The 60,948-nt window shown below is 40.4% G+C and overlaps 2 protein-coding genes across 6 annotated transcripts; one reads left to right on the forward strand and one right to left on the reverse strand.

Moving 5' to 3' along the window:
- The first annotated feature begins 14,145 nt into the window (after positions 1-14,145).
- On the forward strand, positions 14,146-23,745 carry LOC131251701 (12-oxophytodienoate reductase 3). The gene is made up of 5 exons (XM_058252596.1): positions 14,146-14,304; positions 15,639-15,779; positions 20,693-20,823; positions 22,372-22,557; positions 22,985-23,745. Exons 1-5 carry the CDS (start codon positions 14,231-14,233, stop codon positions 23,629-23,631), a joined length of 1,179 nt encoding a protein of 392 aa, XP_058108579.1. The 5' UTR covers positions 14,146-14,230; the 3' UTR covers positions 23,632-23,745.
- Positions 23,746-25,692: 1,947 nt separating this feature from the next.
- On the reverse strand, positions 25,693-56,102 carry LOC131251702 (3beta-hydroxysteroid-dehydrogenase/decarboxylase). Of its 5 annotated transcripts, none has more exons than XM_058252598.1 (14): positions 55,945-56,073; positions 52,914-52,942; positions 52,548-52,790; positions 48,399-48,488; positions 48,169-48,302; positions 47,211-47,381; positions 41,676-41,801; positions 38,987-39,066; positions 37,404-37,602; positions 31,715-31,829; positions 31,104-31,278; positions 30,211-30,367; positions 26,831-26,897; positions 25,693-26,481 (listed from the first exon to the last, which is right to left on the reverse strand). In XM_058252598.1, exons 3-14 carry the CDS (start codon positions 52,780-52,782, stop codon positions 26,327-26,329), a joined length of 1,704 nt encoding a protein of 567 aa, XP_058108581.1. In that variant the 5' UTR covers positions 52,783-52,790; positions 52,914-52,942; positions 55,945-56,073; the 3' UTR covers positions 25,693-26,326. The 5 variants fall into 5 exon arrangements, 4 of the variants coding, with proteins under 4 accessions (XP_058108581.1, XP_058108582.1, XP_058108580.1 ...); XM_058252599.1 differs by having other exon boundaries at positions 52,899-52,942; XM_058252597.1 differs by lacking the exon at positions 52,914-52,942 and having other exon boundaries at positions 55,945-56,101.
- Positions 56,103-60,948: the final 4,846 nt, after the last annotated feature.

Genomic DNA, 60,948 nt, shown 5'->3' on the forward strand with positions numbered 1-60,948 from the left:
GAAGTTTTTAATGGTGAGCAATCAATCACCACTGTTTTCTTTTGGTGTGGTCCACTTGAGATTTGGATCTCCTTCATTTTTTGGATCATGCTCTCTAATTATCTGAAAAAAAATAGATGAAAGGCTTAGATAAAGCACATGTATAGCATGCAGGGCCCACAGAGCACTGTCAGTAGCCACGTTGCTATTGAAGCTGTAAGTACGTGGTGTATCTTAGTTGCATGAGCTTTTCTACGTGCACATGGATGGAATGTCACGTGTATACATGGACCACTTTAAAAAAGTCCTGAGGTACGCCATGGTCCCTTTTTTAGTGGGTCCCCTGATTTTTTGTGTCGTGGCCCACAAAGCAAGGTGGGCCAGCCATTGGGTGGTGTGTAGACTGCACACTCACGAAGTTGGTTGTTTAACCGTTCGAACAAAATGTCATGCCCGATCTATGGGCCACGGCCAGTGAAGTGGGCCCTTAATAAACACCTGGATGGTACGATTCAATACAAACTGTAGATCTTCAAGCACAAGTGCCACGTGTCAAATTGGCATTATTGGGAGGATAGCAGGGAAGGATGCATAGTTGGGCCTGGCCCACCAGGTTGTATCCAGTTGATTCAGGCTGGACGGAGTTGGGCCATTGGCGGTCATGATTTTGTGCCATATATGTTATATGATGCAACTTGTCCGAGTCGACTTGACTCAAACTCAGTCAGGTTAGATCCGATTTTACATTTTAAGCATGGTGTACCATAAAGGCTGTTAAATAAAGATAACAGTGACAACCGTTATACATTATAGGGTCGTAATGGCTGTAACAACTGTTATCTAAAAAAATATATCAGGAATTGTCATTAAGGGCATGTTATATCTCCTATAAAGGTTATTATAGTCCCATAATGGTCTATTAAAGGACAGACACAGGTTTTTCATACTTTTTAATCGACGTTACAAAACAGATGCAGATTTTTGGAAAGCTTTTTAATAAATAAAAATATAAAAAAGAAAGATCATAATGGCCATTACAGTGTCATAACAGCCGTTATGCCTCATATCGTAATGATAACTGCGGCAGTCATTACGGCCATTGTTACCGTTACAGAACACCTTGATCCCGAATCATCTCTATAAATACTTCCAATTGGGTAGAGTCCTACTCGACTCAGTGACACCACCCAACTTTAACTGGGCTCCAAGAAAGTGGACCGATCAGGACTGATATGTACGTGAACCCAACTCGTCCTGAACCAATCAGGACGAGTCACTGAGTCAAAAAAAAATAAACCCACGGTCCATTAGGCGCAGCCAACCGGTGAGCCTTTTGTCTGGGATTTTGTAATGATAGGGAGTGACAGGGGCGAGCCTTCCCAGATGGGGCTGTGATGGAGTGGACGGTTGCAGAGATGACTGAGGAGACTTAACATGGTCCCAACTTTTCCATGGTCCTAGGAGCCCTCACCTTTTCAGAAAATGCTGGTCCAGTCCTGTCCTTTTCTTTCTGTCTTCACTCCGTTATGCTGAGCTAACGTCATCCTCAGGTGGAGGACTTGCATGGTGTCCTGCGGGTCTCTACCTTATGTGCTGGTGGGTCCTTTGTTTGGATGAAATTATGGACAATGTAACTTTGATTGGAATAACCTGATAGATTTCTGGGTTAAAATTGGGTGAAAGAGAGGAAATAGAGAAGGATCAAGCAAAGTAATTACAATCGTATAGGTGAATTCAATAAAAAATACTTCAAATTTATGTGGGAAAATTACACGAACAAATTACAGCACGAAGTAATAATATATTATGAAAAATAAAATTACAAGATAAGAAATCTTACCGATCAAAACCCTAAAGGAAATAGCTTTTTCTCCATGTAAAATCCTATCAAACTCTTGACCATGTCTAACCCACACCCTAATTTCAATTATACTTATAAATATAAGAAAAATAGTAAATAGAAACAAATCATGCAAAACTGCACAAACTGTACAATTTGTCGATCGATGGAGACGTGTTGATCGGTCAAGTTGACCAGTGTTATCGACATTGCCCTTTAAAAAAAATAAAATGGAAGGTTGAACTGCATATGTATATGGGTGACTAGCACTAGTTGTGAAACCTAGTTTATTGATTACAATTCCATGGTCCATGAAGGTAGATTCCACATGGTGGGAAGAATTTAATCCCTAATGTGGAATTAAACGGTCAAAATACCATAGTTGACATATGATCGTTGTGCACTAATGGTGTTAATTGCACTTAATACAATTCCATACCATTTAATACTATGTACTGTTTGGTACACGAGATTAAATGGTATGTAATTGCATTAGATGGAATTATTACCATTATTGCACAACAAATGCATGTCTGGATATACCATCGTATTTTTATCATCCAATCCAACATTTGAGATTAAATTCTTCCTTTCGGAAAAACATGATATTAAGTGAAACGTGTGTTCGGTAGACCATAAATTGCAATCAAAGAACCAAATTTTACACGAGTATGGTAATCTTATATTTCTTAATAATCCTGTTTGTTTTCCCACTTTCTTAATCGTTATTATTATTTTACTACTTCCAAACCAATTATAAAAATGAGCAGTTAAATATAAATATATTTAGCATGCAATTTATAATCAATGCACTTTTTCACATAATTATTGTAAAGAATTTCATCCAAAAAACAATATCAATTTATTTTTACGATGATTTGATATTGAAATAATGTAAAATTATCATAATTACAAGTTTACTATTGATAAATTAAATAATATAAAATTTTCATCATGATAATCAAATATAGCTGCCGTCAAGAAACATATACGGTAATTTATAATTATTACTTATTTCCTTTATATTACTATGGTATTTGTCAAAACAAACAGGCTCTAAAAATTGTGGATATTAATTTCTTCAAAAAGATAAGAAAAAAATATTAAATGTTAATTGCCAAGGTTATAAGGAATATTCCCAACTTTTGTTCATTAACCTTTTAATATTTTGACATATGACTACACTGAAAACTGAATAATTTAAGGGCCCGTTTGGCCAGTCGGATTGGAAGGGATTGGATGGTATTGGAAGGGATTGGAAGTTAAATCCCGAGATTGGCTGGGCGTGCCAAACAGAGTCGGTGATCTTATCCCAATCCCATGGGTCTCAAGACAATCCACTACAACACCATCATTACCTTTAAATTCCATCCAATCCACCTTGATCCAGTCAAATTTGCCTGAGACGTGTTTGGCTCGAGGGATTGAAAGAGATGGGAAGGTTTAATCCCGGGATTGGCTGAGCGTGCCAAATAGACTGTATATAGCAATCCCATGGATCTCAAGACAAGCCACTGACAACACCATCATTACCTAGAAATCCATGCCATCCACTCTAATACCATACAATCCATTTCAAACCACCCGGCCAAACGGGCCCTAAATTCTACAAATTTTCATAGATGGAGGATTTCACATCTTAGATTTACCCATTTAAACCATTGTTCAAAAACCCTAAAAACTCGACCCGGCTCAATTGTTGAGTTGGCACGATTTGATTCGGTGACTCGTTCCTGCTTAACCCAATATTTAATAATTATAAATAAAAAATCATGATTAATAATAAACACTTAAAATATTTATGATTAGTATAAAAAATAAAGTACAGATTTTAACATTGAGCCACAGGACGGTGCATTGGTTTGGTTCATCCAAACAGATAGAATAAATGGTGAGAGAGAGAGAGAGAGAGAGTCCTGGGTTTTTAGAGAGAGAGAGAGAGTCCTGGGTTTTTCTATTTTGATTTTGTTGGGGTTTTTCAACTTTCTCTGGTGTGGCCCAAGTAGCCTCAGCCCAGGCCCGTTTTTCTTCTGTAGACTCAATTAAAAATGGGCTGGGCTTAGTTGTTATTTTTGGCATGATTAGTAAACATTCAGGCCCCCACGGCTATGATCTCATACCACCAACCTGGAAACTGGTCTAGGATGGCTTGGCGTGGCCTAAGCCTGACCCACTTTTGGCTAGGTAGGCCTAAGATATGAGGCCTGTGGGCTTGACTAGGACTGGCAATGAGCTGAACCTGAGCTAGGCAAAATCAATATTTTAAATAGGCCCAACCCAACCAGTTCAAAATCTGGTCTGAGGTACATCCATTTTCAAGCCAGGTTCGACAAATGCCCAGGGCTGTCTTGAGAACTAATTGGGCTGGTTATATACTCAGATTTTCTTAACCACCTGATAGGTGGGCCCACATAGAACGTAACAAGCTGGTATCTCTACAAAAAAATGTTATATGGGTAGATAATTTCTCTAACTAATTTATGCACAGATATCAAACTTCAACATTCTGCCAGGTCCATCTACAGGCCACCATGGTGCCCTGGATGAAAATTAAGGCCCGCCTACTTCTCAAGTAGTCCACAGATAAAGATAAAATTGGACGGTTATAACAAAATTATCTTAGCTTTCTAACCGTACACCTGTTTTTAATGTCATGGATCACCCTGATGTCTGGATCAGATCATCTACTGTTAAATCCACCTAATGGATGGCTTGGATCTTGTGGCCATTTGCAATGATGACGGAAGTTGTGTGTAAATGTGCTGCCTTTTACAAGCGTGCGGGCATAATAAGCCTCTGCGTGATTATTATGAAACCTAGGTGACTGCGGATGATCCTGACCGTCCATCCAGTGGCCCCTACAGTTGATAAGCATTGGTCAAAAAGATTCATTGGTGGGACAGCCAAAACGCCTGATTTTCTTCATGACATGAACCGTTGGCTCGGTTTTGTTTCGAACCATCCACTTCTAGGGTGTTTAATGGACGGATAGGATCGTCCAATCGCTGGAAAACCGGAAGAACTGGAAGATGGTGGAGCCATCTCTCCACAGTACACGTGGCAGGATGATGTGTAAATCGGGTCTGCCCATATGCCGGTGCCTAGCATGGATTGGTTTAGGTCCCAAAAATCACACCTATTAGACAATCCTGTCCATCTGATACGTGGCCTAATCTATAGAAAAATTAATGGATAGGATTATCTCATGGGTTTAACTTTTGAAATGTAACCCATCCTTCCTATTCCCAGTATATTGGTGGACCCGATTGATAGATCATCCCACCACGTGTCCTGTGGAGAGAAGGCTTTACCATATTATAGTTCTTCCAGTTCTACCGTATCATTTCCCTCATGTAACATTGATATAATTACACACCCACATGAAGGGTACATCCGATGGACGGTCCAGATCATTGCCGACACGTGGGTGCCATCATGGATTTGCCAGGCAATGGGCCACTGAGTGCAGCGTATCAGAGCAGTCTCTTATGGATCCGGATTCGGTAGTGACCCCTCCAATACCGAGATCTCGGTACTGGTCAGTGCTGTAAATGCTCAGTGGGCCCATAAGCATATATATGTTCTATCCACGCTGTTCATCAATTTTTCTAGATCATTTTCAGGGCATGACCCCAAAAATGACGCAGACCCAAATCTCGAGTGTATCACACCACCGGAATGATGATTGATTGGCAAACATTAGGAACTTTCCAGGACCAATGTAATGTTTATTTTCCATCCAACCAGTTGGTTAGGTCACACGGACCTGGACGAAGGGAGAGCACGAATATCAGTTCAATCCAAAACTTTTGTGGCCCAGGAAGTTTTTAATGGTAGGTGTTCAATCCCTACTATTTCCTGTGGCATGGTCCACCTAAAATTTGGATCTACCTCAGTTTTTGGATAATGCCCTAAAATAAGTTGGAAAAATGGATGGATGGCATGGATAAAACACATATGTCATTGTGGGGCCCACGGCACTGACCAGTATTGTTGCCAGTATTGGAGGGGTCACTACCGAATCTGATTCCATCTCTCATTTAGTTTTATCAATTGATTATAGGGTTGTACATCGAGTCGAGTCGAGTCAAGGTGGGCTAAGATTGGCTTGACTCGTTCGTATTCTACTCGAGTTCAAGCTTGAGCTTACCATTAGAGTTTGACTTGTTTGTTGAACATTTCGAGTCGAGTAGGCGAGCTAATGGATCGAGCCTACTCCCAACCTGACCTAAGCTGAACGCGACTCAACCCAGCAACCCGACCCAACTCACACCCAATTCAACCTAACCACCTGACCCAATTGATCCAACACACACCCAACCCAACTCCTAAATCACATATATATATATATATATATAAAAGATAAATCTATAGAGGTATCTTGTTGTTGGTGCTAAGAGAGATAAGGAGAGAGTATAGAACTCGAGTACAGCGAGTTGGATAGGGACAAAAATGGTAAGAAATGGATGGATGGGTAAAATAAGATTTAAGTTTTAACCTTTTTTATAAAAAAAATTATAAATTATATTTGAGTCAAGCCGAGCAGAGTTTGAGTAGAGTCAAGATTTAATAAGGTCGCATTCGGCTCGTTTTGAAATCAAGTTTTATAAAAAACCTAACTCACATCGAGTCGTCATTCAAGCTAAGTTAAGCTGGACTAGATTAAGCTGAGCCAAGCTGAAGGAGTATATCGAGCTAGCTTGGCTCGTGTACAGCTCTAGTTGAATATGGACAGCCCGTCCTTTTTGTCTAACCGTCGAATGTATTGCCAGCCTATCAGTCTGATCTATGGCTATGTGCTCAATCCAAACAGTGCACGATTTGGATTTATTGCATTAGAAGACGTTCGCCAGTGTGACATACATACACGTGGCAAAACGTGGACCATCCAAACCGTGAACCACATTGTGGATGGAACATATGCTGAAAATAGCACCAACTGACAATCTTAACCATCTGATAGCAACCAATTGGATGGTCCAGATCTTTGATGCTGATGATATTCCGGATATTTTCTATCCACGGTGCCTCACCACTTGGACGGACTGGATTGCTGTACATGTAATCCACGTGAGATGGATAGTTACCACAATTTAAAAGTGGGAATGAGCTCTCACACGTGTCTTTTCTCGTATATTAAATTTCGGAGAGATTTGTAAATTTGATCCAATGAGAAACTGGGAAATGATATGATAGAATCGTGTCTATCATAATAATATGACATGGCCACATGCTCACCGTCCATATTGAAGGATATATGGTGAATCAGAACCGTACATTTAGGGGACACTACCTTAGATAGCCCTTGTATCAAAAAACTGTGCTAAAAGGATATTCTTATCTGTGTATTCCTCTCAATAGGATCCATAATCTGGACGGTTTAGATTGAGAAAAATGATTGGGGAGAGGATTAGGTACCTCACACGAGTCGGTGCGGCTCTGACTGTCAGGCCAACCTTAATGTATGTATTCTATATCCACACCGTCCATACGTTTTAAAATATTAGTTTAGGGAATGACCCCAAAAACGAAGCAGATCCAAATCTTAGGTGGACCGTACAATGGGAAATAGTGGTGATTGACCATTAAAAATTCATTGTGGGCCACAAAGTTCTGGATCAAGTTGGTATTTATTTTTTCTCGTATATCTAGATATTTTTAACCTTATCAACAGGTTGGATGGAAAATATATGTTACGGTGGGTCCTATCATGTTTTTACTAGTGGAGAATTCGATCACCACTGTTTCCTATAGTATGGTCCACCTGAGATTTCGATCTGATTCATTTTTTGGATAGAAACCTAAAATAACCTATAAAAACGGATGGACGGAGTGGATATAGAATTCATACATCAGGTTAAGCCCCACAGTAAGGGCCGTACCTAATCTGCTCCCCTCCAAGTGTGCAGAAATCGCTCACGTGTACACTGCCAGTGTATCAAATGACAAAACACGGAACGCAACTTGACAAATATATCGCGAGATGGGTTGTGAAAACGAGAAAAGATTACAAAAACAATTTCTCGCGGAATAGATTTGTCGCTTGTGGTTGTGGGCAATAAAACCCGTGTTTTTGTGAAAACACGTTTTTGGGAGACCCCAACCGTCACGACTACACTGCACAAAGTGGACACTCATCTCCCACCGTCCACATGGACGGTAGGCAAGGATTCCACGAGGTATTGCAAAAGCCTGTTTACGTGTTGGGATTCCCGTCCACTCTCTTGGACGGTGGTGAAGTAGGCGTATACAATCGCCTACAATCGCACCGTTTATTTTGAATAGACCCGACGACAGGTCTGGCCCACCGAAACAATATCCGGGTCCAAACTACCTCCGGGCAAGGTGCATTTGCAAAGACCCGAGGAGATACGGTGGTTAGAATCAATCTCTACTCGACACGTGGCAGCATGGACGTGGATTTAGGAAACCACCGAGAGGGAACGGATTAGGTGTTATCCTTACCGTTTGGGGCCCACGTTGATGATTTTTTTTAATATCCACGCTGTCCATCCGTTTTCCCATATTATTTTAGGACGTGATTAGGTGTTATCCTTCCCATGAAGATTAGGCCCATCAAAATCATAGAAGATCAGGCCCATTAAAACCATGAAGATCAGGCCCATCAATATCACAGAAGATCAAGCCCATCAAAACCATGAAGATCAGGCCCATCAATGTTTTAGTAGACCAAGATCATTAAAATCACAGAAGAACAGGCCCATCAAAACATGAAGATCAGGCCCATCAAGATCACAGAAAATCAAGCCCATCAAAATCATAGAAGATCAGGCCCATCAAAACCATGAAGACGGGCCCATCAATGGAAGTTGACTCGCATAGCATCAGGTGAGGGTGCGAAACCCCTTTATTGTATTTCTATTTTCTTTGGATTTGGGTATCCAAAAAATACTGACTTTTGGGATGGAAATCCCTAATTTTTACTGATTTGGGGATAGAAATTCCTAATTGCTGATTTGGAAATCGAAATCCGAAATCCCTAATTGTTGAATTAGGGATTGAAGATTTTAATTGCTAGATTTAGGAATTGAAATTTCAAAATGAGATTTGGGAATCAAATTCCTGATTTATGATTTTGGAATTGAATCTCTAACGGCTGGATTTGATCCACCATACCATATGCATAGTGACTCTGATACCAACAACCATAAGGCTTTATGGGGAATTGAAAAGGGCGGGAATTGAAAAGGGCCTTGTTGTGCATTGAGCATCAAGATCAGATGAGTGGAATAATGTATATTATTGGAACACCTTGCTGTAGGCATGTTGCCATAATCTTTTTCTCCTAACACTATTATAGAAGTTCTAATGGAATTCTTGCTTCTATCAATTGTGTTGGAATAGAAACCCAACCTAGTTTACATAGTTATTGAGGGTAGAAGAGTTTGAAACCCATCAAAACTCCTCTCTCTTAAGTTTTCATACGAATTTGATAATCGTAGTCTTATGTATTATAGTTTTAGCATTACATCCCTTAAACAATTTTTTTTTTTTATGCATTACAACCTAGTGGGGTCCACTGGTGCACCCCGATCACTTTATCCAACCCTTACGATAATCCATACCGTTGATTAATAAGACTCACTTTATAGAATTCTTACCAAATGTCCATTGTACGGCTCACAAGTTTATTTCAAATACACCACATTGGTCATAGTTTATTTTTATCATCCATTACGGGATGTGAAGCTCCCTTGCAACTATCATAATTTTCGAGAACTTTATTTTGAATTGAACGGTTTAGATCATCACAATGACATGCTAGATGTACTATGCGGGTTGGTGTAGTCATAAGGACCTTTTGGGTGAAGGCAAAGTAGTGTTTTCAACATGTCGTTTATGTTACCTATTTGAGATAGGCTTATAGGGTCAAGTTATGTGTACTCAAGTAAGTTATGAGAGAGAGTGGGAATTAGACACCTACCATTTAAACATTCATAAGCCCACATAAATTTTAAATCAGAATTTTTGTTTTAGTTCATCCCAGTTTGGACGGCATATAAATATCATGGTGGACCACATAAAGATTTCAACGGTAGGCATTTACATCTCCACTATTCTATATAGTGTGGCCCACTTGACTTTATCTTGGATGATATTTTAACACGAGTTGTGGAAATGGATGGACGAAATTAATTTCTCATAAACATCAATGTCGACCACACATAACTTTTGCCTGTAGGAATTTTATGATGGCGGGGCACAGACATTCTGATTCACCGTACTGCATTTTTTCCTCAGAGAACACCGCTATTTTTTTCAGTTCTTAGTTTGTGTGCATGGACAGTTAAACAATCATATATAGCTTGTCTTTTTAGACAAACTATAACAATCACTACTTTTCATGACTTAAATAAATAAAAAAATTAAAGTAAAAATTTTTTTAAAAAAATAATAATAATATTGCTTTTAAAATGGCCTCATGGTTATGGACCATGGGAACCGTTGGATAAGCAGGTCCCACGTGCAATGTATAGGTTTCCACGGTGATCTTAACCATTCAATCCATAGATTATTCGAAAACTATAAAATGGTCAACAATTACATTCAAGTTCAAAATTTGAATGATTGAGATTATCTTAATCTATGGGCCATCCGTAGCAAGATCTACCTTTGCATGGCCTATCTGGCGGACTAAGATTTCACTCAACGGTCCCGATGACTGCCCTCCTTTTGCGCAGTTACACGCCGGCGAGCACACAATGTACTTTGTAATTTATCGCGATAACGAGAAGTTCAACTTCGCGAGAAATCGTAGAGATAAATTGTCGCGTTGAAAAGTCTTGAACCTTTGGAACGCGGCCGGTAGTTCTGGAGAAACTCGCTTGACTGCACCTCTAAAGTCCCTTGCGTCACAAGTGGATCGGAGAAATATATATCAAAGATCGATTCCGTTCCTCATAATATAAACATTGTTTTTATCATATTCATAAAAATTAAAATATATAAAATCATCATCTGGGCCACAAGTAACAATAACTTGTATCTTTGGTCAAAATTTTGTGTTTGTATCCTAGATACTTGATCATTTAAGCCTTGTTCTTTCTAAGGGTAACAAGATTTTTAGGATTTCCTGAGGAGAGGATCTGATGTATCACAAGTGTGGATATCCTCCACGGGCTCGAGAGCAGTTTAACAGTGCACTCGTGCGAATTCAATCTCCAGGACTCTGGCAGCCGCCTGACAAGGACAATGAGTTCGTTTTGTCTTCGTCGCGACTTAGCAACCAGTGTTTGCTGCGGTCCACTGGGGCCTACATGATGAGTATTTCAAGGATCATAACCGTACATATTGTTGAATTTATAATATTTTGGACACTGTACGAACTTTAGGGTGAAAATATTATTTTTACCATTGGTATATAGATAATTTGAAACGAACTCGAACAATTATTCCAGTTACGGGGGAAAGTAGGTAGTCCTCCTGACGACTCTAAATCGTAGTGCTTCCTATCTCGACCATACAGCTGTCCCGACTAACGTGATTAGAACGTCTAGGAGGGGGACCCACAGACCAATGAGCCTTTAGTTCACTGACCATCTATTGTGGGCCCCACCTTGTTTTACTGTGGAACAACAAATCCCGTTCTTCGTAAAACGTTCAGATCCATCTCGATTGATTATGAGGTCACCGTCCATTGAGTCCATGCAGCCTAATGCGCCACGTGTATATGATGCCAGCGGTCAAAACTAATCCACTAATTCTGTAAACGCACGTGTACGGTGGAGATACTGACGATTGCTACTTCGGTAAATTTCAGGTGATGCTGAGGAGCACCAAACCGCTCTGTAATTCTCCATTAAGCCATGTGAATAGCATGGCGCTTGTTCTTGCGTGAAGTATATTGCAATCCACGAGCGAGTATGATTGTAAAACTACTCGCAGGCAGATTCGGGAGCGGATTAGGTGAGACCCCGGCCTCACCCACGACGGTGCGGCCCTTACTGTGGGGCCCACCTTAATGTATTTATTTTGTATCCACACCGTTCATCCGTTTTTCAGATCATTTTGATCATGATTCAAAAAATTACGAAGATCCAAATGTCAGATGGACCATAATCTAGGAAACAGCGGTGATTGAACCCCTACCATTAAAAGAATTTTAGGGCGTACCTCAATGTTTCCGTAGTGTTTATTTTCCGACCAATCTGTTGATAAGGTCAGAAGCCTAGATGAAGGGAAAAAACAATCACCAGCTTGATCCAGAAATTTTGAGGCCAATTAATAGTTAATCACTACTTTTTTCTACGGTATTGTCCACCTGATAATTGGATCTGCTTCGTTTTTGAGTTAACAGCTCAGAAAGGACATGGAAAAATAGACGGACAGTCGGATAGAGAATAAATCCATCAAGGTGGGCCCACGGTAAGGGGCCGCACCATCTTCAGTAAGGCCTGCGGTCACCTAATCCACTCGGCAAACTGACGGGGCAACCAATAAGCACGTTATATTAGGGCTAAAAGTCGGGCAGCTTAGGCCGGGTTGTGCTCAACTCTATCTCAACCTAAGGTTTTTATACCTCAACCCTGACCTAATCCAAAGGTTTCTATACTTCAACCCTAACCCAATCCAATCCAACCTAACCTAGGGTTGGGAATTCTCAACCCAAGCCCAACCCAAGTGGGTTCGATCCGGTTGATTGGGTGAATAGATGCTAATATTTTTATAATTGTATTAGTTTATTATATTTTGATATACGTCTTACTTTTTATATCAATGATTTTATTAATTATATATGTAGTTATTTATTGTAAAGAATTTTATTTTTTCTAAATAAACAAGCTAAAATATAGAACAACTACTCATTTAAAATTCATATTGTGTAGCACCTAATCTATTTGGGAAAGAAAAATCTAACTTATCTTGTTAGCTTGAGTCATCGAAAATGATGTGGACTAATGAGACTCAGCTGCACCAGAATTTCCTATGTCTTTAACATAGACGATCCACAATTATAGTTTATAAGTAACTTGTATATTGATCGGGTTCGAGTTTGGTCAAGCATACCGAGACCCTAATTCGAGCCGGACCCAAGTTTTATCCAATTGGTGTCTGTATAGCCTAAGCCTGAGACTGAATTGGATACATTTTGCCCAAGCTCAACCTAATGTTGGGTCAGTCATGGGTCAATCAGGTTGAACCCACTCAACTTTTAGCCCTACGTCAAATGAACTAATTTTCGGGCACGGCTTCGGTTGATCTCCGAATTCACCGAGATTGGTGGATCCCTGACTATGGGGCCTACATTGATGTATGTAACTTAAATCCATTCTGTCCATCCGTTTTTAAATCTCGTTTCAGGCTATAATCTGAAAAAAATGAAGAGATCCAAATCTTAGGTGGACTACACCATGGGAAAAAATGGTGATTGAATACTCGCCACTGAAAATTTTGAAGGCTGCCGGAATGTTTATTTGCATACAACCTGTTGATAAGGTTAAAAAAACATGGGTGAATGGAACGCACAAATGTCAGCTTGATCTAAAACTTTTGTGGCCTATATGAAGTTTTTAATGGTCAATCACCACTTTTTCGTGTTGTATGGCCCCCATGAGATTTGGATCTGCTTCATTTTCTGTATCATACTCTAACATGAACTTTCAGAACGGATGGACGGCATGGATTTAAAGCATCACAGTGGGCCTCACAGTAAGGGATATCTACGGAAGCCGCGCGCCTAATTTTCTACCGCGAACGTGTACCCTGCAGTAAATGTTTGCATTTTGCCTCCGTCGCGACTGAGGATCCAGCATGTGTGGCCACTACTAGGGCCCAGTTTCAGAAACGGTCTGATGATTTGAAATGTCCACTTTCTTGGTACTACATCAATAAGCTATTGTATCATGATCAGGGTTCAGAGATGATTCTAACCTTTGATTTTTGCAGGCCGTTGAAAATTTTCTTTCCATAGATTCTAAGCTCATCTACTGCTAACGATAGTGACAGTCATCCATTCAGCTTAAGTTTCTCATGGTTTCCTGTATAGTGAAGATTCCACAATATGGACGGTTCCGATCAACAGAAGACTTAGCATGTGGACCCCAGTTGGCACACGCTTAATCATGTGTTGGGACAGTGGCAAAACGAACTCGCAGTAAATCAGCGTCACCGTCCATGACTTCTTATACACGCCGGCCATCTGGTAGCCAAAACGAGACTGGCTTTCAGGTCGGGGCAAATGACCAATGGGGCCCACCTAATCAAGCTCCCCGACCTCTCACACGTGTGCAACTCTGGCACGTGACGAAGGTGCAGGTTTGAAGTCCTACCCGCGAGTAATCTTGTACTTCCGTCCCCTTTCCATCAGTCTTTATATAAAGTACCACCACTCACGAGCGTTCCAACTCCCAAAACGCCTCTCTCTCTCTCTCTCTCTCTCTCTCTCCTCCGATGGCAGAATCGTCATTACAGCAGCCCAGCCTCTTCTCCCCTTACAAGATGGGGCGATTCAACCTCTCTCACAGGTCTGTTCGCGCCTCCTTTTTTTCCTTTTTACCCTCGCGAGATTGTGTTTTTCACGACCAAGGACTTCGACCGGTGCTGTTTCGGACGATCGCAGAAATTCCACTGAAACTGCCCTTCTTTGCCTACTAGACATAGAGGAAGAAGGGTATTTTTGTCATTTAGAGGGCATTTTTGCAATTCCGTATTCTTCTTTTGCCCTCTTAGGTCTGAAGGCTGTCCTTGACCACAAGGACTTGGATTCCAGTCTTTCCAGACACAAAAGCCAAAATCGGCTATACCGAAACTGCCCCTCTGTTTTCCATTCAGAGTCCTCAAACGAAGGTTACTATTTGTCTTTTGGAATTTTTGCTCGGGAAGTGATCACGTACAGTAGCCATTTCTCTCCTGTCAACGTGTCTCGTGTTTAGAATAACCGATCCGTACAAAAGGTGGGCCACATCATGATGATTACCAGTTGCTTGGTGGGCCACAACAGCACATCAAATCACACAACGGCCAACCGTTGATTTTGACTTGGGGTTCTTCTCAGTGAGTGTGGATCGGCCAGAATTTCATATCAGATGATCATCATGTTGTGGGCCACCATTTTCACGGATCAGATATTTTATACACGTGACACGTTAGCCGCAGAGAAATCACGGTACGTGAAAGTTCACATACAGTCGCTGTACGCGAGCGATCTGGGAACTTGCCGCTCTCGGGAAGCCCTCAGTTAAAGCGCTTTTTGGTCATTTCACATGGTTGCCATGACAAGCCAATCGCCACCGTAATTGACGTTCTAGACTGGAAAGGCTTCCGTACATCGCGTGGGAACGACCGGGGTCACATTCTTCCACGTGGAAGAAATTACTTGTACGTGAAATCTAATCCGTCCATCGGTTGGATCACCCCTTCCTCACGCTTGATCCCTAAAATCAGGCTGATTCAACGCTCAGGTGGGCCACTCCGTAAAACTATAACTACTAAGTTCACGTGGTATGGCCCACGTGAGTTTTGGAATGCTACTATCGTTTGGAAATTCCTTCATCCTGATGAGGCACATCAGATGAATGGATTGGATGGCATAAAACACCACAGTGGACCAGATCCAAAACTACTGGTGGCGTCCCATCCAAGCGAGTTATGGACGGTCATGATGTTCGGATTTCATAGTGAAAATGAGCCCGCGTACCTGATGGACGGGTTGGATCTCATGAAAGTTCCACCCACGTGACTCTCGGTGCACGAGGTACGCTTGCGCGGCTCTTTGATTGGAAGAGGAATGTTGAAATGTCGGGGTGTGGGACTTTTACTGATTTACCCCTCCTTTTCTCTATTTTTACCATGTGAGCAGGATAGTACTGGCACCCATGACCAGATGCAGAGCTTTGAACGGAATTCCTCAGCCGGCCAACATTGAATACTACGTTCAGAGAGCTACTGAAGGCGGATTCCTAATCACCGAAGGAACCATAATTTCCCCAACCGGTGCAGGGTAATTTAGTAATTCAACTCTTAATTCCACTGCTTCGTTTATAACAACCCCGCATTTTGATAGATACACCCTTTCTTTCTATCTTTTACAATAAAACCGCACAAAATGTAAAGGTCAATTCCCTCCAGCTTTTGTTTTCCGTTTATATCTCTTCAGCGGAAAATCCCAGCCGTGAAAACGGTGGACCAAACCAAGAAGATCAGATGGAGCGGAAAATGGAAAAATTCACTCATCATGTGGGTCACACAAGTACTTTCAGTCAGACCATCGGGTGTACATTGATTTCGATGGTGTGGCCCACCTGATGAATGGACCATCCTGATGTTCGTCCCATGTGATATCTACGATGCGAGTGCACCTTTTGTACGGGTTAGATCTTTTACACAAGTCACATGTGCGCCGGAAAATAAAAACGTTGCATATGATCAGAGCCGCTCATCAGGCAATTCCAACATTGTAAATGCCGAATATAAAAAGACCACGCCTATATTGTCATCATGTGGTCATGTAATGATGAAATAAACAAAATGCTTAGGAGAAGTTGACCAATGGCTCACATTTGTTGCACGTGTGTGTCCCACCTGATGTTCGTATTGGCGTGTTTAGATTGCCTGTCGACTTGGACTGATCTTATACACGTGTCACTCGTATCCATGTCTAAGCGCAATTAGAAAATCTGTGAAAAGTTGAAAGAATCTGTGACCGAAGTGACGATCAGGGCCCACCACGTTAGTGGCGTCCGTGCTGACAATGTCGGTGGTGGTTTGCTAATTACACGCGCGTGTGGAGCCGTGTACATCCACACGCGGGCGCGGTACACGTTGCAATGGGACACGTGTGGATACCTGAGACTCACTGTAGCATAAAATTCAGGCCATTTCGTACCTCAGGTGGGCCAGAGCATATCAAAACAAATGAATGTGGAGAGAAAAAATGTTAACCGTCAATTTTCTTTTGTATGTTGTGGTTCACCCGAATTGTGAAATTACCTGAGTTTCTTTAGGCACGAGATCTGAGAATTATTCCCAAACTCATGAAAAGCTCAGATCTCGTACACGTGTTTCATATTTGCATGTGTGCCCACGTGTCCATTTTGCTACTCCACTCGCGTGTGGAAGTCGCAGGCCTCATCACCAAGCACGTCCGCATGGGGTACGGAAACGGATTGGCTACTCCCCCTGACACTAGCCCCGGGGCTGGTGATCGGTGCTCTGTGGGCCCCACCATAATGTATATGTTTCATCCATTCTGCTCATCCATTTTTAAAGATCAATTTAGAGCTTGATCCCAAAAATGAGAGGTATATAAATCTTAGGTGGACCACACCACATGAAAACAATAGTGATTGGATATCCAACATTAAAATTCTCTTAAGGCCCACTGTACTGTTTATTTGACATCCAATCTGTTGATTAGTTCATACAGGCCCAGATGAAGGGAAAAAAACAAAAATGAGCTTGATCCAAAACTTTTATGGCCTCCAAAATGTTTTTCATGGTCGACACTTATTCAACACTGTTTCCTGTAATGTGGTCCAAATGAGATTGAGATATATCTCGTTTTTGGTCTCGTACCGTAAAATGATCTCTAAGAATAGATGGACGGCATGGATGAAACACGTACATCATGTTGGGCCCCACAGAGAACCGACCACCAGCCATTGGCTGGTGTCAGGGGGAGTAGCCAATCCGTCTCCATGGGGTACTACCCCACCCGTCCCAGTCCCACGTCCCACCCTTCCCTAGCTGGGAACGGACAGTCTCTGAGGACCACCGTGGTGTACGGGTTTTATCCACACCGTCCATCCATTTTTCCGTATCATTTTGGGGTTGTACTGAGAAAATTAGGGGTTCCAAGGCTCAAGTGGACAACATTGGAGATTTAACACCTACCGTTGAAGGTTTTTTTTAAGGCTCCACGGAAGTTTTGCATCAAACTGATATTGTGAACAGGTTGGATGGCAATTAACCATCAAGGTGGGCCCAGGAAGGTTTCAACGAGGTGTCGTTATCACCACTGCTTCCTGTGGTGTGGTCCACTGGAGCCGGATCTGCCTGATTTTTTCAATTGTATCCTAAAATGATATGGAAAAAATGGATGGACGGTGTGGATAAAAACCATACATCAGGGTGGCCCCTCAGAGCCGCTGTCCGTCCGTACCCTACCTTTGGGACGAACGGAAGCGGATTCATTGGCTGGTGTACACCAGCTATATAGCTGCTGTAGGTACGTGTCGTGCGAAGACGAGCAAAGGACGCTCCTCGAGCTCCGTGTCGTACGAACGGTTCAAAGGAGATCAAAGTTACATGGCCCCACAGCGATGTATTTATTATATCTATACCGTTCATCTATTTTTAGAGATCATTTTAGAGCATTATTCAACAAATGATTCATATCCAAATATCATCTGAGATAATGATTTTCACCGTTAAAAAATTCGTAGGGCCCGCTATAACGTTTAGTTTCCATCCTTCCTAAGGTCACAAAGACCTGAATTAAGCGGAAAAGGAAATTTCATATTGATCCAAAACTTCTGTGACCCTTTGCAGTGTGGTCCACTTGATAGTTAGATCTGTTTTATTTTTCGTCTTAACCCTTAAGACGAGCTCGCCAATTAGATGGACGGTTTAGATATAACAAATACCTTATGATGAGACCCACAGAACTTGCTGACGTCAATACAGGAGCTATATATCTGGTGCCAGAGGTACACTAGCCACTCCGCCCAATCCGCTTCCGGGACGAACGGGGTAGTACCCAATCCGCGTCGGGTCTATGCCTCGTGAAGGGAAGCAGATTGCCTACTCACTCAGTAGGCTAGTAAACTCTGTGGGCCCACCGTGATTTAGGTTTCTTATCCATACCGTCTATCTGTTTTATCAGCCTCTTTTAAGGGCATGAGATCAAAATTGAAGCATATACAAATTTCAAGCGGACCACACCATAGGAAAAAAGTGTGAATTAAACTGAGCTGTTGAATAATTCTTGGGAGCCAAAGAAGTTCTTTATCAAGCTCATATTTGCGTTTACCCTTCATCCATGTCTATGCCACCTTATGAACAGGCTGGATCACAGAAAATAAAAAAATAAAAATCACTGTGGGTCCTGGGGAAGTTTCAACCGTGGACGTCATTATACCCACTGTTTCCTGTGGTGTGGTCAATCTGAGCTTTGGATATGTTTCTGTTTTGGGCTGATACATTAAAATGGGCTAGAAAAACGGATGGACGGCGTGGATAAGACATACGTCCAAGTTGGGCCCACAGAGTTTAACTCAGTAGGCAATCCGCCTCCAGACTTCGTGGCTCCTCGTTTCAGCAACCTGTACGCGTGAGAGGAATAATACGTAACTGCGCAGCGCACCACGAGTACGGTGTAGGGCCCTTCCCTACGTACACGTGGCAAGAAAAAATCAGATCCCGTCCAAATAGTGGGATCCACCATAGATTGGTCATATATACGTAATCAAATTGATTAGACGATCTTGATCGCCGATTGCTTGCAACCTTTTACTCTTTGATTTTACCATCACCGCCGGTTTAATTTCGCGTTATGATACGCAGACTGTGGGTCCTACTATTTTGACTGTTCCTAATTTTAGGTAAATGCCATGTACATCCGCTTTGTACTATCTATGGGAATGATCACATGCTTCGGAATTGCCATACATTCTAGCTGTGTGGGTCCCACCCGTGATTTGTATGCCGAATCCAAGGATGCATCCGGCATGGCCCCTCATGCTCACCGTACATCCCAATCCAAAACTCAGGTGGGACAGATCCGAAACGTATATATGCACTCGTGGCCCACGTGAGGTTTTCACTGTGCCCCTTCGTCCCGGTGGGGCTCACCTGGATGACGTGTATATAACAGGTGGACCCCACATCCCATTTGGAAATTTCTGTGGTGGCCCTACCCTCACCACTGTCCGAAATCGGACTGCGTACTGAGTAAACTCAGTTGGGCCCACTGTGAATGTACGTGGCTTATACACGCCGTCCATCCGTTTTTTCAGCTCATTTAAGGGTTGAGCCCGAAATTTAATCATATCCAAAGTTCAAGTGGATCATACCACAGGAAACAGTGGGAATAATGATTTCCACCGTTGAAACCTTTCTGGGCCCCACAGTGATGTTTACTTGTCGTCCAACATCTTAATAAGATCATACAGATAAGGACGAAGGTAAAACACAAATATATCTTAAGTCAAAACTTATGTGGCCCCCATGAATTTTTCAACGATGGACGTTCAACTCGCACTGTTTCCTGTGGCGTGGCACATTTAAGCTTTGGATATGCTTCATTTTTTGGGCTCGAGCGCTAAAATTATCGGTAAAATGGATGGACGGAGGAGGTAAAATACTTAAAATCGTGGTGAATCTCACAGAGTTAGTCAGTGCGCAATCCGCTTCCGCGATGAGCTGGAGCCTGGATGGCATTCACTAACCAGTGGCCCCAACACTGCTCGAATGAATGGATAGAACGCAATCATTGGAGGAATGCTCACCTGCGCACCTTCTTACGTGAGCATTCCTCTATTATATGCACTGTTACATCCATCAATAACATGTGGGACCCACCTCTCTGTTTCTTAGCCATTCATTTGGTTGTCTTCATCATGGGATGGACCATCGTGCCCCAATTTCTCCCCTGACAAATAACCGTAATTATTCTATCTGCGGCTTGCAAATGGGCGTTTATAGCTAACGCTCCAAATTCCATGTGAAAAGTATGGGCCCAATCAGACAGTTCGGATCATCGAAAGGATGTATATTTTTGGGGCATCTGCCATCCACATATAACCCCCACCATACGAACGGCTTGGATTACCAAAAGGTGGGTAGCCACCCACGCAAATTGCTGATCAAAAACCGTCAGTCAGGTCTTAACGGTGTTATTATCGTATTTTGAAGGTTCCCACACGTCCCAGGGATTTACACGCAAGAACAGATCGATGCCTGGAAGAAGGTGGTGGAAGCTGTCCACGCCAAGGGAAGTGTCATTTTCTGCCAACTATGGCACGTGGGCCGTGCATCTAACCAAGGTAATGGGTCCCACGCACTACAACTTTAATTATAAGGGACGAGGAAAGTTTTTTTATAGCCATCAGATCAAGGACGCGGATTCGACGGATCGGATCGGGGAACAACGAATATTGGTAGATTCATGATGGGCTGACATGCTCTCTGGAATTTCCTGCAATGATAAGTTAAGTGGGGCCCACCGTGATGTGTATGGGAAATCCAATACGTCCATCAGTTTTTGCGAGATCGTGTTAGGACATGGACCCAAAACTGACGGAAATCCAAAACTCGGATAGGCAGAGGATTGAACGTCCACCGTTGAAACATTCTTCTGGGCTAATTTTTATGTTTTCAGTTCAGTTCATCCTGGTAGGAATGACCTTATGAAAGGTATGGATGGTATATAAACATCACGGTGGACCCAGGAAGGTTTCAACGGTTGGAATTTAACTATACACTCACTCCAGTTTTGGATTTAGATCATTTTTTGGGCCATCACTTAAAATGATCTTGCAAAACTGATGGACGTGGTGGATTACCCATAAACATCACGGTGGGCCCAACCTAGCTTACGTTTCGCAGGGAATCCGCGTCCATCAAGAGATCAGATGATGAACAATCAGATCAAGGTATGGGGCCCACCATTAATGACACATTCAGTTGTTGAGCTGTCTTCCTCAAGCCCGTTGAAAATGAGGAATTGGTTCCAAGCCGCTTTTGGAATCGTGGGTATCAAGCGGTATGGTGATTCATAAGCCCACTAACACCACAGATTTGGCGTATGTGTCTGTCAATCCAGGCCGTCCAAGTTGTGGGCCCCACCGTGGATGGAGACAATACATTGGTCGCACTTAATAAGAAATCTTGACGATCTGACTTTTCTCTTAGCTGTCCATTTAATGGACAGAAATCAAGCAGTTGAGATCGTCCACTTGGTGTGAATTTTAGGTCCAACCTCCATCCATAATGCAACAGCTATGATTTGGACGGTCTGGATTGGCATTCATGTATGCCAGTTGGTGAGTTGCCACAGTTTGCTAGTGTTATGTCTAGAAAATGATTTCGATGTGGACTTTTCACCTACAGCGTTGACCTTTTTTTCCATACAACTTGCTGCATCCGACGGTAGGTCCACCAAGAAATTGGCCTGACCACTCATTTAGGTGGGCCATATGATTAAGACGAGATTTTGCATAGCTGATAATGAGAAGTGATACAGCCATTCTTTCATGCCAACACGTCATGCATGTGGATAATCCAGTCCGACCGAAAGGTGGGCCGGACCATGATTATCAACTGAAACAAAAATCAGGCTAATCGAATCATTGGGTACCCCACATCAGTAGACCGAGCCATGCAACTGGCTGTCCATGATTTTGATGTTGTCCATCCAATCCATGGAGTATGTTGGCAAAAGGCTGTATTGGTGACATTTGTACGGTTGAGATGTACCCAAGTTATCATATTTTATTCTGTATGGACCTTGAAACATTGCTGGTGGTTATTTCTACAATGATATTGAAAGCAATAATCCTGTGGCTAATTACAGTTAGTATACTCTCTCTCAGTGTATCAACCTGGTGGGACCGCCTCTCCAATCTCTTCCACAGACAACCCCATTTCTAAACGGTGGAAGATTCTCATGCCGGACGGGTCCTACGGCACCTACCCTCGGCCACGGCGTCTCCAAACCTCTGAAATCCCAGAGATCGTTGGTCACTACCGGCAAGCGGCCATAAATGCCATTCAAGCAGGTATATATATATTAGCCACCACACATAAAAGTTCAATTTGACTGAGGCTGAATTTTTGTTGTTATCAAATGACTTTCAGAAATTACTAAATTAAAATAATTGAATTAGTGCCATCATTGGTTATGGCCCATCAATTGGATGGCCTGGATTGATTGGCATATGCACTAGTTTAATGATGTTTATCAAGTATAAACAGAGCCATACATGGAGCCATGTGAATAGACCATCTCCACTGCAAATGCGCATCAATCTCGGCCCAAACCGTCCAATACATGGCCAAACAGAGTAGATGTTTCTATCATTCAATGGACAGATTTTGGACTGAAAATTTGTTTCATGGATGGAATATGTAACGTTGGCCCATCGATTTGATGGTCCAGATTAACAGGACATGTATCATACCCTCAATACTACGATTAATCCACAGGTTTCGACGGTATCGAAATCCACGGCGCACACGGCTACCTCATCGACCAGTTCCTCAAGGACGGCATCAATGACCGAACCGACGAGTATGGAGGCTCGATCGGGAACCGTTGCAAGTTCTTGATACAAGTTCTCCAGTCTGTGACTACTGCCATTGGTCCCGATCGGGTGGGAATTCGCATATCGCCAGCGATCGACCATCTGGATGCAATGGATTCCAATCCACACAACCTAGGCCTCGCCGTGATTGAGAGGCTCAACAAACTCCAGGCGGAGCTGGGTGAGAAGCTCGCATACCTTCACGTGACTCAGCCACGATACGTAGCCTATGGGCAGACGGAATCGGGGCCGCATGGGAGTGAGGATGAGGAGATGCGACTAATGAGGTCGTGGAAGAGAGCGTACGTGGGCACGTTCATTTGCAGTGGAGGGTTCACCCGCGAGTTAGGAGTGGAAGCTATGGCAGATGGCGATGCGGACCTGGTCTCATACGGTCGCCTCTTTATTTCGAACCCAGACCTGGTTTTGAGGTTTAAGGTTAATGCGCCTCTAAATCGGTACATTCGGGCTACATTTTATACCCAAGATCCCGTCGTTGGGTACACGGACTACCCGTTCCTCGGTCAGGATCGTCGGGCTCGCCTTTGATCAGAAGGTTGGTAGAGTGGGTTTTAGTGTTTTACTGCAATGACTAAAGGACTTTTTATAAGTTAGATGTACAAAACTAAAGATTGGTATGAAATAATAAGAGAGGTTATGCTATTTTTGGTGGGGCCATCACCCCAGTTCAAGAATCCCAAATGTTGGATTGTGTGAATTATGGTCATTGAATATCAACCGTAGCTCATTTTCTGCTTGGATGAGGGCATTTATTCTATCCGGATGACAGTCTCTATTCCTCTTTTTGACTTTTGGGCCATGGTCCATACTCATGATGGCGCATTAAATAAATGGTCCCCTAGCCAGTAATCGTGGTCCTTTAGAAGATAAAATGGAGTCATATCTTCTGATTAGGAATTACGGGTGGCCCAGCTTCGAACCACTCTTGGACAGACTAGCATGGCACATGGGCTTGACTTGGGTGTCCATTGTATTAACACAATCAAGTTCAACAAATGCCTAGATCGGTTCACTTAAATGGCCCTTAGTGTAGCATGTCCAGAAACCCGGCTTAGCACCCATGGGCGAAAAATAAAGTATGCATCGACCATGGCATCCCACTAGTACCATTATTACAAAAAGAGGCACTTCTAGAAATAAAGTTGGAAGGGCTTGATGGGACTCTGAGAAGTTGGAAGTCCTTTCCCAACTAGAATTACCAACATCTAGGCAATTCATGAATTAGGATGCCCCTAGGTGTGTTAAGTAATTCCCTTCTTTTTAATTTCATTCTAGCGTTCTTTCACTTTGTTGAAATAGTAACACCAAAATCCGTGGTTTTAACTACCTTATTTTCAGGTTTGGATGGCTCAGACCAGCTATAGGTCGGTTTAGATTCGGTTCAAGGTGATTTAAGGACTGGACAAAATACATAGTTTCAAGTTTCTCTGTGAGAAGCTATCTATATGATCAGGCATAATCGATTATTCTGTTACTGGGTGGACCATCTACAAAAATAATAGATGAATGGTTCGAATTTCATACGTGTGACCTGAGTGTTAGGGTATTGAATACTTAGTGACTTATGTCATGATTCCAATCCTGACCTTCCATTTAGTGGGCACTATTGTGGATGAGGTGCGGCCCAAAATCATGCTTTTAGACAACTCTTTAACTGTCCAATCCGGTGGATTTCGGCAACCACTGATGGATTATCAAAAGAAGATGACTGGCCATCCACATTCAACAGTCGGATGGCTATCCACCTGATTTCACCTTGCCAAACGCATGTGAGATCTGGCTGGTTTATAAAGGGCCACACATCCCACATGGCTAGGCGATTAATCAGCCTGGTCTGCATATCAGGTGCGCCACCAAATGCATGAGAAAATGGTTAGTAAAAGTAAACCTATGCCCACTTGACAAATGGCTTAGATATTGCACACATCTGGGACAAATGCGTTGATGAAGAGCAGAAGAGAGAATTCCCTTCATAGTTATTCCTACAAATGCTTGCATCCACAGTCGATATGGCATATATTGTCTATCCAACCATCCAAACTTTAGTGTGGTGGCCCTGGCCCAGAATGATCAGATAATGGACAGTTAAAATGGTTTTAAGAGATTAGCACAAAACAGATTATATGAGAGAGACAAAATTTACAAGATTCACAAGATAAGACGGTTATCTCTACACAAAAACATTTCTACTGCATCGAAGCTGCCAGCATGACAAAGGTAGTTGCCATCAGGTGATAAGGCTGATCCCACCATTAAGATGACTGGCCCAAAATTCAGGCCGGTGAACTCATTAGCTAGTCCAATAATGTACAAAAATACCAGTACTAAAAAATGCCAATGGTCCACATTCAGCATATGGCTGGCTGGCTGCCTGATGAGTTTACCAGCCTGGTTTCCGGATGAACCGTCAATACAGCAAGACCAAGCACATGCACGGCTTGGTCGTCCTGCATGGATCGTTGGTTTCTTCTCTCAGATCTCAACTCCACAGAATAACACATCAGGTAATGATCATCATCAAAACTGACAAAGCAGCATAGTAGCAAATGGGTTTTTGACTGGTAAGTTAAATGCACGACATAACCACCATAATCAGAAATCTAAACTGTCTCAGATAAAAAGAATAACACAATGAGAAATGGATGTGTTTGGAAAACATAGTGGGGGAAAGAACTCAGTCCAAAGAACCGGGCAGAACCGATGACGGACCACAAGCAAACGGACGGATAAGTTAAACATGTGTCACACTGAGCAGTAAGCAACTCTGTACTCAATACCAACATCTAAAGCATTTGCAACCGCCTCCGAATTTAAAACTGTGTTAAAGCATGGTTGCAGATGGGACCAGACGCCAATGACACCACCCAGAGGTTTGCAAATCCTACATCCACGTGCAAACCCCTGTTACAACATCCCAACTAAGGAAATCCCCACCATCACGGCAAATGGGTCCAAAGAAAAAGGCTAGCCCTCCCAACAACTGTACCCACACTAGTGGGTGTGTGACAGTACCTGAATATCATCCGACAGCATGTATTTCTTTTAGACCCGTGGCCCACCCAATGGGTGTGCCTGCCTGAACTATGAATTAGGGCATTTTATAGTGGGGCCCAACTGATGGAAAGATTGGATGTCCCACACGTTAGCCTGCACGTAGGCGTACATGAGAGAGGTAGGTGCACGTGGGATTAGAGAACCTCACATGCCCCATGGAGAAATCCAATTACTGAGCCGCAGCAGATTGCTTGGAGGTCACAAATTTTCTCATGACATCAGACTTCAGCTTCAATGCAAACGAGAGAGCTTGATAGACTAACCCATCAATTTCTTCCTCCCTTTTCTCATAAACATAGAAAGCTACAAAGACAAAGGGCACTCCTGCATTCAAAGCATAGAAAAAATCAGTTTCGAGTAATACCTCATGGAGGAAATCTATATGATCGTGGAGCATATATATCCTCTGTCCATAATTTATACGTGGGGTCCGTAGTTCAGTGGCTCACTGGAGTTTGATATAAAGAGCCCCATCATCAATGCAAGTCCATGCCCCAAAAATTTCCCAGATTGAAATATCCAAGCCAAACAAATGCGTCGGCCTTTTTTTCAATTGAACAGAGACCATTGCTGTATTTCATTTCGTAGCCCACCTTTTTCTAGTTGGGATCATGTATGTCATCAGAGAGAGAGAGAGAGAGAGAGAGAGAGAGAGAGAGAGAGATGCTTCTACCTGTGACAAAAATGCTGTGGAATGAAATTCTTCCAAGGAAGTTGAGAATCAAAAGGATGACAACCACCTGTTAAATTCAACAGGTAGTGAATAATATCAATAACTCACAAAAGAAATGCAATTGCATAGACCTCCATGAAGTAACAACTTTTTATGATGTGTCCTGGGGGTTGGATGGATAGATATGTCGGACACGATGATCTAGACAACCAACATGCTGACATTGGGGCTGTAACAGTTTGGGTTCGGTGGAAGTCCTATGCTACCAGTACCTGGGCTAACCCAGTTCAGGTATTGCCAGCTGTGGGTATAGTTCTTGGAGACCCGGACCCAGATCTGATTGGGTTCAGGCACCCGTCGGGTACCCACCAGGCCTTTGGATCTAGGTTTCGAGATCAGTTTGGTACAAATAAGAGCAGTGACATCGTTGGGCCCACCCACTAGATGGATTAGATTACACACACATGTGCCACTTTGACATATGCATGGTGTATAAACGGGCTCTCTTACATGTGTGAGGCTTAGGAAATCTAATTTCTTTTGCGAGAATAATCAAACTATATTAAATATGTAAAAATTTACTATTAAAACTAAATGGACCTGAGCTAGACCCAAATAGACCCGACCTGAACTTGACTGGACTCGATTTTTAACCAGGTCCAAAAAGCATGACCCGAACAAGACCCAATTTCTTCGTGGGTCCAATAAATGGGAGCCGAACCCATTAAAAAGGGGTCATGTCCAGCAGATACCGATGAGTCCAGGTACCCATTGACAGCCTAGTTGACACATCTGTACAGCTATATTTAAGTATTATAAGATGGACTGGAATCCTCTACAGGATATAACCACAGGCTACAGCAGAAGGGGTGGATACAGGATTGCCCTGACACGTGACATCACATGTGAGATGCATGTGCGCAACACAGACAAATGTAAGGAAGCAGGGCATTGATGCGTAGAGTGCGTCTCAAGTGGATCCCCACATGTCATGATGCAACTGCATCCACACCTCCTGCTGTAGAGAATTCTGGTCCTTCAAAGATTGGGCCCGTGTTCAGTGCACATTTTTGTACACAAGACTCAAGCACTCAAGGCACATATCTTCCACTCCAAGGACTCCCACTAGCGTCTGACACATACTTTAAAACAGGATTAAAGGAATCTCATCTTGTAAAATGTGCTGAGATTCACACCCACCATCTATGAATGGTCAGAGACGTGCACAGATTCTTGGTGCACATGATCTTTTCAAGTGCAGGAAAACCAGTCTACACATTGAGTCTATTAAAACCATTAAATATAGGTAGTGTTTATATGCACAATTTTACTAAATACCATTTGAGTTTGAAATAGTATTTAGCAACTTCACAATTGAAAGTTAATTGCAAACTGCACTTCAATAAAAGAGAAATGCTCCAGTGCTCTCAAAATACCGTAAGTTATAGTACTTCTAGTTGCATTCGTTCACTTGGACAGTCCAATCGATCGATCTGAACTGTCTATTAACTCTAAAACACCTTCATGGAATACCATGCAAAAATAGCATTGATCAGATGATCGAATCCATCATCAATTTGTCCCTATTTTCTGTAGTCATCCCTTTTCCAAGCCATGGATGGGATGGGGTTTTTTTTTTTTTTTTTGAACAACGAGAAAATTTTATTAAGAGAAAAGGCCAAAGCCAGAATATACAACAACATAGACACTATACAGTGACCCGAAAGCCTTACAAGACAGCCCAGCTTTCCGGGAACCGAACTACAGCCACCAAGGACACTGCCCATTCTGTTACATTCCGTTTCGCTACCTGAAAGACTTCCTCTACTCTCCTTGAACAATTCCTGAAGCATCTATTATTCATTTCCCTCCATAGGAACCATAGACCAGCCAATATCGCAAGTTGACAAACTTTTCAACCCGCATTCGTATGCATCCCTCCGTGCCATAAGAGGAAAAACTGACCGATGGAGTTCGGCAAGACCCACAAATTTCCAAAAAGGTTGAAGAACTTTTGCCACAACTGCCTCGCAAACACGCAATGGATGAAAAGTTGATTGACAGACTCCTTATCTTGAAAGCACATCACGCAAACATTAGCGAGAATCATATTCCTCTTCCTGAGATTATCAATTGTAAGGACCTTGCTACACCCAACTAGCCATGCAAAGGCCACCACCTTAGAGAGCGCTCCATGGGGCCATACAAAAGCTGTTGGACTAATCCCACCACTTATATCCCCTCCCTACAGCATCTTATAAAAGGATCTAACCGAAAATTTGCCAGACCTCTCTTTCAACCACACCATCGAATCCGATTCAGATAGAACACCGGCCTCACGTGAGCAAGAAGGGACAACAGATTCACAAATTCCTCAACCTCTTCATCAGCCAAGTTCCTCCCACACGGTGGAGCCCAGATCACTTCATCACCTCTGATCAAGAAACAACAAGCCACCACAATCCCCACCCCTGATGCCAGCCTAGCTACCAACGGGAAAGCCTCCCCCAATGCCTGATCCCCCACCCAAATATCATCCCAAAACTTAATCTTGGACCCGTTCCCTAAAGAAAAACTAATGCCTCCCCACCCCTTGCTCCTAATCCGAGCTACCCCTTTCCATACCGAGGACCTATATAATGAAGAAGAATGACTCCACCAACCCCCATCATCGACCCCATACTTCCTACCCACTGCCTCCCTTCATAAAGAGTCTTCTTCCACCCCAGACCTCCAAACCCATTTACCAATCAAAGCATCATTTATTTTCTCCAAAATAGATTCTCTAGAATCACAAGCAACCCATGATGGACACTAACAAATATATAGATCGAATTGTTGATTGAACCTATTTCAGTGTAAACAATCTTGACTGGCCATGTTAAAGGCCATTGGATCAAATGGTTAGTACTTGTCAAATTGATGAGATGTTTACACGGTAGCGCATGAAATGTTGGTTGGATCTAATGAGCAGTATGGATCAGTGTATTGGACTGTCCAAGTGTCCCAATGCAACTAGAAGCACTATAACTTATAGTGTTGTGGGACCACCAAAGTATTTCTCTAATAAAAATAACAAAGAAAATGGAAAATAAAGGGGAATTTATCTCCACCCTGTAAAGTTGCTGCTCCCCACCGGAAACCCAAATTTAGAAACTTTAAAAATTACTTGTGGTATTGGAACTAAAAATTTATGGGTGTGGAAACCCCAATTCCCAAGATAAATTAAAATTCTTCCCAATAGCAGTGTCAACATGCTTGACAGTGTATTTGAATTGTACAATACCAATACAGATTTGTACTTGTACGTGCTGGATGGAATAAAAGGTGATTTGGGAAACAAACACAAGGCACAAAGACAGGCGGTGGGCAGTAAGTACCTTGAAGAATAGCGTCCAGTCCTTCCCCCTGCAAATAGCTTTTAGAACACCAACCGCAGAATTCCAAGTGGACCCCAGAGACAAAGCAATGCGCCGTGTCTTCTCTTCCGAGAAATGGAACCACGAAGCAGGAATTTTCTCAAGTTTATATCCCAATCTGCACAAAGAGTCTCCTGATTTTAGCCACAGTCTAGAATGAGGATTGATGGCCCACCCCAAAATTAAAGATTTGCATACACCCATTTCCATTCAATTCCGAAAATGGAAAACGAATCATTCAAATTAATCAGGATGGGTGCAGATATCAAGTCCCATTTAATAACTGTTGGCACGTGTGATGGCACACGTGCAAAGTAGCCAATGAGTCTCTTTGACTGAGTCAATGAAAGTCCCTTGTTACCCTCTTAATTGTATCTTCTACCTGTTGAAGGATATATCACCGATAGAAAAGGGACCATTTCTCCCGATTTGCTGTGAGTAATCTGAGCATGCAAAGGTGGTGAATACGGCCATCTAAGCTGATTGGTATGATGGGGAAAAACCTGCTCACCTGTGCTCATGGGAAACCCGACAAATCTGGCGAGCACCAGCCTCACATCAACAAGCCCAGAGATCAGCAATAGCTTCTCCTCGACACTTTCAATAACAAGGTACTCAGCCGAGTTAATGAATTTGACACAGCTGGTTTTTCAGCTCAATTCAGCCAGAAGTCTAATTTTTTCACTAAACTTTCCCTATTTTAAACACCAACATAGTAGCTTTACTCTTCCCACAACAGCGACTCAGCTGAGCCACTCAGTTTTAAAGAAATCAAAATCCAGGTCAGTTGAAGTCTTTAAACAGTGGTTAATTTGAAATAATCGAAGAGAAAAACAATGTAACAGGTGACATACATTTTTGCAGGTAGAATGCTCTGGATGAACAAGAACAGAGTTGCCCACATGAGAATCTTCGCAATAGCTGTTATGATCGTGTATCCAGGTGTAAAGAAGTGATAATAAATGGCAATCAACGCGAGCAATGTCGTGAGCGTCTGCTTCTTATCTTTCCATAGAAGTGTGTCCGCAACTACAAAACAGCAGCAGCAATAGTTCAATAAATGCAAGTAAAGAACTTTAGTAATCCCACAAGCAACTCTCTAGGCAAATCCACACCAAGACCATGTAATGGGACAGAGTGCATCAGGCGGTCACAGCATGCAGATGATCTGGCCCGAAAATCAGGCCAGTCAACTCATCAGGTGGGCAGTATATCTATAAAAAAATGATGGATTGTTTGTAAATAACTGCCAACCCTCCACATTCAACATACACGTGGCCATATTAATGTATGTAAGTGACATGATTTTTGGGGCAGAACATCTACATGGTGGATCCCACATGATTCATGGCTCAGATGTCCCACACATGCCAATTGGTGCATCTGACCACGTGGAGACGAGTGCAGATGTGGCAAAACTCTATAAGCGAATGGATTAAAAAGATAGAAATTACTAAATCCATACCCTTTCCACTTCCAAGGTATATAGAAGCTTTAGATGGCTGATCAGTGTCCCTTCTTTTAACATGTAGTTCAGCTCTCAGATGTGAGTATGACTCCACCGTCCTCTTCAGACCCTCCTGGGAGAAATAATAGGAAAACATCTTCATCATCACCATCTAAGCCTTATCCCAACTGTTGGTCAATTATATAAATCGTGTTCTGCTTTGCCATTGCACTCTATCGAGGGCCATAACTTCAGTTAGACCATAGGTATGAAGTCTTTTCTTTTTTCTTTTCCTTTTTTCAATCAATCAAGTCTTTTCTTACTACCTTCAACCACGTCCTTTCAACTTGTACCAACTCACTCCTAACTAGCACGATTCTTGGTCTCTGTTGTACATGACTAAACGATCTAAGTCTACTTTCCCTCATCTAATTACCTATTAGTGCTACTCCAAAGTTCCCTAAATGCATTCATTTCTAATTATGTCCTCATCTTCCTACCCATCCATCTCAACATCCTTATTTCAGTTACACACATCCTATGAACACGTTGCTCCTTGACTGCCCAACGGCATGTCCCATAAAGCATGGCTAGTCTCATAACTATCCTCCAAAGTTTCCCTTTCAGTTTGAGTTGTACACAACGATCACATAAAACTCCAGAGACATCTCCACTTCTTCCAACGAGCTTGAATTCTATGGGCAACATCCTTCACGATCTCTCCACTCTTATGAATTATCAACCCAAGATATGGAACGTGATCATTTTGGGAAACTTCTTAGTCAACAATTCTAACTAATTCCTTGTTTCCACTCCTATCATTACTAAAATTGCACTCCATATACTCTGTTTTAGTCCTACTCAATGTTTTCAATATCGTTATCGCATAATGTATCACAACCTTGGGAAACGGATAGATATCGGTTATCACATGGGATATATCAGTTGTATCACGTAATTTATCATTGTTGTTGGGAAATATGGGGAAACATTGGGAAATTGGTTGATTTTTTCAATGAGACTTCAGGAAATGTTAAAAAAGACATCAATACACACTTAGAAATTATAAAAATAAAATAAAATAAAATAAACAATCATAAAAACTAAGTGCACATAATAGATTTCCCTTGAATAAGGTCCTAATCTATGCACTATCTGACTAATCTGATGTAACTAAATTCAAAGTCAATTCATAATATTTACAAATATAAGAATATATGTATGGAAACACAAGCATTACATTCAAAAGCAAAATAAGAAGTAGAAAACTACAAGTATACTTGTGGATTTCGAAAAATAAAAAATAATTTTTTAGCATTTTTAATTAAAAAATAATTTTTTTCAAAAAAATCCCAAAACTGCCAAGTATGTGTAACTCAAGTTATATGCATGTTTAATTTTTTGTTTGGATATTAAGATTGCAACCGATTTGGAAAATTTTGGAAAAAAATAGATTTTTTCCCTAATTTCCATAACTTGGCTTATCTCCCCCAAATCATAAAATCGAAGCTCCAAATCCATAATTTTTCATGCAAAATGTGAAGAATAATGGAATTCTCACCATTTGATACTATTTACAACATATAAAAATGAAAAAACAAAAACAAAAATAAAAAAATAAAAATAAAAAACAAAAATCAAAAAATCAAAACTAGAAAATACGGACATTTTAGATACCAACCCCAAGAAGCTTATGATTGTGATCTTGGAGAAATTTTGAAAATTTTCTTCCAACAAACTAGAGTGGACTGGTCGAAATCACCTTACAAGGTACTAGGAAGAGGGTTTTTTTTTTTTTTTTTGCAAAAAAAAAAAAATAAATCGCTTTTTGTGCATTTTTGAGGATTTTCTAGACAAAATAGTTGATTTCCTTTTATCCCTTTCAATATCACACTCGGTATCCATATATCGCACGATAAATTAAGAATTTATAAAGGGAGAGTGTGGAGATATTGCACAATATCACGATATATTGCGATATCGTGCAATATATTACACAATGCCATAAAAAACGGATAGTAAAGTTGGAGTTTCATATTGCTCAGCTCAGATAACCGATAAGCGTGGGATGTATTGGTGATATTGCAAGATACTGAAAACATTGGTCCTACTAATTTTAAATCCTTCATAATTAAAGCCCTCCATAAATCTAGCTTTGTGCTTACACTCTCCCTCGTCTTGTCAATCAAAACCAATGCAAAAAAAAAAAGTACAGGCTCAATGCCAAACCTTGGTGCAAGCCTATAATAATTGGGAACTCACTTGTCTCTCCACTAGTAGCCCTCCCATTTGTTACCACTCCCTCATACATATCCTTAAGCATATATATCCTCTTGAAACTCCTTTCCCAAAACCCACCAAATTAACTCTCTAAGGACCATACCGTAAGCTTTCCCTAAGTCAACAAATACCATGTGAAGATCCTTTTCTCCTCTCCCTGTATTTCTCCATCAATTATCTGAGTAGGAAAATAGCCTCAATGGTGGACCTCCCTAACGTGAAACAAATCTAATTTTTTGATATATTCATCTCATGCCTCAATGCAGCTCATGAGTTCAATCCCACGATAATTAGTGCAGCTCTCTGTCTCCTTTATTCCTAGGAATAGGTATCATGGTACTTTTCCTCCATTCATCTAGCATTTTCTTCGATCTTACAATCTTGTTTAACAACTTTGTCGACCAAACTAACCCAGTATATCCCACACACTTCCCAACCTCTATTGGTATACCACTTGGTCCAAGGGGGCCTTTCCTATTTTCATCTTTCTCAATGCTTCTTTCACTTTAGATTTCCCAATCCTACAAAAGTATCAATGGTCTTTGACATCATTTCAGTTTATGGTTCTTTCTATCCCTATGCTTAAATAATTTATTTATTTTAAAATACTTAGGAAAATAATAATGTCAAAACAATATAACTAGTACTAAAAGGAATGAAATTAGTATCTTCGTCTTCTATTAATGTGATCTTGTTTCCAATGCATCTAGCATGGCAATTTTTGAAGGGCCAGACTACCATGCCCTTTGTATCTTCTTCTTATACGCCTTAGTCTTTGTCAATCACTCTCCCAAATTTCATAGCATGGCTCATAAGTTTCATCCCATCAAAAATCTTCAAAAAAGGGCAATGATTATTCTAAATATTTGCACTACGCGTACGAGAGACACTGAGCTGGTGGATCATTTGTTCATTCACTGTTGGGCGCCTAGCTAGGTTTGGTCCTCAATGGTTTTGACATCTTGTGGGTGATATCGAGTTATGTGGAGGAATTGCTCTCTGCCTAGCAATGAAGCTTGGAAAGCAACAGCGAGCGTTGTGGAGATTATCTTTGTTAGCTGGGTTGTGGTCTGTTTGGGGGTAAAGGAACGTGCGATGCTGCAAAAATGTGAGCTCATCCTTACCCTCAGTGGTTAGAAGGGCTGACAATTGTTTGGAGGATGGGATATCTTGTATAGATGCTTTAAAAGATTGTCATTTTCTTTTCCTCTTAATTGGGTTGCTGTTTTGTTTTTGTTTTGAGGGGGTTATAGCTTCAAGCCTTTTTGGCTTTGTTTCAATAAAGTTTTGTTCTTTTCAAAAAAAAATAGGTATCATGGTACTTTGCCTCCATTAGTCTAGCATTTTCTTTGATCTTACACTCTTGTTGAACAACTTTGTCAACCAAACTAATCCAGTATCTCCCATATACTTCCAAACCTTTATTGATGTACCATTTGATCTGAGGGCCTTTCCTGTTTTCATCTTTCTCAACACTTCTTTCACTTCAGATTTCCTTAGGGCCTGCTTGTTTCAATGTAATTACTTGTATTTTTATTTTTATTTTTAATTTAGCATTTATTAACTACAATGCTAAAGGTCAATAGCAATTTTCATTTTCTGTTAGTATCGTTTGGCCTCTCGAGAAAACAGCTTCATTTTCTGTTAAGTCTCTTTACACAGCAATCTATCCTACCGCGCGGCTCACGAGTGAAGTCTCCGCTTTCATCTGGAAGTACAAGGCCCTGCCTAAATATATTTGCTTCGGGTGGCTGGCAAGCCGTAATAGGATCCTCACTATAGATAACTTATCTAAGAGAGGCCTGCAACTGGTTAATGTTTATCTCTGTTGTATGCGTAACGCTGAATCAGTGAACCATTTACTGGTTCATTGCCCCTTCATCTCCTCTATTCTTGAAGATTTCTGCCAGCAATTCTTGGTCAGTTGGTGCGCGCCAGAGTCTGCAGCGAAGATGTTATCCGATTGGAATGGTTTTAAGCTCGGAAAAATTAACTCTATCATCTGGCATATGGCTATCCTTGCCATTTGGTGGGTGGCGTAGGAAGAAAGGAATGATAGGTGTTTCAATGATCGGTCGTCCTCGGGTAGGATAGTAGGTTCTAAGGCTAAAAAGCCGGTCATCAAATGGGCTGTTAATGTAAAGGGTTTAAAGAGGGTTGATTTGTCTTTTCTTGGTGTCTAGGAGCGTTCTGCTATCTCAGCAGTTCGCTTCTTTTGCGTTTTTTACCTTTTTTCCTTTTGTAAGTTTCTTTTTCTTCTATATATTTGCAGTTATCTCTAAATTTTTTTTTTAAAAAAGATCAATAGCAATTAATGTATTGATGTTGGCATCTACACTTATTGGTAGATCTTGACTAAGAAAATGAGGCGGACTATGTGGGCCCCGACATGATGTATGTGTTTTATCCACACCGTCCATTCATCTTTTCAGATCATTTTAAGACATGAGCCAAAAAATGAGGCAGATTCAAAGCTTAAGTAGGCCACATCATCGGAATTAGTGGGAATAATGACGCCACCATTGAACCCACTGTTTTCTCTGGTGTGGTTCACATTAGCTTCGGATCTGCCCCATTTTTAGGCTCATGTGCTAATATAATCTGAAAAAATGAATGAACGGTGTAGATATAACTCAAACATCATGGTGGGGCCCACAGTTTCGATGACAAAATTGCGTTGAGTTTTTCTGGAGTAATTCCTCTCTTTCCAAACAGAGAATGGATGTAATTATGATGCCTGTACCATACAATTACATGTACTTACATTGAAACAAACAGGCCCTAATCCAACGAAAGTATCTATACGTCATTTGAGTTTATGGTTCTTCCTATCCCTATGTTTAAATAACAGAGAAACATATTTAGGAAAATAACTATGTTGAAACAATATAAATAGTACCAAAAAGGAAAGAAAATAGTTATCTTCTTCTTATATTCATGTGATCTTCTTTCCAATGCATCTAGCATGGCAATTTTGAAAGGGGTAGAGTCGGTAGACTACCATGCCCTCTTTCCACCATCTTATAAACGCAGTGACTCATCCAACATACACACCAAATAAATCATGGGTCCAGTAACCAAAAATCACACAGATCAAAAAAAAAAAAAAAAAAACCTTACCATCTAATATCATCCATTGAATTTGGATAGCAGAACAATTTCTTCTCAACCATCCACCTGATAGCCACCAATTTGATGGTTAAGATTGTCCAATTGGTGCAATTTTGTGATACATCGAATCCACAAGGGGGGGCAAATTTTGGGCAGTGTAGTAGATTGATGCATGTATATACCACATGTACAGTGGATGAGTCGCCACCAAGAAATGGTTGAAAACGCATGTGGTGTAGCTCCTTTCCAAAGGTAGTGGAGTGTACTTAACATATAGCTAATCACACAACAAGGCGGATTATATGTAGGAACAAACCTTAAGTGATACGATAGGCATATAACCAAGCTGGTCCTTTGCCTTTGAACAACTGAAAGTTCTGTTACAGGATAGAAGTCTGATTCTCGAAGGTATCAGCTGAGGTACACGCATCCCGTAAGGTGCCAGCATCTTGTACACCCATTCCACCATGTATGCTACTGGCATCATAACAGGGGCAGGGATTTTGATTCTTGGCCTGCAAATCGAGTAATCTTAGCCACAAAGGTGATGTGGATTGAATACTATATAAAGGCCAATTTGCTGTAGACGGGAATTTCGTGAAACTAGCTGCATATGGGACCCACTGTGGTGTGTGTATGGCATCCAACCCGCCCAGTAAGGCCAATCCATCATGAAAATTAGATGCCTCAAAAAGGCAGGCCGATCCAATCATCAGGTGGGTCAGACCATAGAAAATAAAGGACAATACCCAAAAACATAGAACAAGCTTTATGGGCATGTGAGTAAGCTTTAGATGTTTGTGAATAAGTTTTAGACACATATGAATAAGTTTTACATGCATTACACTTACTCTACAACAATCGTAGAGGAACCGGCCTCTTACTATATATTAAATGCACGTAGCCTTTAGAGCCCTGCTAACGCTGATAACGGGACTTTGAATCCCAATCTCCTGATGTATGCAAATGGAGCATACAGGTGCAAGATCTGGACCATTCATCAGGCAGGCCTCCCACATGTCAGCCATGTCCCAGAAATCAGATCAGTGCAATCGTAAGTTGAGAAATATGTAAGCATCAAATTTGGACTTATTATGGACAAAGCCCTTCAACTGTGCTTTTATTTGTACACTTGTGGCAGACCGATAACTGGATGCTCTTCTATCATGACATCTACAGAGTGGGCTCCAACCAATGAACAGCCTGAATCTCACACATTATGCCACACTGGCACATGTGAAAGAGTGGAACTTGAAATTCTAGTCTCACGATAATATAGAAGTCAGCTTAGGACTATCTAATTTGCATGCCAGTATATCAAATGATAAAATACCAATTTGAGAGAGAGAGAGAGAGAGCTTACCAGTTAGAGAGAGAGAGAGAGAGAGAGAGAGAGAGAGAGGATACACTGCTATCGATTTATTGTAATTATCAAGCATTCAATATCCGCACATGTACAAGATGCAGACCTTCTATCAGGCCATACAGTGGATGGCCCTACCACAAAAATTACGCCAACGGTGTCATCCTAGGTACCGATTGGAGGATTCTTAAAGGATTTTAGAATTAGGCAGTTGTGAAAAGTCCAACCAATTGGCAATTGCAGATGCTTGATGGTCCAAAAAAAAGCATCCAAACAACAGCAAGGATCACCTTATTGGTATGATTTGTGGCATCCAGCCTACCGACGGTAGGATACGATATATGAAGAGTGTAGATCTCATACATGAATTCCAAGGACATGGAAATTGAGTGCTTAATAACTAGATTAGATATTTGGGTCTAGCATAGGGTACTTTGTGTGTGTGCGTGCGTGCGTGTGTGTGTGTGTGTGTGAGAGAGAGAGAGAAAGAGAGAGAGAGAGAGAGAGAGAGAGAGAGTGCAGGATACTGAGAGTACCTTTCATAGCCAAGACCTTCAAGAATCAATGACATGAACTCCCAAAATTTAATCGGTTCCATATTAGTTACAAAATATGCCTGCAAGAGCATCATGTTAAAACACATTGATCAATGGAAGTAATGTTCGAAAACCCGGCTTTGATTCAGGAATTGGCAAAGACATATAAAAAGGCATACATTTAAATTTAAAAAAATAAAAAATAATAATAATAATAATAATAAACATTGATACTCTGGCAGAATATGACCATCCATAGCATAAAGCCACAGTACGTGCGGCATGCATGCAACTCAATCTTCTTCTTCATCATCTAAGCCATGTCCCATATATTTGGGATTCGCTACATTAATATTGTTCTGCCATTCCATTCTATCAAGGGTCATAACTTCAGTTAGATCATAGGTCATCAAGACTTTTCTTACCACCTCCAGTCATGTCCTTTTGGGCCTTCCCTTGCCCTTTTATAGCCTTCAATTTGCACCAACTCACTCCTAACTAGCACAGTTCTTGGTCTCTGTTGCGCATGACCAAACCATTGAAGTCCACTTTCCTTCATCTTATTACCTATCGGAACTACTCCCAAGTTCCCTTGAATGCATTCATTTCTACTTCTAACCTTCCTCGTCTTGCCACTAATCCATCTCAACATCCTCATTTCAGCTATACTCAACCTATGTATATGTTGTTCCTTAACTGCCCAACATTCTGTACCATAAAGCATGGATGGCCTTCCTCTAAAATTTCCCTTCCACTTTGAGTGCTCCCATAAAGAATGCAATTCAATATAACCAACCCAAATCATGGGATCCGCTGCAGATGGAACCCATCCCCAACATCTAACTGATTAGACAATCCTAACCTCCATTTGTCAGACGTCTATTGACTTTCGACCATTGAATTATTTCATTTTACCTGTCTATTCCATGGCCGCAATCAGGCTTTAGGATCATTCATTCAGTGTGTTGGATGGCTTGTATTGAGGAACATGTGTGCCACATGTACAGTAGTCGTTCATGCATGTGGGTCATGATACCTTTTAAGTTTTTCATTTCACTCTTTTATAACATATTAGCAAAATAAATGATAAGAAAAGGATTCCAGTCATGGTACTGGGAGCCTCACCAAACCAAGTTTACTAGAAAGATTTTGTTCTTCTTTTTTCCCCTTGGTGGGGTGGGGGGGTTCAATGATGGGGGCGAACACATGTTAGTGATCTAGGAAGACAGCACGCATGTCAAAGATTCAGGCCGTTCATCAGGCAATGCGCATTATGAACATGCCATATAACAAAAATCAGCTTAGAACACTAATCAAGTGAGCAACAATTGCACGTTGAGTTTGGATGTTGGGACTTTTTTACTAACGGCCTATTTTTCTCATGCAATTTTGACCTGCCTGATCAGTAGGCCAAAATTATTTTTAGTCCATGGCATGTTCGTGGTGTACCGTACCAACTGTTGTCAAAATTGTACAATTTACAATTCAAAGCCCCAAATCACATACACATTTACAAGATTCGAATTGTATCATATGCATTTATGATACAAAGCATAGCCCCATATCACAAATCTACATGAATTTCTTGACTATTGTATTGAACCATAAAATCGTTCTGCTGAAAATTATATAAAATCGTTTTTTTCCATTTTTTTTAATATATTTTCTCCTCGTCCCTTATCCTTTTGCTTTTAAAACATGTTAAAGAACCTCCCCTATTAAAAAATCCTGTTTTCCTCTTTTGAGAGAGAGGAGATATAAGGATTTTGATATTCAAAACTCAAAAGCAAAGAAATAAAGATATCCTTTCTGTCAATCAACAGACTCGAATGCCACTTTTCCAACGGGATTTTACCATGGTATTCAAAAATGGTTGCATAATGGCTGTTACATCACAGTAATGATGGAAGCCATTGTGTGATACGCGCTGTAATGCCTGTTCTGAAAAAAAAAAAAAAAGCCGCAGAAACAGCCCTGTAACGGTTGTTAAGGGCGTGTAAGGAGCCGTTAAGGGGCATAACAGTCCCCTACAGGGCTGATACATTTTTGCCCCTTTAAAAAAATTGACATTACAAGGCGTAATGCCTGTTACAGCCCGTATCATAATGACCACAAGACTGGCCATTATGGCACTCTTACCATTATTGAATACTTTCGGTTCCGCACTCGAGAAAGGTGCAAAGAACATAAGTTATTGAAGAACTCTTCTATGTTTTGAAGGTAAATTTCTTGAAAGACAAAATAAAGGAAAGATAGGAATCCTTTAACACTGTCAAGGTATGTAACCGTATACAAGTTCTCAATTGCCAAAATCACGATATGTATTACTTTTCTTGGTGCATATCCATCGGAAATGGATGATTGATGAACTTTAGCTTTTCTTTCTAATTTACTTCTAGTTTTCATATTTTTCAATTTTAAGAAACTGGACAAAAAAAAATCTTACGATTTACCTTTTGATTTGTGATTTGACCATTACTACAATTTGTGACATGATAATGATTTTGACAATAACGTGATGAATGGCCCAAATCTTTGACGTGTGCCATACACTTGGATCTTTGACAAGTTTTCTACCCCTTCAAATAAGAGGCCCCTAAAATGTCTCCATTGGTGAGAATTTTTTTAACACTGATAGAACATGAAAGCAATTTTATAAATAAATAAATAAATAATAGGAAAACAGTACCTGACCAGCTGCTCGCACTGCACCCGCATCTTCTGAAGCTAGAGCTTTCTCAGCGCATAAATGGGCATGTGCCACATTTTCAACATATGTGAAATCGTACATGTTATTGCCATCACCAATGATGTACTGAAGAAGAAAAAAGAAACAAGGAAAAGTGACTATCAGATGCTAATACAAATGCCACAGGCTTATTATGTTGTCTAGAAACAAGGAAGCATGCATCAACAACACCATGATAGTAAAATAACAAAAATATTAAAGCGACAATAAAACTTGTTGATTGTAATCAACCTATGTAATAGACTCTTAGATGGCACTTGATTGTAATCAACCTATGTAATAGACTCTTAGATGGCGCTTGATTGTAATCAATGTTTTCAATATCGACGATATCGGGCAATATATCACACGATATATCTTGTATCCCACCTATGCGATATGAAATGCAAAGGTAGTGTCGATATATCCCACATGTTCGATTCGGTGAGCATTTTCAATTTTTTATTCCTTTTTCATGCTAAAACTATGGTAATCGGTGTCAAATGGTTACAAATCCATTGGTTCTTCATGTTTTGCATGAACAATCATGGAGTTGGAGCTTTGATTTCAATATCCATTGGTTCTTCATATTCTCCAAGTTTTTTTCTTTTTTTTGAAATTTTCCTTCAACCAGCTGTCAATTGAGACTAATTTTGAAGCATTTAATGAAATGATCATCACCTACACTCTAATTTCGAAATTTGAGTGTAGGAGGTCCGATTCGGGAAAAAATCAAAATTTTCTCAATTTCTCCCAAATCGCTTGCAATGTTGCACTCTAAACATGAAATCAAGCATGTATGAGGGCTGATCTACTACTAATTTGTTAATTCCTTGTCAATTTTCAGAAAATAAAAATCAATTTTTATTTAAAAAATAATAATAATAAATTTATTAAAATATTTTTTTTTAACTTCCCTCCCTTCAACCAGCTATCAATTGAGACTAATTTCAAAGTATTTAGGAGTGTTTGATAAAATGATCATCACATACACTCTAAATGGTATGCATTCAATTTGAATATTGTTGTATCAGTTTAGTCAGACGATGTATAGCTCAGGACCCTATACAAAAGAAGCCTATTATGTGCACTTCTTTTTTGAGATGTTATGATTTAAAAGTGTGTTAAGGTCTTTTTTAACAATCCTTGAAGTTTCATTTAAAAATTCAACCTTTTTTCCAATGTTTCCCAAACAGTGCGATAAATTACCCGATACGAATGACATATCCCATGCGATAACCAAAACATATCTGTATCCCCAAGGGTGCGATATGTAACGCGATACCAATATTTCGAACATTGATTGTAATCAACCTAAGCAAATAGTCTATTACATTGCACCTGTGGGAATTTTATGCTCTCATTGCCAGTCCCCGGCTAGACAAAGGAGGGTGACAGGTTGGCAATCGGCACCAATGATTGCAGTATCGATAATATCAGCCAATATATTAGCCGATATTATCGGTATCCCAGTCAAAGATACGAAAATGGCCTGGAGTACAAAAAATCCTTGGTATCAGGCAATGTATCACAATGTATAGATTACATTGCGAGGTATCACACTTTTTTCTTTAAGTAAATTTACTTGGTATCGACAGATATCATCTACACTGACAATAACTGCAACCCTCTTTCAAAAAAACTCTCCAAACTTCAGTTTTCCATCATTTCCTTCTTTCTTCTCTAATCTAAACACGTTATGGGTGCATTTCAATCCATCCTTTGCAATCTTTTGGGAGAAAAACATATATTTCAAACCAGAATAAAGATTTTTGCAAGTTCAAGGTCAGTTTTCATTCGGTGAGTGATTTTGCATTTCCATCCTTTTTTTTTCTTTAAATCACACAAAAGCAGTGCCAAAAGGTTAGAAATTCTTTATTCTTCATATTTTGCATGGAAAATCAAGGATTTGAATCTTCGATTTCAAGATTTGAGCGTAGGTGGTCCAATTATGGGAAAATTGGAAATGCAATCTCCCAAATTAGTTGCAATCTTACTGTCCAAATAGGAAATCAAACATGTATGAGGCTTGATCAACTGATTCATGTAGTTTTTGGATTTTTCAGGAAAAAAAATTAATAAAAATTTATTAAAAAATATATTTTTTCCGAAATTCTACCTCTATCAGCATTCAATTATGTCTAATTTCATATTATTTAGGAGTGTTTGATGAAATCATTACATACACTCTAATTTCGAGATTTGAGGGTAGGTCGTCTGATTTGGAAAATTTTGAGGAAAATTCAAAATTTCCACAAGTACTCCCAAATTGGTTGCAATGTTATTGTCCAAACACAAAATCAAACATGTATGAGGCATGATCTATTGATTCATGTAGTTTTAGTGATTTTTTGAAGAAAAAAAAAAGTATTATTATTATACATATATAGCGGAACGCTCACCTGCGAACCAGTTCGCACGGACTACCTATGAACTTTTTTGAGAACTCATCATATCTGATGAGTCTCGAAAATCTGAACGGTCCACATGAAGCAGAACCTCATAAAACCCCCTGGTACCAATTTTTACTTTGAACCAAAACTTCGGTGGGCCATACAAATGCAAACAGTTTCTTCCCTTGATTTGAATCTCTTTGCTATGGCCCACCAGAATCTTAGATCAGGGTGAAAATTCACCCCCTAAGGTTTCATGGGATTCCGCATCTAATGGACCGTTCGGATTCGACACCCATGACACGTGTGCAAAGGTGCGCACGTGCGTAGGTGAGCATGCCTATATATATATATATTAAAAAATATTTTTTTCCGGAATTTCTTTTGTATAATTGACTGCATTTTTAGATTTAAGGATGGACATGATGATTTTGAGCCACCGCACAACTCTATGTGGGTCTGAGCCACATTCACGCGCATCATTCACAGGCATATTTCTTAATTTGTAGTTCTTCTTTTGGTTTTCAATGTATTGGTTGTGTTTCCGTAAATGTCTTCTTAAATTTTTAAATTATATGAATTGACTTCAAATATAGTTGCATCAATTCAGTCAGACAGTGCATAGCTTAAGGCCCTATACAAAGGAAACCTATTATGTGCACACATTTTTGTGATGTTATGATTTAAAAGTGTGTATTAATGTCTTTTTTAACAATTCCTAAAGTTCCATTAAAAATTTTGACCAATTCTCAATGTTTCCCAACAATACGGTAAACACTGGCAAGTGCCAAACTTATGCTATGACTTTCAACATGAATCCGAATAATATGACATTCCAACCTCATGCTAGGGCTACAAAAAGACTAGATGACCTTGGTCTTAATTGATGTTATTGCCCCTTGATAGAATGGAATGATGGAAAATGCTTCACGTAGCCCACCCCAATTAGTTGGAATACAGCTTTAATGATGAGGATGATGATGAAGAAGATGAAAGCAACAATAACACGTAAGGACCCCAAGAACTAAAGAATTTTGCAAATTACGAATCCCTCTCAAAAGCATAAAATGAGAGGGTAATAGGATTCATACTAATAGATTGATATAGATTAGGTAGTTACTAATGAGTTGTACAAAAGATAATTACAATTTAAAATTTGAATCAAATCTATAATATTTGATTAGTTGAGTTAATCCTGCTATGACGTGGATTTCTCTTCTCTATGAAGTCAAATTGTATGCCGTAGAGCTTTGGATATTGAAAGCACAGGAGGAGCAAACTAATGTGGCTTCAATGCTTGATTTGATTGGAAGAAGGCGAGGTGCGGTGAGATGTCCGATTCAATCAAACAACTTCAATCCACGATGTGGTCGGCTATGGAGGGGGCCAACGTTGATCCCGATTCGATCGATGATGGAGAGACCAGACTCAATCGGGTTCTCTCGATTCCTACTTCGATTGGCGGCAGAGAGGCCCGACTCAATTGCGTCAAGTCTAACTCGATTGTGTTCTCCCAAGTCATTCGGTGGTGGAGAGGCCCGACTTAATCGGGTTCTCCCGATTCCGTACGTATCAATTTTTCAATGGAAGATGGCGGCAGTGGATGGCACCAATTTGATCAAGAAGATGATATGTAGTAGTGGTTGTCGATAGGTGTGAGTTGTAATCGTAGAAGGTGGTGGCAACAAATCATAGATTTGGTTCAAGAAGAAAGCAACATCAAACGGCACCGATTCGATTAGTCGAGTGCACCGTGTCAATCGAACGAGAGAGCCTATTCAATTGGTGAAGGGGAACGGTTGGTTGAGATGAGATGTGAGTGGTTTTGACGAATAAGGAGAAGATTTCTCTCTATGGCTCTGATACCATAAAGAATTCTACATATTTGGAATCTCTCTCAAAACCTTGAAATGAGAGGGTAAAGGGCATTCATGCTAATAGACTGATACATATTAGGTAGTTATAGATGTACAAGAGATATTTACAATTTAAAATTAAAAATTAAATCTACAAGATTTTATTAGTTGAGTCAATCCTATTGTGACATGGATTTCTCCTCTGTTAAGAACAACTTAATAAGCAATTAGCAGTTGATGCCTCATTTCTTTGAGAAGATAATGATTGATTTACATATCTAAAGAAAGGGGAATGAATTCCCAAATACAAAGGGCCAATAACCAACGCCTTCTTTAGCAGCCACAGCAACTAGGCAATCTGCCGCTCTTCTACCTACTTGGGTAAATGATACGTTTAGCCCAGAAGTGGGGACTCTAATTTCATTAAATACAAAGCTAAATCCCGCCTTTTGGTTTCCATATTTTTCCCACCTTATGAGAAGATGAGAATCAGCTCCGTTAAAGACATAGCCATCACCAAAATAGCACTACCTGAGAGATATAGCCCTGAAAAAACCATGCGGCTCCGATCTTTCTCTTATCTTAGAAGTTAGAACCTAGCTGCCAGCATTTACCTAAGGAGCTAGATGGTCCAATCAATTCACCATTAAAAGTTCAACTTCCAGACTACTTCCGGGGAGGGGACCAAACCACCTCTGAAGTGACCATGAACAAAAAGCACTCAGCATGGTCAAAAAAGTCACTTCAAAAATCCCATAACAAGAAGAGATTTTGGATCCATTGGAATTCCGGGCCAACATTTCAGTGTTGCCCCATGAGAGGCATAATTTACAACAGAATATCCTTTCGAGATTAGAGATAGCTCCATGGAAGATCTTTACAAGTTACAACATTTAAATGGGCTATTTCTGCCGATTTTGGTTATTTTATTCTTTTGAGCTGTTTTGGTCATTGCTTAAGGTTGGATGTCCAAGATATGATTAAATCAAGGGTCCATATTTAAGATTAATTAGGGTTTAGGTTGCCAAAGCATTAAGGGATATTTTTGTCTCAATTGCTGATAGATAGGCCCCTCAGTGCCAACTCAAACCCCAAGGATTATATATTTCCTCTGGTATAAGATGCGTCAAAGACGGAGATGCATATCATATTCCAACAGAGGCTACTGCAAAAGGGCCAAATATGCATGCCGGAAAACAGAATATTATGGACAAATAAACTATTCCCAAAGTTGAAACACATTTTACCTTAGACTTCCCAGCCCTTGCAGCTGCAACTATGGATGGCACCATCAACTTATCACCAGGACCAAAAATGCTACTTGGACGGATACAGCATGTCAAAAGCCCATTCTTACCGTTTGACTTTATGACCAAAGCTTCTGCTTCAGCTTTAGTTGCTGAATAAGAATCATTATGCTGAAAAACAGTTGAGATGAAGAAAGAGCAAAGCTCAGAGGAAACAGAGATCAAGCCTATGCCTACTATATCAGAAAAACTAAACATGCAAAGGAAGGAAAAAGGCAGAAAAAGAAAATTTATGAAAAAATCTACATACGAAAAAAAAAAAAAAAAAAAAAATTTTTTGAAAGATAACAAGAGGAATTATAGGGTCCTAAACGCCAGCATATGTATAGTTTATAGAATCACGTTATTCTATTTGGGGTACCAATGGTTCATCCATCCAGACTGTTGATCAGATGGACCACGAAGTGAATGGGGGTGCCAAGTAATCTACTAGAATAGAAGATCTCAGCCATCCAATATTCAGCCTTTTCTCTGTTGAATGTCCACTAGTGTTGTAGTGTGTCTTAACCATCTATTTGTAGGTTGTGGTGCCCATGGTTCATCTATCCAGACTGTTGATCAGATGAACCACACAGTGGATGGGGGTGCCAAGTAATCTCCTAGAATAGAATATCTCAGCCATCCAATCTTCAGCCTTTTCTCTGTTGAATGTCCACAATCGTTGGAATGTGTCTTAACCATCTATTTGTAGGGTACTGATTGAAGGGTGACGATCCGGTGTATGACCCATCCACCATAGGGCCCATCATATCAGTCTATATTATTGAACAATCGACCCCAAGTTGACGTGCCTCAAGGTCCTCAACAAACCCGATATTCACCACCATAAGTTTTCCAAGCCACGGCATCCTATAATTCCTCAAAAAAGATCATAAAATAATCTATATGCACGCAATACCTTATCAGGATAAGGCATTGACTCGTCCCCATTATGTATTCCATGAACACCATCAAAGACCACGCTTGGAGAGCTCGTGTAGACGAGCCTCTTTACTTTGCACTCAATACAAGCATCGATAACATTCTTAGTTCCTACAAAACCACATTGACATGAAATAAACACCATATTATCCAGTCTGCATACATCAGCATGCAATTCTTATGCCAAGTCAATTAGCTCACACTCACCTTCGACGTTAACAGAATAATGAAGCTGGTAGCTGTTGATGGAGGAATCAGGAGCTGCCATGTGGAAAACAGCTTCTGCCCCTTGACATGCTGCAGAGCAGAAGAAAAGGTCATATCAAAACAACAGAATTGTATAGCGTCAGAAGGTGGAAATCTATGTAGAAGGGGACTCCATTTTATTGAAAAATGGGTGTTAAGCATGTCAATGTGGATACCAGCAAGAAATCTAAATACATCTTTTCTTATTTGTACAGTTACAGTATTCCCCTGATCCCATCAATCTAATATGGCCCACGACAGTACGGATATGTTAACTAATTGGGTCTTTCTAGAGTTGGCAGTGTACAATACTGACAGTAGGAGCGAAACTTGGGTGGGGGACTCAAGCTCAACCCAAGCCCAACTAGCCCAACCTGAACTTTAGGTCAGGTGGGGTTGGGTTGGGTTGAAATCGGGAACTCAGGCTGGGCTAGGGCTGGAAATCCCAACCTGACCTCAGGCGGGGTTGGGTTTGTGTTAGGGCCTCACGCAACCCGAACTGGCCTAAACCTGACACTATATCTCTATTGTCTATACCACGAGTGGCCAGGGACAAAAAATCCACCCAATTAGTTTTCACATGACTTGAAACTTTGCCTTAGTAAAGTGTTTCTTTTTTTTCTTTTTCTTTTTTCTTTTTTCCTTTTTTTTAATGAGAGATGACAATAAACTTCATTAAAAAGGAGCTGAGATAGCGCCCGAAAAAGCTACAAAAACGCACAAACAAAACACAAGGAAAAGAAATTACAATTGCCCCATCCAGCCCTTGCACACTGCCCGCTCAACAACAAAAAACCAAACATTGCTGGCAACCCAATCGACCACCTTACTTTCATTACAGAAGCATCTTCTGTTCCTTTCGCAGCAAATTGACCATAAGCCAGCAAGCAAACAAAGCCTCCACATGGCTTGAGCATTTTTGCAGTGAGCTACCCTATGCCAAGCCATAATGAGGTCTCCCACATCATAGGGCATCGAAAAAACAAAATAAACTTGGCAAGACTAAAAGCCCAAATGACGCTAGTAAAAGGTGAACGAATAGGTGGTAAACCGTCTCGGCGCCAAGCTTGCACACAAGGCACATGTTAGGGATAACCATAGAGCGCTTTTGAAGATTGTTGATCATCAAGACTCTCTTTCAACCTTTAAGCCATCCAAAAGCCCCAACTTCGGGAGAGGCAAGTAGAAGATGATTTGATGATTAGGGTGTAGAGAAAAGAGGAGAAGAGTGAGAGAGAAGAAGAGAAAGAAGAGATTTGGGGAAATGTTGTGTATTAGCCAACATGCCCTAACACACAATGTTTTATTAGAATAGAGCATATAATACACTGCAGGAAAAGAGGAAAGTGTGCACATGCATTTACATTAATAGAGACACTAACCACACACACTATACACTAACACTCTCTAGACTCCCCTTCAAGTTGAAGCATAGATGTTGATCATGCCCAACTTGTCACGAACACGATGAAGAGCATCTCGACTCAGAGAATTTGTAAGAACATTAGCAAGTTAATCCCCGGATCGAAGAAAATGAGTGATGATTTCCTTAGAGGCAACTTTCTCCCAAATAAAGTGACAATCCGCCTCAATATGCTTGGTGCGCTCATGGAAAACTGGGTTACGAGCAATAGGAATGGCCGCTTAGTTGTCACAATGAAGAGAAATAGGAGCCAAAGGAGGATGGCCAAGTTCTTCAAGAAGGTGCGAAGCCACACGAACTCACACGTCGCATGAGCCATAGTATGATATTCTGCTTCAGCCGAGGACCAAGCAACAACCGGTTGCTTCTTGCTCTTCTATGTGATAAATTTGCCACCTAGGAATGTACAAAAGCCGGATGTAGAGCGGCAATCATAAGCACTACCTGCACAATCGACAACGGAATAGCCAAAAAAATGAAGATGATCATGTGACCGAAAGCGAAGGCCAAGACCCGGGGCTGATTTTAGATACCGAAGTACAAGGTATACAGCCGTGAGATGTGAACAACGAGGAGTTTGCATGAATTGGCTAACAACGCCCACCACAAAGCAGAAATTTGGGCGAGTGATAGTCAAGTAATTGAGTCGGCCTACAAGTCATCAATACTTCCATCACTTTCCCAAATTCCCTAAATGCACAATGGAGGTTGGATTCCCACCATTCCTCTGAGAAACAGTCCGCGAACATCTATAGATATTCCTTTGCTTCATGATAAATCCCTCGCAAGCTTTCTCCTCCCTTGCCTCCTTTCCGATTCTTCACCAGGATCAACCCTCTTCTCCCATCTCACCAGGAAAAGGAAGAGATCAACCTGAATGGCTCTTACTTCTCGCTTGATGAGATTACACCCAAAAACCTACACAAGTATAAACTTGGCGGATCACCTAACAATTACACAATCTTGTCTATGGACGGTTTTGGCATCATTATCCTCCAAAACCCAGCAACTACTTAGGATAAGGCTTAGATGATGATGATGATGATCCTCTAAACCTGGCATTTGAAGCAAACATCTAGCAAAGGATGATCAATTAAAGCAATCCTTGAGATACTAGGTGGCAACCCCTCACATATTCTTCATTTGGTGTAAAACAGATGTGGAGTAAGACTATGCATGATCATTGATTTTCCATTCTCCTATAAATGCCACGTGTGTGCGCGATGGCGAAGGAAAATAATGCGCATCTGCACAATTTTCTCTGCTAGTTCTCATATCCTTCATCCCATATAAATCAACTCTTGTGCTGACAATAACATTTGTACTATCAGTTATTCTTAAATCACTCGTCAAGCAACAATGTGATAAGAAAATCCCATACATTCCAAACAAAAAACGCATTCCCAACTAAAGCAAGTTCACTAATCACACCATAAATATTGATGGAAACCATGTAAAGAACATAAACGCCCAAGTGATATCATACGCTATGTTGCACAGATACAGATACCAACTTTGGGAGAGAGGGCACATGACTCTGCGTTGCCCAAAATCCAAGAATAATGGATATGGTCCTTTCAAAAAAAAGAATAATGGATATGGTATGTCATCCACCAAATTGACACCATGAGGGAACTGTTCGATGTTCACAAAATAAGGAGTTCAATACAATGGGATCTAGTAAACCATACCCCACAAGTATCCGTAAAGTATATGGTGCCACTTCAGTGCTATATCAAGCTGACTGCTAAGCTAACCAGATTCATACAAGTGTTTAAGCAATATACCATTTGTGTCTCGTAGATGTCAGTAAGCTCAGCATATATAAATGTATGGGTAGCATCTAACACATCATGTTGAAATCGGTAAGCAAAGCATATATTGTACTAAGATGTCATCACCATTGATGTTGTATCATGTTGATACTGCAGGCAGAGGTTTGCTAGCCCCAGATGCACCTTTACACGCATCACATGTGTCAAACTATCTAGGGTGTGAGACATCTGAGCAGTGAATAACGTCTGCCTGAAGATGAACATATGCAAAAATCAGGTTGTTCCTCTCATCGGGACTGTAGCAAGTTTTCTTTGAACTGTCCGTTCTTTTTGTACTGGAAAGCCCACCTGATGAATGGACCTGCCTGAACTTTGCACAACATCATTTTCAGACTTTCAGTGGAAACCACCTTATGCACCGATCAAATGTTCCGCACATTTTCAAAGTTGACACATGTTGGAGATAGCAAATCCTCATGGTAAGCTAAGCATAAACAAGTATCTGGGCACTATTCATTACGGCTATCCATATCATCTCACATCAACAAACTGTATTCTAACCATTCACAAGCATCTGCCTCTGACTATCCAGTAGTACAAGCATCATTAATGTAATTCATAATCATACATAATTATCCATCTACATTGTATCAGTAAAATGGGTACAGTACACTCTGTTTACTATTGGTAAGCTAAGCAAGAAGTATTTGGGTATCCCTGAGTGGTTCAAAACATTGAATGATAAATATAGTAGGGATGATACAACTGATATGACAAATCCAGCAAATAGATCCATAGTTCCATACTTATTGGTTTTTTCCAAAAACTGATAACTAAATTGATCTGGCCCTTGTGCATATGATATAATACAAAAGGGAGAAGAGGATGATTTGAATTATTCGGTTTAGGTACCTTTAGCCACTTGGGCCTTGTTTCGAAGATCTGCAGAAACATACATTGCTCTTCCCGATTGAAGAGCGTCCCCCAGGACTCCCTCCTCTTCAGATGGATCAAGCTTGATCGAGGGGGCCAGATCAGCAATCCGAACCAACCATTCTCCAGATTGGATGAGCATTTCCACCAAATGCCGTGCAGCAAAACCCCTACCACCTGTCACAACACACCATCTCTCGTCTCCCTCTGCCATCCTTACCTCTGCAACCCATAGAATCAAAAGTTTAATGTGGATATCTTAAAGACAAGCTTGGGACTGTATAAAAAAACTTAATAATATCTACAAATCTATAATAAAATAGTTAATACCATCTATCCCCTCACCTAGCCTTCTGTTTCCAGTCAACGATACACTGCAGCAGGAAAAATCAATATGGGCATCTAGATAATAAGTGAAAATTACGATATGGGTCTGAACAAAAAACTTTATTTAAAAATTAAAAAAATTAAAATTAAAAAAAAAAAGTCTAAGGAACTTCTAGAAAAATCTAAGAAAACCATGTTCTCCATCAACCATTTTGTTTCTTTCTTTTCTTTCCCATCCATATAGGGGAAAATTGACATGAGTGTCCTAAAAATAAGCAAACCATATGATCTGGTTTGAATAAATATCCTTAAAACATCTATAGAAGTAAACAAAAATAATAAATAAAAATCTTCTCCCTGTGCCATTTTTTTCCCTCCACAATGCATCGAAGTAATTTTAAAAAAATATATATTCGTATTTCAAAAATAAGGAGTTATTTGGCTACCTGGAAATTTTCTATGGAAAGCAGATTTTGAGAACTTAGTTCTAGAAATCTAATTTTTATCTAGAAATGTTGTTTGGATGACACAGCATTTTATTTATTTTTCTTACAACATTGTTTCTATGTCAAGGTTTGGAAATATATATATATATATATATTATGAAGCAGGAATGGATTTCAATTCAAATCACTGATCGGACTTCTATTACGATCAATAGACCATCAATTTTCTACCCATGATTGGAAGGTTAGGATCATTACATCGAAGAGACCTTTGAGATGGATTGTTAATCAAAGATTGGCCCCACATGATAGACAGCAAGGATCATTACTCGGATAGTTATGACCATCGGATGATTTTTGAGAGGTATTAACGATCAAAGGTAGAACCGCCATGATGGACAGTTCATAAGAATGATTGGACCTCTATTCTAATGAATATGGGCCATCATTCTTCTAGCAGTTGATTATAGGGTTAGGATCATCTAATCAACGTATTTTTTAAAGTGATTGGTAATCAAAGGTTGGCCCCACATGATGGATGGCATGGAACATTAATTGAATCTCTGTGGTAGTAAATATGGGCTGCGCATTTTCGTAGGCATTGATCATATGGTTATGGCCATCATATCGAAGTGACTTTTGAAAGAAATTGACAATCAGAGGTAGTGCCGACATGATAATAGGTTCATATCAATGACTAAAACTCTATTCTAGTTAATATAGGCACCCATTTTTCTAGCCAATGGACCATCTGATCAACGAATTTTTTGAAGGGATTGCTAATCAAAGGTTGGCCCCACATGATGAGCAGACGGATCATTACTTGGACCTCTCTTGTATAATAAATATGGCACATCTGTTTTCCTAGGCATTTAGCAACAAAAAATACACCCAAGTCTTAGGGGTATCACATTTCCAAAACTAGACTTTAGAAAATAAGATTATCAAAAACAGAATTACGGCAAATCTAGGTTTTCTAAATAATCTAATTTCTGAAAATCTTGAATCCAAATTAGGCCTTATTAGTTACTACATTCATGTAAAACCATAGTTCATTCAAATGTTAGAAAAGCACCTGCTAAGGAGTAAGGACATAAGCTGTCATTTAATCACCATGCTCGGCCCGAACTAGCAGCATTTTCGATGTGGCCAGCTTCATAACAATGGGTGCCATCATTCGGAGATCCAAATCATTCATCTGATGGGTTCTTCCACAGGTGCGCAATGGCCAAAAATCTCTTCCGTTGAACAATCTCAGCCATCTAATTGGACTTATTACTTTCGCATAAAGACCACTGGGAGTATATATTCTTATCCATTCATCTGCACTTTGCATGCAAACAATCAGATGGCTGGCCTGTTTGAGAGCGTGGATTTGGAACCCCCTGGATTCAGAACCCCCTGGATTTGCAATCCTCCCAGTGTGTTTGGCACCCTAGAGTGTGAATCAACTTTAATCCAAAAGTACCCATCCATGGTATATTTACAAGGGTTTGAATTTAATTACTAAATCAACTTTAATATCTCTAATCAATGAGATATATAATTTTTGACACAATGGTTGTGATAAGCCTGCTGAAATATATGCTTTGCCCGAAAGCGATGAAATTCCAAGTCTCGGATGGGCCACAAGCACAAGATCATGTCTAAATGACTAACCAACGATTTTTAATCGTTGATTTACATGGACAATGTTTGGACGGTGCTGATCATCATTAGTGGGCCATGTGCCCAATAGAATGATAGTGTATGGTGACACACATGTTACACCTGCAACTATTGAAATGATTTTAGGTGTAATCCAAGCTCTCACCGTGGATTACAAACCCCCTCAAAGAGGGGATTGGAAACCCCCTGGATTTGAAACCCCCAGTTACTTTATGCTGCCAAAACAGCCAGGGGATTTGAAACCCCCTCAAATCACCTCCAATCCAGGGTGCCAAACGACCCCTAAGATTCTTCCTTTTTTTTCTTTTTTTCTTTTTTGGCATCAGCTGTTCATCTGGATGGGTCGACAATGAGTGTGGATGCCAATAACCTCTGCCATTGAACAATCCCAGTCGTCTGATCGGTGGACTTATTTCTGTAGCATAAAGCCCATTGGCCGTATACATTTTATCCATACATTTGCTGGAGAACAATCCGATGGCTAATATTGTTAACCTCCCATTTTTTTCCTTTTTTTTCTTTTTTTTTGTCAGATTATTCATCTATAGCGGCCCACCATGGGAGGGCGCAAGACCCAATCGAAGAAAACAACCGCGCTGAAACAAATAACCCCACATAAAAATAAAAAACTAGATCCATCCAAGACCCTAGCTTTTCATTCCGAAAACGATCCACAGTTCTTTCGCTCGGATTGGAAAGATCCTCCTCGAAGTTTTAACAGTCACCAATCAATCAAATAACAAAACCGCAGGAAGGAAAAAAAAAAACTAGAATCAATCTCATCAACTCTACGTTCATCCAAAACCCTATATTTCTAGCGCGAATCGAATAGAATTCAAATGTAGAACAGGCATCGATCGAGCAAAGTGAACTGAAGTCTAAGATCGGACCGAAGGAATCGAATTTAAACAAAAAAAATGCCAGATTCCACTTACAGTATTCTGGGAGACGAGTTTTTGGAGGTGAAGATAGTTGAAGGGATCTGTCAGCTCCTAGGAGAGTGTTGAATGAGTGTTAATTGAAGAAATGTGCATTGGGCATCTTGATTTTCCTACTGTCTTTGACGAAAGGTACGACTCCTTTGAGTTTCTCTAGACCCACACGCGTGTGCATTCCAGCTCATCCACACGCCAGACTCGTGCCAAGATGGCACGAGAGGTCCTGGATCCAATCCACCCATTAGAACGATAACATTATATTGATTCCCTGTCTCAAGATTCATGTTGATACACCATCTGAGAATCATGTTGATACACTATCCGGGTGGGCCATAGCTAGCAAAGAAGATGTACGGTTCTGGTGAATTTGACTAAGTATTCTAACTCACTCACCTGTTTCCAATATTGCGGCCCACATGCTGAGTGGACAGATATATATTTTGGAAGGCATGTTGAGGGTGGATCGGGCCAACCTAATGGATGGACTGGATCTGGCACCCATGTGCCATGTGGCGGGTACATGAGCTTTCTGTCACACTCAGCCTGGCCTTGGCAAAGTTCCTGCTCTTGATCGGACGCTAGATTGCGTTGAGCAGGCGGAAGCGGTTTGGCTGCTGAATCCAGCACCAGCAATATAGCTGATGTCAAACATGATGTATGCGTTATATCCACGTCGGCCATTTATTTTGTCAGCTCATTTCAATGTATGAATCCATAAGCGAGACAAATCAAATCTGACGTGGGCCATAACACTGAAAACATTAAGAATTACGTCATTGTCATCAGAAATTTTTTAAAAGCAATAGAAGTTTTAGATCAAATTAATGCTTGTATTTTCACTTGGTATAAAGTTTATTAATTTATGAATAGCTTGGATGGTGAATAAGCAATTATAGTGACCACCGAGAAGTTTTCAATTGTGACGCAGGGATGAACGTGGTGATGTTGATCACTGCCCTCGTCAAGGATAACTACTCTGGATCCACAAAGCTTTTTTGGACTCATCGCAGAAACTTTTTGAATCCACAGTAAAAGAGAAAAGAAATTGTATTGACGGTCATGGTGTGCGCAATAGAATTCGCAATAGTAAACTTGTGCGGTAGAATTCGGTGAACTGGCAATGGGTGTACTAACAAGCTAACAAAATAATAATAAATAAATAAATAAATAAATAAAAGAGAAAATAAATAGGCAAAATAACAATGATTAATTAATGAATTAAACGAGTTAACAACCATTTGAATAGGAATACCAAGCAATCGGAGAGAAATCAGTATCAAACTACAACTAAAACTCCTATAATTCACAATAGTATACTTACTATTTATAAACGTTCATGATGGCATCACTACCATACAAGATTTCTGGTCAAAAATAGTAAGTGTCCTATTTGGCTTTACCAAACTATTCTCTTAATTATTCTAAGCACTTTTGGGCGCAACTCTTAAAGCCCAACGGATGGACGAAGAGTTATAATCAAACTAAAACTTATTATTTATAGTAAAAACCGAATTAAAAAGGGAAATGAACGTCGATCTAATGGTATTTCGTAATTCCGGCTTGCGCAACCCGAAATAGTCAAGTTGGGTGGCTAAAGTAACATGTTATATTCAAAATATGCTCGATTTAAAGTCCGACGGTCCAAATCACTTCTGTCATCAACCGGGCCTTTTTTGATATATCTTGGCCATGAAAATGTTCACTACCCGCTCTGCATCAAATTGCAACTTTGCAAGTGTTAATATCCTTTGAGTACATGTCCTAAAGGCGCAAGGTGAATGGATGGCGTGGATAAAACAAGTACATTATATTGGAGCACACTGACGTTTGACGCCATCTCTGTAGCTGGTGTTGGGATCACGAGCTAAACAGTCTCCCGAGTGGGGTTGGGTGCTAGATGCATTCCACCTTGTTCTAACCTGCACTGCACTTCGATTCGACCGTGACCCCTCCAATAGGTATTGGTTGGTGCTCTATGGGCCCCACTATGATGTATGTGTTTTATTCATGTTGTATGTTTCTTTTTCTAGCTTATTTTAAGATCTTAGCTCAATTTTAAAGTGGAAAAAATAATAATAATAATAATAATAATAATACTAACAAGTGTGGTAAGAAAACTTCCATTAGATAATACAGGTGGAGGTAAGCTTGATATGGTGAATGTGATAGTTCACCACGGTTTTCTAACAAGTTGTTGACTCAACAATCAAGGCCAGACGCATGTCGCCAACCTAGCCCTCCAATCACGGAGCTCACTTTGTATGGTGTGTTACCCGAAAATCATACTAATCAATGAGCTCGCCACTTTTTTTTAGACACACTTACATCCACACATGGTCACTCAAACTCATGACTTCAGTATTGAAATGCACTTTCAATACCACCCAAGCAGATTGTGTCCAAACCCCATGGACCCATCGTGATGTATTTGTTCAATCACGACATTCATCCATTTTCTCATGTCATTTTAATGTATGAGCTCAATGATGAGGTAGATCCAACACTCAAGTGGGCCAGAGATGACTCTTGCATTTAATGCTACTAAGGTCGTTGTTTAGTTTGGTCCACTTGAGCATTAGATATGCTTCAATTTTTGGCGCATGCCTTAAAATGACCTGAGAAAATAGATGGACAGCATTGATAAACATATACATCACAGTGGGCCCCATAGGTGCCCTAGTCAAATGACCTATTGTCCAACCATCGGACGTAATCGGCTTATGTCTACCATGAGTGACCTGCTACCAATTGATCACTGTCAATAAGATAGCTGTAAATAGAATAATCAGCTATCCAATTTCAACAAGAAAAGGTGAAAAGGTTATGATAATTAAATTTGTGTGATTTTCAAGTTATTTCTGTGCCGGTGATTTTTACCATCCATGTAGCAACACATGTCAGATGAATCATCACCGTGTTTCAAAATGGTGGCCAATGATCACATAGCCAGGCCACAGCTCCCATGAACCCAAAAGAGGCTATTGTTGTCTTTCACATTTTTGTTGAAATTTTGGATTTTGAAAAAAATTAAAATATTTCAAATTTTTGTTTTCCCACCAAAACGATTATAAAATTTCAAATGAAAAGTGTAGTTTTATTTAGTCTCACGTCGAAAAAGAAAAAAGATGTTTCGTGCTTTATATGTTGAGGTGTGTGTAGTATTATTACTTTGAAATTTAGAGGTTTGGATGCATGAGTCGCGTGTTCCAGTGTATAACACTGGAAGCACGCACGCGCTCGGGCATCAGCATTTTGCACGCAGAGTAGTCGCTCCCTCGCGAGACGATGCGAGGGGTATGAGATAAGCATAGGTTTTATAGGCTACATAGAACGGTCAAATCTATAGATTCGAAATGACCAGCCGTTTTGAGAACGACCAACGGCCTTAAAAGCCGTAACAGTCTAAAAATGGATGGGCTTTAATAATCCAACGATCTGAAATGATCTGAAATCAATATCAATCTGAAGGGAACACCATCTAATTTTGCATACTATGGATGAAATATGGTCCAAAATATGTCTGTCAAAATGATTATAAATTTTCAAATGAAAAGTGTAGTTTTATTTAGTCCCACGTCGAAAAAGAAAAAATATATTTTGTGCTTTATATGTTGAGGTGTGTGTAGTATTCTTACTTTGAAATTTAGAGGTTTGGATGCATGAGTTGCGTGTTCCAATGCATAACAATGGAAGCATGCACGTGCTCGGGCATGGGTGTTTTGCATGCAGAGTAGTCGCTCCCTCGCGAGACGGTGCGAGGGTTGTCAGATGAATCATCACTATGTTTCAAAATGGTGGCCAATGGTCACATAGTCAAGCCACAGGCCACAGCTCCCATTAACCCAAAAGCGGCTATTGTTGTCTTTCACATTTCTGTTGAATTTTTGATTTTTGAAAAAATTAAAATATTTCAAATTTTTATTTTCCTGCCAAAACGATTATAAATTTTCAAATAAAAAGTGTAGTTTTATTAGTCCCACGTAGAAAAAGATAAAAGATGTTTCGTGTTTTATATGTTGAGGTGTGTGTAGTATTGTTACTTTGAAATTTAGAGGTTTGGATGCATGAGTTGTGTGTTCCAGTGCATAACACTAGAAGCACACACGCGCTCGGGCATCAGCATTTTACACGCAGAGTAGTCGCTCCCTCGTGAGATGGTGCGAGGGGTGTGAGATAAGTATAGGTTTTATAGGCTACATAGAACGGTGAAATCTATAGATTCGAAACGACCAACCGTTTTGAGAACGACTAATGGCCTTAAAAGCCATAACAGTCCAAAAACAGATGGGCTTTAATAATCCAACGATCTGAAATGGCTCGAAATCAATATCAACGGATATAAACATTTTTCAAACGTTCCTAACAATTGATGACCACCTAGCAATGGTCCACTCCCTTAGTGCCTATATAATATGGACCATTCCGGTCCAAAACAATCAACTCCAACAGACCTCGTCCAAATCATCAAATCTTGTTGAAATCTTTCTTCTAAGAATATTGCTCGACGTCCGCTAATATAATTTGGCAGACAATCAACAGTGTTGAAAAGTTCATAAGTAGACCATTCGTGATTGATGCATGCAAAATCTAGATAGAAGACTTGTCTTATCCTGAAAGCAATTTGCTTGTAACCCACCAACGATTGATAATGTGACGAGTCATGTTTTAAGGACAACGTATTCATACATAATTTAACCTGGTGCTAAAAATAGATAATTTTCTTTAATTTTTATTTTTCAGTTTTTCAAAATATTTCACAACAATTTTGCATTTAATTCCAAATAAATTTTACAGAGGACATGTTTGTAACAAATAGAGAGCTCCTCCACGGCATGTTTGCATTTTACTAACTCCTTGATGAATATCCTAGATTCGACGTGCGTGTGTCATCCATCGAGATATCTGGCACATTCCATCCCCTCTCATGTGGCCTGTCGTCAATTCACAATAGACCAAAAAAAATGAATTTTGATTACAACAATCCCGTATCATCTCCACCGT

This window comes from Magnolia sinica, chromosome 7 (assembly GCF_029962835.1).
Source record: "Magnolia sinica isolate HGM2019 chromosome 7, MsV1, whole genome shotgun sequence".
Classification (NCBI taxonomy): Eukaryota; Viridiplantae; Streptophyta; class Magnoliopsida; order Magnoliales; family Magnoliaceae; genus Magnolia; species Magnolia sinica.

Excerpts from the sequence above, each read along its gene's own strand:
- LOC131251701 (XM_058252596.1), top strand. The coding sequence starts at position 14,231 with ATGGCAGAATCGTCATTACAGCAGCCCAGCCTCTTCTCCCCTTACAAG. Across the intron at positions 20,824-22,371 it reads GGGCCGTGCATCTAACCAAG|TGTATCAACCTGGTGGGACC; the intron begins GTAATGGGTCCC and ends ACTCTCTCTCAG. Across the intron at positions 22,558-22,984 it reads CATAAATGCCATTCAAGCAG|GTTTCGACGGTATCGAAATC; the intron begins GTATATATATAT and ends ATTAATCCACAG.
- LOC131251702 (XM_058252597.1), bottom strand. The coding sequence starts at position 52,782 with ATGGCAGAGGGAGACGAGAGATGGTGTGTTGTGACAGGTGGTAGGGGT. Across the intron at positions 41,802-47,210 it reads CAAGGGCTGGGAAGTCTAAG|TACATCATTGGTGATGGCAA; the intron begins GTAAAATGTGTT and ends TTTCTTCTTCAG. Across the intron at positions 39,067-41,675 it reads CAGTGCGAGCAGCTGGTCAG|GCATATTTTGTAACTAATAT; the intron begins GTACTGTTTTCC and ends ATGCTCTTGCAG.